This window comes from Orbicella faveolata, unplaced genomic scaffold (genome assembly GCF_042242905.1).
Source record: "Orbicella faveolata isolate gen_17 unplaced genomic scaffold, um_ofav_v1 contig_4, whole genome shotgun sequence".
Lineage (NCBI taxonomy): Eukaryota > Metazoa > Cnidaria > Anthozoa > Scleractinia > Merulinidae > Orbicella > Orbicella faveolata.
The window spans coordinates 5,935,589-6,006,080 of NW_028301569.1; the positions used below are offsets into that span (position 1 = coordinate 5,935,589).

The following is a 70,492-nucleotide window of genomic DNA, read 5'->3' on the forward strand; positions in this document are numbered from 1 at the left end:
TTTAATGTCCTTAAAATTTGTTTTATTTTTCGGCGCTTCTTTTAGTAACTGTGATACCCTGTTTTTTCGTGAAGCTGCGCTTGCCTGTCATGCACGATTAAAACTTTCATTCTCACTGTACTGCAGTTAATCAACATAACAATAGATCGCTGGTGTTTAAAGATTCAAACATCTCTGGGGAACACGTGGGTATAAAAGATTGCTTTTACGTGACCGAAATCGCAGAATTTCTGAGCGAAAATTGACTGTATGTCGCTGAAACCACCAGGTTTCAGTGTGACTTCTGTTGTGGTGTTTTGCGTTTTGATTTCGCGCCATATGCGGAAAAGCGGCTCGTTCGCCGGAAAAGAACATGTTGAATGACCAATGAACCAATCAGCTCGGGCCATTCATCTGACAGCTATTGTCATTAACGTATTCCATTTTGACTCCGCCCATCTATTTTGTCGCAAAAGTTCAAAAGAGCCAAGCGTATCGAGTTATCTGGCATTTCTGTTGTTTCTTTTTACGGTCGATGGGCTGACTATGGGTTTTGACGTGGAGAGGTTTTTGGAACCAGTGGACGACGATTTGAAATGCGGTATATGTTTTGGTGTTCTAGAGGAGCCCTTAGCAACCCCTTGTGGCCATGTATTCTGTGCGCAGTGTATTATTCAATGGACAGCCGAGAGCGGATCGTGTCCTCTCACATGCGAACAGATTTGTGTCGACGATCTAAAGAAAATACTACCATTGAGTAGTCTCATCGCGAAGCAAAATATTCGATGCGAGAATTTTCGTCGAGGTTGCCCGGCCATTTTACTGGTAGAGAATACTCAGTCACATCTTTTAAAATGCCGCTACGCAAAGGGTTTTACATCCGGAGGTAAAATTATGGAACGTAACTCAAATTCCACGGAAAGTCGCGAATTCGCGAGAGTTGTAGTATGCGAGAGTGGCTGCGGCCTTCCGCTGCTCTACCAAGACTCCTCTACACATGACTGCATAAAGGCCCTTCAAATTCAGATCGCCTCGCTTCAGATGAAATTAACTAGGGCGGAGCAGGAAAAAGAGTTGGCCTGCGAGAGAATAGCGCGCAGAGAGGAGGCAAATCAGGACAGAATTTTAAATTTGGAGAATGAACTTCATAGCTACCAAGTTCAGGTGCTAAACTTCGAAAGGCAATTAAAAGAATACCGGTTACAAGTGGGTATATTTCAGAAGTACAATGACCCGCGCGCAGACCAGGTAGGTGATATTAGCTAAATCGGGTCAGTGTTTGGTTTATATTTTCCAATTGAGCGCACATCGTACGCACTGACATGTTTGATTTAGGGCATAAACCGCAGAATGGCTTGTACGTACGAACGCGCAGTGATTTTACCAGATCAATACCCCGATCGTTTTGATCAATTAGTGAGCACTGTTGGAGTTATCGAAAATCGCTGGACACACTCCAGAGCGGCAAAGCTAGCCTCGGTGTAAATCAACAACCAGCGCTTCTATGCGCTGTGTTTTTAGAGAGCGGTACACGCGCGCGTTCCTAAAATGTCGATGTTTGACCCGAATCTTGGCGCATCGCGATTTAATCGGACAATGGATTGCGCCTCGGACTGTGAAAGATATTTCGGTCGAATGTAGCCATTACCACGACACCCGAATGTTTTCCTAGCCACGGTGAGCGACACTTTATTAAGTTGTAAGTAAACAGACACGGGTGAATATTATACGTTTTCTATGTGCTTTTGATTACATATGCCAGTCCGTTGACTTTTCTCTACTCTTGCAGGCCGCCGAAGAAATCGAAGTCGAAGTAACGCTGACGCGGGTAAACGGTGGATCGCTTGGCTTTAATATCATGGGGGGCACAGAGGTACGTAGAACATTTTAGAAGATCTATTCGTTATCCTAGACGGGCGTAATGTTCTAAATTGTCACTTATTCGAGAATTCCGTTCGCCTAGCGCAAACAAATCTAATTTTACGTTTGGTCTGGTATGTGACACTGGCCCAGTTCTTAGCGATACATCTAAGTGCTTTTTAATATTTTTTCGTCTGCTGTTGTGTTTTCTTTACAATGAAGTCGTGGCGCGGAAGCCTTCTTGCCCAGGCATGTGGTGTGAGATGCGTAAAAAGATTAGCGCCTACCTAAAACCTGATCAAACTCTCATAATTTAGTTATCGCGTTTAACACAGTAACATGGAGCGCTCTCGTTTGCTGGCGAGTGACTGATGGACAGTGTCCCTTAGGAAAGCCCCCATTCAATTCAACTGCTCTTTGTTTTGTTTTGTGTAGCCATTGAAAGAATGTACTCATAAACACGGCTGGATGCCAATGTTGTGAAATAAATAGCTGCACTTTTGTCTGTTTGAAATTTACTGCTACCCCCGGTCGCGCGAGTTCACTACGCGTATTGTTCAAACGCGCGGACATGTTAGAATCCAGTTACCAACATTCCTGCTTCTCGACTACGACTCTTTGTCCTGTGTGAGTTTGCGAACTCTAAACCTCTCCTTTATTCTCATTATCAGGTCGGAAGTAGTAATTCACTCGGTGGCGGGATTGTGGTTTCCAAGGTCGCAGACGGCGGCCCGGCCTCGAAGGAAGACGGTTTGAAAATACAAGACAAAATTTTGAAGGTAAGTGCGAGGAATTTTCTCGCAAACACGCCTCCTTTCACTGCGCGCGTACTTCGAGATGAGCCTCGCCGACATCTTATTACATGACATGACACTGTGTTGATTTTTGATATCAAAGCAGCTCGCGTCCCCGAACCGCGAGATATTAAATCTACCCTTTGTCTCGTTAACCTGCTTTTCAAATTCACTATTGCACTCTGTTGTTCTTTTGTGCGACTAAACATTGCAGCAGAGTTCTTTCCAAAGAATTTATTGACCGAGAATTGATGGTAATTTAGCTTAGGGTGTTTGTAGATTTCCGACTGTCAACTTCGGATTAATAAACTAACTAACAAAACCAGATGCTTCCGCTATAGAAGAACAGCCTCTCTTAGTAGCTTTATATACCCCTTGTAAACAAATTTGGCTTTTAACTTAAGCTTTATTCAGAACATGTTATCTTAACCGAACTGGATTTCCCGGCTTATGCGTTCATACCCAAAAGGAAAACCTGCAGCACACGGCATTTTTAATTCCTTGCCAAGATCACATCCCCGTGGCGAATCGAATTGAAAACTCGAAAGGATTTCTTTAGAACGACTTTTTGTTTATTTTTTACGGGTTGTTTTGCGTTTGAATTTCAATGAGCACTCGCCGCGTGGTCCATGTATAATTCACGGCCTTTCACTGTTGAATTATTGTGGTATTTGTCTGGCAAAGAGCTTTTACCACAGTAGGAAAACAAGATGTCTTCGCTACGTAGACCTCATGCAAACATCAATCTCTTACACTCAGCTGGAAGTCACTGTCCTGTCACGCGACCTTCCAGCATTTGCGAGTCCTTACTGCGATAAGAAAAGCACAAATTCCAATTTGGTTCTGTGTGTTTTTCGCCCACCTGCGCAACCCAAATGAATTACACAAAACCAAGGACATATTATGTGGGTATGCTTTGGTTCCTCGCAGCGCTTCACAAAAGGCGTTTATCGGAAATTGATCTGTCAGGCGAACAATATAAAAGTATATTTTGGCTTGCAATATATTAGTCCAGGATCGATAACAATAGAAGATAAACTGCTTTGGCAGCCATAGGCGAGACTTCAGTTTGCGATTTGTGGCAGGCGTACGCGAAGCGATGTTTAATTCATTTCTGTCAGTCTTTTTTCGCTGTCTCGATCGGAAAACTGCCTTCGACGCACACAGCCGGTTTGATCACAGATCGAAATCCTTCAGATTGTCAACTTTTTTGGTCTAAGGTCAAAAAGAGAACTGTAATGGATTAATTTTTTAGATTTCAAGCACACAAGCACTTCAACGCAATGCTCGCATCGCTTAATATTTCCCCCGTACCTTTCATCTGGAAGAAACGTCTGTTCTTGCTCAGCAACACATAAGTGAGTGCACTTTCTTAAATTTCACGAAATCTCGTTTAGAAATCAGTATGCTTTCGCGCTATGGAATCTCAAACATCCAACTTGTATAAAAAAAAAACAGAAAGCGTGAATTCGCAGACTTATCTATCTGTGGTATCGCTGTGTTCTCCTTACGAACAAAATCTATAGAAGAACAATGTTTTATTACTCAAAAATGTTTCAACTTTCCCGCAATAAATACAATTCCAACAGACCGACATAGGACAATTTGAGTGCTGTCATTTCATATCTTTCAGTAAAATATATCGAGCTTCAAATATCTATCATCGCTCGCTTTTTCTATTGAATAGACTTCCTGCGAGTCTGTGAAGGCCTTCTTATGTTATGATAGGCATTACAGAAACACACAGTGTAAATATTTTTCGCTGAATTAGTAGCGTTGCGCGGTAGATATAACAATTCTTGGTTATCGCTGACCTTTTGAAATTAACTCCGTGCTTTTGATATATCGCCGGTTATAAAACTTAGATCAATACTAAAAACGTCAATATACACTGCAACAATCAAAGACTGAAAGAGCCCGTTTAATACTACAAAAGTATTCTGTTTATAGCCTTATCAGGATATATTGCTTTCGCGCTAAAAGAGCTTTTTGGACGCCGAATTCATGGCTACAAGAAGTCTAGCCAAGTAATAGTCTGTGTTTCTTTTTTGGTATAATTCTTAATTTTTCGGTGATTTTTGTGCTTTGTGAAGATATTGAATCAGCGCGAACTCTAGAAAACCCATTTCCTTAGGTCTTACCTCAAAACAATTATCAAAAGTCATCAAAGATTTTCCGTCAGAAAAAAGATTAATCATCTATTCATTTGACAAGTGTATTTAAGGGTTTCGAGCGAAATTTGAATATGGTTTTTTTGTTGGTAACATTTTGAATCGAGTTGTGAATTTTTTATGAGCAGCGACAGTTTCCAACTGTAATACACCGTTAATCCCTTAAGTTTATCAAATGAATTGTTGTTACATGCTTTGTGCGAAAAAATATCGCTGCATTTGTTTATAGTTTCTCTGTGTGATTTCGCGTTGAAGATTAAAGTCGGCGAAAACTTAGCGGTGCGTTGACGAAAGATATTTGACTTCGCTTGAAACGTTCAACTTGTTTTCTTTAATCACAAGCTTTATTACCATCGAATACACGTGAAAGAGAATTAAAAGCGGCCGAATGGAAGAATATTTACTGCATCATTTCGGAAAAAGAAAAGAATATAATAAATTGAACTGCGATTATTTTCAGCCCGGTACGATATAACTGTGGAATTGATCTTTGTTTTTGAGAGATTTTATGTCAGATGTTTTTTATACTGGGAGTAATTTTAAATTTCCTGCTGTTCGCGAAAAAAGGTGACTTGTACAAATATTACGTGGTTTTAGCACAAAACAAAGGAAACTGTTAGATCATTGGACTCTGATGTGATTTAACTTACAAAGAGGATTTTGATAAATTCAAATGTATTATGAAAAAGACCGTCAGACAACACAGGGTAATGTCAAATCGAAAAGGCAAATAAACAGACTAAAATTGAAAAGTTTGGCGAAAACACTGCACTAAATCATGTATTAATGATGTGATACCTACGTGTAGAATTGATAAACCTAAAAATGAAGTCAAATCAACTAGGGAGTTTACAAATGTGGAACTAACAACACGTTAGTTCTTGAAATTGTGACTAATGCCCATTTCTTTTGCAACGATTTGACAACAGACCATCTTGTTATAGAAACCAGAGAAAGGAATACTACAGCCTTTTAATTTACAATGGCTTGCACTTTCGCTGTAATTTTAGAGCGATGAAAAACGTATGGTCATTAAGTGATTAGAAACGAAAATCACTTTGTCGGACGAAGCAATACAAAACGGCGACATTTAAGGATGTATAAGTGTCTTTGCTAGCGAATAATTCGTTCCCTGACAGTAAATTACTTAAAGTGGGTTGGCAGACAAGCGATTAAAGATTGTCACAAAAAACGTGTTAATTTTACGATGGAACAATTCGTTAACAAGCAACTAAAAGTCCGGTGTCGATTCCGTGGTCATTTTTGATTCATAATTCATTCCCGCAGTTATGATTTTAAAAGGCAGAAGTTGTTAAATTTTCAACTAAGTGTGCTAAATTGGATTTTAAAGAACGGACAACAGAGCCATTTTACATTATTTATGTAGACGGTCTGCAGGTGTTTGTCTCTGTAAATACGTTAATGAACCTCGAAAAAAAACGAAACATTTTAGCGTCCCTGTCGCGTCCGCTGTTTCGTTTCAATTTTTAGCAGCGTTGAAATAGAAAATATCCTCATAAAACCAGCTTTAAAAGTGTTTTTACGAACCAATACTAAAACTGTAAACTGCTACTATATGTATTTCAAAGACCGCAAAAACTGAGGTAAAAAATTCCGAACACGAACTTGTTTGTTGTTTGCTATTTGTTTTACAACTCTAATGACATCTTCTCGACAAAATCGTTTTCTCGCCTCATTTAAATATACTTCAAGTTTTTGTAAATGTTGTTTTGCACGGGATATTTGAGGCGTGCAAAAAATACTGTGTTGTGCGCAGTTTCTCGTTAGCGTGAAATAAATTTGACTTATTCATCATATGACGAGGCGAACTACGAATCGTATTTATTAGTGTCATCGAATTTCAATGCCATTTTGCTACCTTCATGATAAATATTTAAAACATATTAATAAATAGAGAAACGTGGCAGATTTTTGGCTCGTCATGGACCATACTTAAACACAGAAAACTTCTGTTGCAACTGAATGTTTCCACCATGTTTCAATATAAGCATTTCATACAATCACATATTCTTTTCCGAAAAGTTCCGTTCTTTTTTCGCATATATGCAAAAATATTAATTAGGGTAGGAAGCGTGCATTAGCGAGAGATCCTAATTTTCAAAATTAGAAGACAAAATATTGACATAAATCCGACTCTATCCGCTTTCTCGCTCTTGTTAGTGGTCGATGAGGAAATATCCTTTTCAAAATAAAATTTCAAATGTCACGGAAAGGTCTTATTTGCATGGTCAGAATATATCCGTTGAAGATTCTGGTAGGCACGGAGATAAACAGAAAATTGGTCTGTTCCGTTCTGGTAAGCGAATTTAAATCCAACTTGAACCAATACCATTTAAAATTGAGGTACATTTTGCATTTCATTCGTTCAAAACAACCCAGAATTCCGAATATTAGTTCTAATGATTTTTACTTTACCAAGTCTGCTCAATATCTTGTTGTTTTCGTGTGAAAGAAGCCATATTTTTGTCCATATATCACTTTAATTATTTTATTCATTGTTTCATATCTATAAGATTTGTTGCTTTTTTCCACATGTTCCACTAATCTTGTCACTTTGCACACAAAGTCTCTAAAAATCAATTTGTGAACATCCTCAAACCGTTTTCGCGATTTCCTCTAGTCCTGAGCAATTTTGAAAGGTTATTTAGGTTATCAGTGAAGATATTGGCTTCAGCAAAAAGCCGGAATATTTTACGATAACAGGAAAGTGCATAACATTTCCAAGCAAAAGTTAAAGTTGTCGTGCTCGCGGTCGACTTCCCAGAAACTTCGTTTCCCTACCACTCCTTGGCCAGAAGCGCAATTATACTTCCCTTGGCTAAAATTTTAGACCATACAGATAATAACATTTTGTGGCGCAATATTTTCTAACGCCATCTCTTCACTGATTTACCGCTTCCCTGATTTATATATCTGAGTGTACCGAAGTACCGAGCGAGTTTGCCTCGAAATTGCGATCCGTGATATGCAATTTGGGTACGTTAAGCCTCGTTAATGTTTATGTAAACACAGAGGTTATACTATTTCTGTACTTTAAACAAAACCAGTTGAGCTAGCTGTCGCTCCCTCGAGTTTAGCAAAAGTACTTGTTCGTTTTTGAACGCTCGGGTTATTCTTAGCGGCTTAACATATGATTGTCTGAGAAAAGGGTTTGGAAGGAAAACATTGTGAAGATAGCTTAATGGTAATAAGCTCCACCTGAAGCTCTTCTGGTGAAAGTTTTCCCATCAGCTAGGGCTTATCGGTTGTACATTCTTTTCATATTAAAAAGCCATTGTCACGGTGTTTCTATACTGATACGAACAACATGTGGAAAATGTTTGCCTTTATCGTACTCTACTGATCAAAACACGAACTCGGAGAGGAGAAAATAGTATTCTATTTGCGAGTAAAAGGCAATGCTTATTTGCAAAGCAATAGGACCGCGTACACAGTCCGTTCTTCAACCGCAGCTGGAAAAGCGATATTGAAACAAAACGTAATCAAGAAAACAAAAATCCCTTATTAACGAGACGGGTTTTTGTTTCTTCAGGGACAGTGTTTGCATCACAGCATCTGTTCGGATTTTGAGAGCTTCGTGGGAAATTACGACCCACTCAGGATGTGGTTTTTGAGTAATGAACGTAATTAACTGAAGTACTGTCGATATTTTCTTTCCATGTAACGAGCGTTTCCTTATTCAACGCGCTCTAATTGCTCTAAACTTCGCATATTATCGCTCCATTCTCCGCTAACGTTTGGTTTTAGAGCCCAATGAGGTTTTCAAATGTCTAAGCAAGGTTTTTGACTTAGTAAAATCCCAAATGGGATTCCAATAAAGTTGTCTGCTTGTACAGAAGTTTACTCGATGTTGTTCTCTGTCCAGACGCGACTTGGCAAACTCTTGCATTGTCTAAACCACCACCTCAGCAAGTGATTAACATGTGTTATCAGAGAGTACAGAAAATCTAATTTTCAAAATGTGCTTTCAACATGAAGCTTTGATGTGAGTAGTAATTAGTTCAATCTTCCTCGGGGCAACAGTGGTTGATATGGAGGAAGTCAGCAAACATTTCCGATAACTCGACAACAAATAGTTCTTTTTATATTTGTCTCTCAATCAGTGAATAAACACAATTGTGAATCGTGTTTGTCAACAATTTTGAATTGAAGGTAGCGATTTCATGTAACAGCAATCGACTTGTTCATCACAAGTTGACAGTCTGCGGTTGTCACTTGGTGGCAATTGATGGACATTTTAATGTGTCCTCAATGAAGTACACATTAGACAAATCGTAAATCCTTCTGTCAGTATTGTTTTCATGTAATTGGTATCGACTTGTCCGTCACAGGTGGGAGGTTCGCGACTGTCATTGCTTGGCATCGGATGGACACTGTAATGTTCTTTAAATGACGTGGTCCAAAATATGCCGTGCGGCAGTGACAAGGTGTCATTCTCAATGTTGTTTTAGCGTGAGAAAGCGACGCGCTGCAACTCATTACAATCAACACTGAGAGCAAGCTATCTGTTAATCACGAAAGCGATAAGGAGTAGAGCTTTTTAACTGTGTTTCAAACGCAACTTTGTTTTTAAAAGGCCAGAGGGTAAGGAATTCCCCCTGGGCTTTTTAAAATTCAGTGTTCGGAGATTTAGCGTATGATAAAAGTGCATTATACAAGTGATAGAAGCTTCACCTATCTTAATTCATATCTAGAGTTTTAATCGAGGAATGAATTACAAAGCTGGCTACTATAACTACCATCGTCTGGCTTTGAGATCTATAGAACATTCGTCATCAAATGAATTCCGATTTCTTTTGTTAATGCTTATGTCACCGGTTTATAAATAAGTGGTCGAAAACCGTCTAAGAAACGAAAAAAATTTAGAGGGTGGGTCTTCCAGAAGCTCGGAATTGACAAAAGTATCGATTACAAAGCAAACATGGCTTTCAAATTCCGTTTGAGGAAACTGCTTGAGATAACGAAACTAGCCTGTTGTGACAAATGTGACAAAAACAAGGAAACATGCAATTCATATGGTACCACAACTGCGATATCATCTCCCTTCCAACCAAACAACTTCAAAATAATAGAAAATCGTAAATCATTCTCGCTTATTTTGCATTTTGATATCTATTTCAGGTGAACGGTATCGACCTATCGGAGGCCAGCCACGCCACAGCTGTAGAAGTCATTAAAACAGCTTCGGAACCGCTGCATATCGTAGTGAGACGAAAGTGCTCAGACGCCATCGTGGATTGTGTGCCTTGTGTGACGTCTACTGGCACCCAGACGGACCTTTGTCTTGTTCAAGACGTCGAGAGCATGGATACAGACAGCGGAATTCACGACCGGTACAGCCCAAGGCAGGACTTGCTGATACCATTCGAGAAGTCTCTTGATGACGGCACAAGCAGTTCGGAAAGCTCCCACCGCCGAATCGAATCCTTTTGTAGGGACGATGTAGAGAACTTGCGCTCGACAAGCGAGAGTTTGCCGAGTTCTGAGAACATTGTTGGCAGCGAGCAAGGTACACTGCCTCGTGTCACGCTCGTTGTAAAAGACGTGAATTATGTTCATGATGTTGATGAGAACTCCAACTGTGACTTGCAAGGTCAGCCTTACGTGACAGCAGTTTCCGACGAGATTTATTTCGACCCTGAGTTTGACTATGAATATGAGGTGGGTCACTTGATAAATATTTAAGACTTGTTTAAAAAGCTTAGTCATAAGAGGTTTGCGTTTAAACAAGATATCTTAGTCCAGGGAAACAATTTCAGTTTAGCAGTAGGACTCATGTTGCTCGACGTTCCGGAGGGACTCCAGCATTGACGACCAGTTACGAAAGATGGCGGGGCTCTTTTCTCCGGTTCAGCAAGTTTGAATCCGGATATGATTCCTGGACACACGACATTCTCAGTTGCTATCTCCACCCTGGAATATAAATGGGGTAATGGCGAGTTGTTCGGTCAACCTAGCAGAGTGTTAACGGGGATTTGGGAGAGGAATTGTAATAACCTATGATAGGTTGGTACCCTATCCAAGGAAGGGTGAGGGGGCTAAATTAGTTGTAGTTACTTCATTTTCCTCCAACCGGAGTGGAATGCCGAAGCCTACACGAACGAACCGGAGTTAATTATCGAAGCCTACACGAACCCGGTTTGAATACTGATGTCAAAGAGCAGTCCCTCGATTACTAGGATTGATGCAGCCTTTACCTTTCCAATGGATTCAAGAAGGAAGTGTCTTGTTCATTATCAATTAAGAGCGCGTTTGAGATGTGAACTATCGTCTACGCGCACAGTCAACTTAACGACACTTATTTTGCTAACTGCGATCTTGCACGTGTTGATGCCATCTTGGACGCTAGGTTCTCTTGTTTCAAATTCCAAAACAACATTTTAAAACGAATACTTATCTTATTCCTACAATTGCTAAAAGGTACCCTTTCTGAGTAATTATTGGTATTCCTCATACTGAAGATATCATTGCGCTTTTTCAGGAAATAACTCTCTGGATAGCAAATTGTGATCTAGGATTAACATTCTGTTGTGCAGAAGAAGACGAAGCAACTGTCTATGTTTGCGAGGTGCGTTATTTTGGTTCTCTGGCTAACATATAGACTGCTAGCAGTCTTTCCTTTTGCTTGGAAAGTCCGTGGGGAAGAAGGCAAAACAAGTAAGCGTACGAGCGTGACAGCGAGGTAAGCAAACCGGTAGCGAGGGTGTTGGAAGACCGCCCGTTTTCCGACGCCAACGCTACTTGCGACTCGCGGCTTCGCATGTCACGCTTGCATGCTCACGACTCGCTCACTTCTGTTGTGTTCTTCTTTGCGTTTTTCCTCATGGCACTCGAGCAAAAGGGAGAGTTCTTGCAGTGTAGGTAAGATAGTAAAAGGGCACGAGGTCAAGAAAATGAACTTTTAAGCGTCAACTGAAGTGTCGTATGTAAAGTGTGGTAAGTGCTAGCCTTGGTGGTTGTTACTCGAACACTGGCTGACGTGCCACTCGACTGCTAAATCCACAGGCTTAAAAGTTATAGCCTCCTGGTGCAGCCTAAATAATACCGTATGAACATTTGAATGGTACAAAGTAGAAACTTGTCATCTTGGCGTAACTCAGCTTTGTGATTTGAATGGTCACTCACTAGGGATTCATATACAGACTTAAAGTTGGAGCCACCTTGTACAGTACAATAAACAGTACCACATGAAAGTTTACTGCGCAATAGCTCTCATTTTCATGTTTAATCGACACGACTTTCGACTCTGGCTTTGACAATGTTAAGCCATGATAAATGTACACTGCTGTTTTCAACGGCTCCAGCGGGTCTGTCTTCATATTTTCGAACTTCTGGATCACATTTACACAGCCAGTGTGATCTTGTTAGTCTCGATTCTCACTGTGTGATCTTGTTCGTGAGCGTAAATCTACCATACACAAATCTCATTGGGTGTACAGCTACTGAAAATATACTGTGCCACCCACTGCGAAATCTTGTTAGGAAAAAAAGATTAAAGTACCCGCTAGCCACTTTGATCTTGTTAGTCAATGCAAAACCACGAAGTGATTTGCAGCTGTGCTAAAAACATCTCTTTTGTTGTTATCCTGGCAAAAAGGTTATCACGTTTTGGCAGACAACTTTGAAACGTCCGTGTGCTTTGTTTTGCTCGGAAAGACTCGGTAATTCTTCGTCGAGTCTTCGAGTGCGTCCGTAAATGAGTATTCGGCATACTTAAGTTAAAATATAAAACCACTTACCATTCAAAGCACACATGGCTCACAAATGCGTTCAACATTGTTTTGAAACCGTAATTTTCCGTCCCCCTTGAAAAAGTAGCTTGTGCAGAAAGCCTGTGGAAAAGAGAACGTAACGTTACTCCGCACATGCGACTACCCAGCCATAAAACAGGTCGTGCTTTGAAAAGTCTTTGAATAACGTTTCTCATATATAACAGTCGAACCCCTATTAAGCGGCCACCCTCGGGGAAATGGCAGGTGGCCGCTTAAAAGGGTGTCGTCAGGAATTAGCACAAGACTTAGTTGAAACGTCAGTTTATTCAAATACAAACTTGCTTTAAAGGGGCTCAGTCACGGTTTGCGCATATTGAAAAGTTTCGCCTCAATTTTTCAAATTCGTCGTTTGCAATCCGTGTCAATCTTCTCCATCCTTAGCCATCCTTGTTCCTTTATGGTTTATCATTATCTCTTTGGTGTTTTTCTATCTTATTGAACTGTTAGTTTCAGGTTTCCTACCATTTAAAGGTAATTTTGTATGTGGCCAAAATAACTCAAAATACTGCGACTGAGCCCCTTTAAGGCAACATGGAATCACATAACGGCAATGATGACTGCGTAAACGAGTACTGTAACTTATGTCCTCTTGACTTAAAACCGGGGTTAGGAAAGGGTCAAGGAAGTGTCGTTTCTCGCTAAAACGTATGCGACATTTCGCGTAAACAAACAAGCGAACAAACAAGCAAAACGTCGTCTTAGCATCATCTTTGTTACTTAGCAATATTTCTTCCGCTCGTTATCTCTTGGAAACGAGGTTGTGTTCTTAACCAAGTTACTTGCTTCTTGCATGAAGTGACTGGCAAATAGGGAATTTATGGTTTTGTTTAAATTTTTTGACAGATTGAGCCTGGCTCTGTCGCGTACCTTGATGGGAGGTTGACGCTATGTGATGTAGTTTTAAAGGTATGGTTACCGTTGTAATAGGTCTAAAACTTTGCAAATCACTGGCAGATACTAGACGCCTGAGCGCTAGTTTTGAGATGACTTGACGCCAATTTAGCTAGTCACACAACGCTTTTCCCCTGCTGGCGTGACAAGTTGTCCGCGTGACAGCGCCACATTGCAAGTGGAGCGTGCGCGTTGTCCGCGCACGCCTCGCGTGTAAGGTGGATGCGTGAACACGAATCTTACCGCCCTCGTTCTTCATCTAACGCAAAAATTTAATTTATTTCTGAACTGGTAAATATGAGAGAATCGAGTTTCTTTTCTCTGCCCTGAATTCAATTTTCTTCTACCTACTTTGTTCTACCACAATCTCAGCGCGGGAACCGTTATAACAAAGGGTGATTTCAATCTAGTTGTAATACACTGAAGAAATGCAACTGAAATTATGATAGAGCTGGTAATGCGCGCACAACCCTTTAAAATCGATGGAAACGTTTTGGGCAGGTCCACAGTTCAAGATGATCGTAAGGTTCAAGAATTTCGCAGCAAATATTGATGCATTTGTCGCCTCTTTTCACAGATCAACGATGTTCCTGTGACGCATCTCAGTGATATTGAACCTCTTGTATACGAATCAACCTCCACGATCAAGTTTCTTGTAGCAAGACCAGCACAAGAGGTCTGTACAAATGATTATTTTTTTCTGTGCACCCAGGGATAGATGATCCCTAGGCTAGTAACTTTAATTGCAAGATCTTTTAGTAGCTTGGATTTACTATTAGCCATTCAGTCAAATAACAGTAGCAGTTGTGCTAGTAGTAACGTTGTGACCCTGCTAGCTTATTTACCGGGCTGATAACGGTGTTATCAGAAAATGACATTTTTTAGGCTGGATTGAAAACCATGAGCCTAAATCTTGTAAAGTTGCCATTATAGAAAGGGGTGTGTCAAATCCTTTTGGTGCTAAATCCTCATAGCAAATGAAAACAAAACAGTCATTTATAGAAGGTGGGTTATACAAAAGCCCTACAGATCAAGAATGTTTTAAGTAACATTCGTGCAGACATCTCTAATTTCCTTCTGTACCCAACATAGTTTAGAGCTGATAAAAAAGGATTGGGAAGTGTTGTTTTGCGCCGCATAAACCTCAGATAAACTTTATTTATACAGGGAGATAGTTTCAAGAGCGTTGGAATTCGTAACACAGCACTTAAAAGATAGTTAAACACGAAGCTTCTAATTAGAAACTGATAATGGAAAAGGTTAACAAAAGATTTCATCTGACATTCTCCATTACTAACAATTCGTTTAAAAAGCTTTGCCAAATCGATGGTTCTTGAAACCAAAATATGTGCGGGTAGTTATTTTTAATTTGATGTTTATTTGACAATATTTCAGCGGCTTAATCAAGAGGCCAGCACTAGTAACCTTTTTATTTGAAATCCTTGTAGCAATTTAAATGAGATTAATACTTAGAAAACTCGGCGCCCTTTTGTAGACTTCTTTAGTTACATTAGCAGGCGTGTGAACGAAATGTAAATATGCAAGTTTTTGCGTGTAGAAAAACCTTCGAATGGCGTGTAGATACACGCGTGCGAGGGAAAGCCCAGGAAAAACTTCCACTAAACTCGTGTCTTTTCTAGCACCTTCCTTTTCATGTGCAAGGCATTGAAAAGCACTGAAGTATTACCAACTTAGAGCTTTTTGAATAAACAGACTGCAGGCTAGACGTATCTTTTGTATTAAAACGTCTTAGTGATTTATTACAATTTCTATTTAATCCCCTGCTAAGACCGTGGAATGTGTGTAATCTTCATCGAAAAAGATAGATGACAGCGGCTGATTTCAAAGGGTTTCCAAACTTTTAATGGCTTCAGGTCACGCAACAGTTGAGCATTGCGTGTTTATTTGTATACTTTAAAGCAAAAATCGCTCGCCTTATCAATAAAAGCGATTTCAATACGAAGAGATTTTGATCCGTAATTGCCTTAAATAACAACAAAAGTAGTATCTGGGTTTTAAGACGTAAAAAATATTTGTATGCCGCGGAGTGGATTGCATGCAAATAACGATAGGGGCGTTAAGATTTTCCCAGCAAAAACAAATTCTGCTTTGTATCATGGAAAGAGCACGGTTTTTGACAAAAGCACTTTTTGCTGAGAGCTTTTTCGGAGTATACAACTGTCTAACACATACTTGAGCAAATTGGATTCCGTTTGCATTCAAAATCCTCGGTTGATGGATTTCAAAATAGGATAAAATCTCTTAATTGTTAATCACTAAGTATTAGAGTCAGCTTACTAATCTCTTATTGCACTGTAGAGCGCAAACTTTTGGGCCCTGCTGCGAGGCTAAGAGCTTTACTTCCATTTGTATAGCTAGGAGAAGATCTGCTCTTTAAATTCCTCCACACATTGCACGAATATATCACGTTCTACAATGAATGTTTTGTTGAAGTTAAACAGCAACTTCGCGGGCAAAATGCGAGACACTTTTCTGGGGAATGAAAATCGGACGTAGTTTTGTCTTCTTGTAACGTGGAGCGTCGCCGATAAACGTTATTTTCTTAACAGGATTAAGATAAAGAGTAAAGCAGGTTATTTCCGGTCCATTGCTGAAGATAATCTTTCGTCTAGCAGAACACCCACAGAACACAGGTGCAATATCTGCCAGTGAAAGGCGACCTCAATAAGGCACATTCTGTTTGTTTCTTTGTTTGTTTATTAGTATCGCATTTTTTCACTGATTTATTTGATTTTATTTTTTTCTCACGGTTGTTGTGCATAGTTTTCGTTCTTTTCAAAATAATCCACTTTGCATTTGCCTGGAATTTCGCTGATCTTGTGCGGGTTACTGATGCCAAATCGAGTGCCGGTGCGCCACGAAAAAAGGTGATCTATACTGTAAAATACGATGCTCCCAGTTCTCTCGCAATTCTCCGCGCGTTCAACGACCGAATAAAAATACGAGACAATAGAGGGCTGTAAACATTCTAAGGTGTTCTATTATGCCTACTAAATTTTAAACCCTCCCGGTTGAAACTTGTTTTACATTTTTTCGGTAAACCTCAGATCGTGTTTCCTTCCTGCGTTGCCTTTTAAAACGAAATATTAAACCACAAATCTAGCTGTGTTAAATGAACCAAGTTGGTCATCAATCAACGCTTATAATCAACAAAAAATTTAGTGAGCCGGAAAACGAACACAATCTTTTTGCCGAAGTCAAACTCGATCCACAGCGCGGCATTGAAAACAACATGCCCAGCAAGAAGGTCAATCTCATTAAAATTCGCCGGCAAATTAATACAAAAATAACGAAAAATTGACAGAAATTTCCGTTTTTTAGAATTAACCAGACTTAATTCCTAGCTGAACATCGGTCGATTAGAAGGTAAAATTTCCAAAACCAACACCATAATTTATTTAATAGGATTGCCAATTCAATCGTAATTTTTACCAGCCGAGGGTAACATTTAATTTAAAAATTGCACATCACGTTATCTCTCATAAAATTGACGGTAGATTCTGTGCGATCCAAAAGAATCCAAATTATATGTATCTCGTTTCGTTCTGCTCCGCAAATTTGATCAATTTAAAGTGCTTTAAGATTGTCTTAGCGTTTAATCCAATCAACTGAAAATACACTCTCTCCTTTGTCGGTAGAAGGATTGTGGTTAGCTCCTTAACAAGCTTCCAAGCATTTCTTCTTCTAAGAGAATTTAGGGTTTATACATTAGCAGTCGTTTATCTCTCTTTCAAGTTTTGAACTAATGTACTTTACAGCGCTTAGTCGCTTTCCCTGTCATAAAGAGGAATAAGAAATATTTTGGGATTATTTCAAAAATGGCTTGTCGTCTGACTATTGGCCAATCATATAGTGTTATAAAAAGATCCACGAAAGCCCAGGGGAAAGTCCCTGGGGGTTTGCTACATCCCCCTTGTATTTATCCCTAGGTTAAAGCTGGTTTACGTTGTTTAAGAAACAGAAAGTAGTTGTTATCAGAAGGAAATGTGATTTAAGGGAATCCAAGCAGAGATCCCCTAGATTTCTTAAAGGAAGTCGGCCCCTACCTGCCTTCAGCTTAATTCTTACCCCAGGGCTAAAGCCGATTTGCTTATTGTGAAATGTAAAGAACAGTTGGTATTAAATGAAGAATGTGTTACACTGAAATTCAAGTAAGGATGCCCTTAGTCTTAGGGTATCGGGGATTCGGTGTGGAAAATCCCCTACCATTAAGCTATTCTTTAACCCACGGGTAAACACTGTTTGCGTAGTCTGAGAAACAGAGTGCAGTTGGGAAATATAAAGGGGATGTTTCCTTACTCAGTTACTCCTTACCCCACGGCTAACGCGGTTGAGTTGTTCAAAAACTATATTAAAACCCTTCGCCTTTCTTCTAGGTACGGGCCACTCTTTTGGGCAGTGAAGGAAGTCAAGACTGGGGCTTTGTGGATCCAATCGACGCGGAACTAAGTAGCTTCAGAATTGATGTGATCAAAGAAGAAGACGAAGATGGAAACGATACGTTGAACAGCGAGAAAACGAACGGCGACAAATGCGAAAAGGACAGCGGAGTCGGAAGAACCGACGAGAGCACGAAAAATGACGAAAGCTCCGGACCCGACGTCGTAGAGGAAGCTCGGCCGTCGCAAAACTCTCGTAAAAATTCGCAGGAAAACGGCGACAAACGCTTAGTAAAGGACGATTCAAACACGCGCGAACGAAAGAGTAGTAGTTCCACGCGTGGTAAGGAGGACCGAGCGTTTTCTCCCATACGGTCGGGAGAAAACTGCTCTGGGAAATCTCGGGACAATTCATCACCGGGCGAGAAAGACTCTAGTCGAAATCACAAGGAGCGCTCTCCCGAAAACGGTCGTACACGCCGCCATAGCAGTGGATCTCCAACTAAAAGTCTTTCACCTACGCACAATGGAGGATCGCCTCCCAGAAAGGATAGAGACAAGGAAAGGAGTAAAGAACGGAAAAAGAACAGAGATTCACACAAAGACAATCATGAATCTCGCGGTGAACGAGATCGCAGTCGACACTCCGACCAGAAGCGTAACAGTAAACTAGGCAACGTAAGCAGGACAATTCGTGCGTCTTACATAAGAGCCGTGAACAAGGACTCGACTCAACACATCAATTTGATTGGCGAGTCGGATTGTTTCGGTGGAAGGGGTGATTATCACGACCATCGTAGCAAACAGAAGTCAAATCTCACTGACAATCAATCTCTAAACGGATCTCAACAGAACATTGAATGGAAAGTTCGAATGTCCAAAGACGGTAGTCAGATTTTTGTTCGCAAAAGGCCTGCCACTGCAGCGAGGCAGGCGAGGAATAAACTTCTGCGCGACCGTGCCCAAAAAATTACCGACGAACGCAAAGGCATGACAACTGATGACGACACACAAACCGTTTACCAAGGCCGTTACTGGCCGAGAGAGGACCGGAGACGACACTTAGAACGAGTGCGGGAAGCGCGCCGAAAGAAAATCCAAAAACTACAACAGCTGAAAGAATCCGAGAGCCCGCACACGGGCAGCGGTTCGGAGAGTGGCAAAGGACGCCGGGATATCATCGTTGAGATGAGTCACAGAAAAATGAACAGGAAGCAGTTTGATGACTTTACAACAGTTCGTGAATATCTAACTCAACGAAACCCCGACGGGTCCCCCGTTGGTCCGATTCACGTTACCACTGTGTGAAAAGTGACGTTTTAACACATATCGTCAAAGACAATTTTTCTTGTCGAACTTAAGTATTGACCTCAATGAGGCCAAAAGGTTATCTGATGTTTTATTTGTTTTATGTTGCGTACTTATTCAATTTCTGTAATAATTTCGGCTTGTATATCGTGAAATATCCGACAATTGGGTGGGGTATTTCACGCTAAACTAGTGAGAAAGCACTGAATAGTTATTTTTCGTCCCGTGCCGAGTTTTTGGCGGGAAGTACGGTTCGAAGTGGCGGGAGCGAATGAGAGACAAAAAACCGCCAAAGATGCAACGAATTCCTCTCCTTTAGATTGGATTTTTTTTATAAAATTATAGTTTCTACTTTCATGGGAAAAATTTCTTTGCAATTGTCCATCAGTGATAGGAGTAGTGAATTCTTTAGCTTCTAGGCTGCAATTGAAAGTAATTTCCCATTTTAGTCATGGATAAAACGCAGCCTGATCGTTTTGTTTCTTAGAGAAACGATAAAACGGCAATGTTTGTTGCTCATGAAGCCACTAAAAAAAATCAAACGTCGGTTAATATAGCTGTTGTGTTGCAAACTTGAAAGTTTTTACGGGGAGGGGGGATTCTTTTTAAATTAGTTTACCGCCGTTCTGTTCTAAATTTTCAAATCTTCTATGAATATTTTTATTTGTTGCAGTTATGGAAAACGAACATTTTTATTAAACATTTATTTAACTTTTTTCAACATTGTCCGAAATCTTCTTCGGAGCCGTTACTTAGGCGGTTACGCAACACTTGTTAAAGGTCGCGTGACGGCCTTGAAGGAGAGTGTCGAGAGAATACATTGTTCGTTGTTAAGATTTACTGTTTATGTTATGTAAGGCTTGTAATTTACTGCCAAAAAGTTAAGCAAAAATTCCCGAATTGTATCTATGTATAAAGTAAAAGATGTAGTATTATTATAAGAAACAAATTTAATCAATTTAAAGAGCTATCTATGACATTTTTTTTTTCTGTTTTCAAGCAACGAAGGAAAGAGTGACAAAGAATGGAAAACAAGTTTATCATAAGTTTATGGAACGAAATGCGAAAATGTATAGAAATACGACGCGAGAATAATTATGCGTTATCTTAACGCTCCGGGATGAGTATTTAAAGACTTTTTTTTTATCAAAATGGCAGTCGAACCACTAGCAAACGCCAGTCGTGGAAACTGAAATTTAAGCTTATATATTTGTAAATATAATTATTTCCAGTCACTATTTCCTTTAAAAGGTGAAACGTAACGCCGCAAATTTGTTTTACAACTTATAAGCAGTGGCCGCCATTTTGAACAGCGGTTGTGATTTTTATAAGTTAATTCTTTGTCAGTCTAAATTCCTTCAACGTTTAACAAATTTAAAACGTAACTAACTTGGTGAAATCTGCAATTGTAAAGCCCTGAACTTAACAATGGCTGGACTCTTTTGCGCTTATTTCTTTGGGCAAAAATATTAGAACTAAATCTTGTAAATAAAAATTCGTCTTCGCTTGCTGAAGGAGCACGTAATGTTTTCAACGAAAAATAGAAATCGGCAATGAATTAGATTGACTACCGTTTAAGTCATTGCAGTTGTAAACAAGTCTGTGTCTCTCTGCCATAATATACTTCTGTCTCTTACGAACTGCTAAGTTTGGTTTTTCCATTTTAGAAATATATTAACGTCGTAAACTTTAAGACGTTAAAGTCCACTTAATTTTGGGACTTAACAGTATTCTTTGAAAATGTCATTAAAATCGAAAACCTGATTCTCTTGTGTCTTGTGCTTATAATATTGTTTACAGGAAGAAAGCTCTCGAGACCTTGTTTGCTTTTATAGTTGTAACGGTTATGTTACATGCTTCCAAGAAAGCTTTTCAATGGCTTTTTCGTTAGCGGAATACTAGGGGAGTGGAGGGGGCGGGGGGCTGTCATAAAGAAAGCTCTCAACTTCCAGATCACAGAATTATTCGAATATTCGCGAAATATCACCGAAAAAAGGAAAGGAAAAACAGATTTGTCCAGTTCAATTTAGTCACCGATTCCGTGTGATCCTTTAGAAAAAAATGCATATGTCTTCACTCTAACAAGAAAATAATCGCTCTGGCTTTTTAAATCTTGCCTTCCGTCATCAATGAATTAAAATCATTTTGCTTCAGAGCTTATCGTTTTCAACAAAGCATTTCACTCAAAGTACATTTTGCTGCTCTGAGAATATTTGAGTCGAAGTAGACAGCAATATTGATATTTTCTATTGAGTATGATTTATTGCCGGAGGTCATCTTTGTGCTGTAAGTACTTCTTGTCTTGTGAAAATAACACATTCCAGCCTTTGATAGACTTGTTTGAGCACGATTTTATACGCTTCAAAGATTGGTAAAGTAAACAAGTGCAAAATTTAGCTGTATTCCGAATCTGAGTCAAGTATAATGCTAAGTCAATACCTTCAAAAAGTATTCGCTTGATTTTCTTCATCAGATTTAACTGTACAATGAGATTGCCTTTCGTGTGTGGGTTAAATATGTAATTAACTTAGCAGATAAATCAAGGTCAAGCCCTTGAACATTGATAAATTTACCGGACGGCAAGTGTTTCCAAGAGCCTTTGCCCTACGGCACAAATACAAATCTACGCCATAAAAAAATGATGTTGTCATGCTTTAATTACCTAAATAACCGCTTGCGATGGATTGTCCAAGTCTTCTCGTCTTCCAAGATACGTCGTAAGTTGCCAAACTCGTGTTGGCAAACTTCAAAAAGTTGGCAAACTCGTGCATTCATACGTCAAACTCGCGTTAAATTACTATTTCTCTTGTTTAGATTTATAATAGTGATACTCTGTAAATTCACTATAAATTCACATCACAATCTAATTCAAATCACTCAACAAAAGTGGATATAGTCGTGAATACAGAGCTTTGAATTGAAAAGAGTAATTTTTGAAGATCGACTATGATCAAAAACAGAACTCCATCGCCCTAGAACACAAACTTTACTTACCGCCTTTTAACCCCAGTTTCTCCGCTAGTTCTTCCATTTTCTTCTGCTTGTTTTTTATGTCTTTATACGCTCCAGACGAAACGTCCCACAGACCTAGACAATTTTGAACTTCCTCGATGAATTGAAAAGTTCCCTCACGTTCGTCTTCACGTCCGTCCGCCATTTTGTGAAGTGTCACGCAAATCACGTGAATAGAGCGCGTGTTTTTGATTGGTTGACAGTTACCAACACACGTTTGCCAATCGTTTACACGTCAGATACAAGTTTACTAACACGAGAAAGTTGGTGAAAAAGTTGGCGAGAATAGAGGCAAGTTCTATTTATCGCCAACAGTTTGCCAACGTGTTTGCCGACTGTATTTGTGCCGTTCACACACACCAACTTCAGTTTGCCAACACGAGTTTAAAGGAGTCAACAAGAGTCGTGCCAGTCTCTTGTGATAAGCCGCAAGAAGGCCTGGGAACAATCACATCAAACATGGCGGACAAACGGGCAAAAACAATACGCACCTTTCGGGGTTTTATTTTAGGACACTGATCAATTTGCAAGCACAGGATCGCGATGCTGGACACTTATACCTGGCAGGGAACCCTTTTAGCGGCAATCTGTGCATTACGACTTGCAGATTAAAAGAGTAAAAATGTGAAGTTCAAGGCGATGTCAATGGCTCTTCTAACAAAAGTTACAAAACGTGTTGTGCATGCGAGAAGCGCTGTTTCACCTCCGCTGAAGTTAACTTTAGCTTTTCACAGAACATTTCCATCAACGGTGGGAGCTCCAGGATCTCACATGCCATTAAAGACCGTTGCAAGCGTACAGAATCGAACTCGTTCCCTTGTCCAAGCTCTTCGAACGGCCAAGAATGAACAGTCAAGGTTGATTCGTCTAGAGGAATTTAACGACCACGTGCTTCGCTATCAAGGCGTCAGCAGAAGTCAGGCTATAAGAGAACAGGTGATAAGCACCCTGCTGGAAATCAGAAAGAAGGGAAATAAGGAGGTCCGTAAAGAAAGTCAGAAAGCTTTGGCTCAGTTGGGGTGGGTGGACCCCGTGAAGGGGAGAGGGATCAAGGTGTTGTCCATTGATGGCGGCGGATCCAGGTAAATACATGTAATGGGCCATTCCATTTTTATCTTTAACTTCACCCTCCCCTTCTCCCTTTATTGAGGGTTGCAGAAATCTGAGGGGGAGAGAGTCTTTAAAGGTTGTTTCTGTGGGGGCAACTGAGTCGGTGCCTTTGATCTTTTATAAATTCTGAAGGCGGAAGAGTGTCGACACTTAGATCTTCTTTTCTTTTTGGTAGGGCGTAAAAGATTACTTTTCTGAGGGGGTAAATGGGATGGTCTAATATGCTCTTATTGACTAAGTAGGAGGGCTGAATGAGAAATATCTAGCTTGTGGTCATGATGTAAACAAGGGGCAACATTCATGTAGCTGAAACATGCAGGTTAATCTTAATCAGTAAATTGAGATGCAGTGGCCTAACAATGAGAAGGCTGGACTTCAGATTGGACAATGCAGGTTCAAGCCCTGGGTATGTCACTGAGTTGTATTCTGGGGTCAAACTTCATACTCTTTAATAACACAATGCCCTTTCTCCAACCAGGTCCAGTGTGTTCAAAGGAACAATAACACACTCTCCAGTGGATAGCACAATATTTGTTTTCAACGCTAGGATCTACTGGATAGCTGGATAGCTTCATCCACTGCCCGAAATCGTTACCCTGTTTAAGACCCAAATCTGTGATTTTCTCACCGCTATTTATGGCCTGACCAAAATATTCAATACCCTATTGAAGACCTGACCATTAAATCAATACCCTGTTTCAGACCTGCCTTATAATTTGTTCCCTAGTTCAAACCAATATTAAAGACATTGTGAAGGGCTTTTGTTGGTGATTTTATTGAGAATGATGAAAAAGTAGCTTTTTCTAAAAAACAATTCAGGACTAGAGTGCAAAAACCATATGCTAGTTGAGACCAAAATGGCTAAAATGGATATCCTATTTCTAACCAAAATGGCTTAAAAAAGGGGCTGCCCATCCCTAAAGGATCCACACTAGGGACAACTAGGCTCTAGGGTATAAAGCTGTACCAGCAAATTTCACTGCTGGAGGGGTATCCCTACAATGAACTAGCATGTAAGTAGTGACTTTTAAGACCATACTGGACAGGTTGGGCATTGGAAATATGTCCTTGCATTCATTGGATCTCATTGAGTTTTGCCACTTAACCTAGACTAGACTATATCTTACCCTAAAATTGGCATGGTGAGATATACAGTGTAAGTATAGACCTATACGTAAAGTACCACTCAAAAGTTAGTTACCACCCTCTGTAAGATGACAATCTTGCCTCTTGAGATGAGACTCAACAAGACTCTCATCTCAAGAGACGAGACTCATATTGTGAGTTGAGACACTCATCTTGCAAGAACTTTAAAAAACTGTAAACTGTAACATTGCTTGGACTTCTCCCACGATTTAATTGCCTGTTGTAAAGCAAACATGAAGCTACATCATAGCAAAACTTCATGTGCCCTGAGGAAGCTTCGCTTCCAAGCTCCTGCCAAACTCTGTTGTTTACCGTGCTTCTTGATAATGGTATGCATGAATATGCTGCAAAGTTTTAAATCAAAAACATATCGTTCATCGCTTTCAGGGTGTTACAGTGAAAGACCTGTACGTACGCTGAAAGTTCTTTTTTTACTGGTCAATCATAGTGGCTTCTTTTGCCAAGCGAACAGCGTGATTAATGAAGTCATTCACTATATATTGTAATCATGGTAACTTTAAATTATTTTCTGTGTTAGAGGTCTGATATCCATTGAAATCCTTAAGAGAATTGAACAGCTTTGCAACAAGGAGATTTATGAGTTATTTGACTTAATCTGTGGTGCTTCAACTGGTGCTATCCTAGCTTTCTTGATCGGCATCAAGAAAGTTCCACTGGAGGAGTGTGAACGCACCTATAGAAAGCTCAGTATGGATATATTTGAACAAAATACTCTGATAGGAACAGGGAAATTGTTCTGGAATCATGCCTACTACGACACTGCTAAGTTTGAACAGATTCTCAAGTGAGTATGACTTTTTGTGTATCTTTCTGTTTTTCTGTTTTCTGTAGAAATGTATTTTTTTTATCCAAACAAGTTTTCAATTATTTTAGATCATCCCAATTGTTTGGATTCTTTTCTGATAATGAATCTCAGGGACAAGAGATATCTTTTTTTTATCTTTGTCATATCATTCTATCAAGAAGTTATCAGTTCACTTCCACAGTATCGTGTTATGTGAGTGTACATGGGTACACGGTCATAAACACAGTATGGATTCAGTGCAGGGGGGGGGGGGGTAATCTAGAAAGTCATACACAGGAAGGCCCCTTGGAATGAAGCTAGTGAACAATGTTACAGGAGAACATCAAGCATTACCAAAAGAGATGTTAACCAAACAAAAAGGATTATTTGTCAAGTTCATGTTGTGACGGGAGTCAAGATACTCTGATTTCCATACCCTATCATATACCTCAATTTATGAAATCCCTAATATCCTTTAATATACATGTACCTGGAGCCTGGGAAAGGTAGCCCTTTCAGGCAGAGCCTCCCCACATCCATAGGGTATTGTAGGGAGTACCCTGTCTCCCAGGGTGCAGGGAGGTTGGTACTGACAGTGACCAATCGTTAGTTCCTGAGTTGGTTTGGTGTATAATGCAACAAAGGATGGCGTAATAAGTGGTACATTTGTGACTTTGCAAGCAGCAAGGCGTAATCTTTTCTGTAAGCTGAAGACATAGTCTTGTAAAAGAAATCAAAATAGCATCACGCAAAAATTCTAGACAGTTAAGCACACTTAAAGGTTCAAGGACCATCCTTTTTCTTTTTTTTAAAAAAAGGAAAGAAAGTGGAGATGAAAGGTTGATAGATTCTGCTAAGGATACAACTATTCCCAAGGTATTTGTACACCAAATTGTTTTATAATGTGATACTTACCTGGCTGTATAATACACTGTAATTAATGTGGGAAGAAGGAATTGAAATCATGCTTATAACTTGTTTATAATTTTCAGCCCTGCCCCCAAAATGTGCCGACAGCAGACAGTTCTGCTCTGAACTTGATACTGGAGTTCACAAATCCTAGCTAATGACAAATCCCTGTACCTGCCTGTTTCATGTATAATCCTGTCACCAACTACATACATGTACAACACAGTACGTTTTGGCAGGGCTGAAATTATGTTGGACTCTTCCCCTTGAACAAATGTAACTGTTATTTTATCAGCTCGTTATGCAATGTCAATCATCGATCAAAAGGTTGATTCCAGTGCGGTGTATATCTCAAATACACATGGACTACAAGTCAATCTCGCATTTTGAAACTCTTTTTCACAAACATTCCCACATAACATTCTTTGGAAAAAAATCAAGTTGGTAATTCAGTATTGAACTGGAACTAGTTAATGGAGTAGGTGCTAACGCTGGAGAATCTTTTCAAATTCATAGACTTTCTGATTTAAGATATTACCTTATAATATTTTTAGAGGGGTTTCATTAATGTCTTCAGAGGGCGGGAAACTGGTTTGAACTGAACCTCTTTGTAAGATAAACTTCTCGATAGATGGCCATACCAGGTGGGCCAACTCATCCTCACAGCTGGTCAATTTGCCCAGTGCCGTGCCCTTAATGAAAACCCTGAAATATAGTTCATTCCAAGGTAGGTACTTTGTATTGCTTTCTACATGTCCAGTATGATCTGGTCTTCTGAATGTCTAGAGCTCCAGTTAAATGGTCATGAGCTAGGGTTTATCCAAAGAGTTTAAAAGTAGTGAGAGTTCCCTGGTACCTGTTCGTGATAATAAACATTTGCCAGTGCTACCAACTGATTCACATTCACAATTGAAACATCAGTCACTAAACTACCCAAGGATCTTGCAGTAATTACTTTGGCTGAAAACAAAGTCACTTAGTTAGTGCTTTCACTACGAAGAATACCAGAGTTGACAGCAAAGAACATATTTGAAAAATATTTACATGTAACACTAAGTAACACATGAAAGTACTGCTCAATAGCTTTCATTTGAATGGTCACACACTGGGGTTTCATCATTTAGAAACATCTTGTATAGGGTAACAAACAGTACCACATGAAAGTATTGCTCAATAGCTTTCATTTGAATGGTCACACACTAGGGTTTCAACCACAGAGTCTGGAGGATTTAAAAGTTTTTAACCGTTCTATTGTCATTGCTCATGTCAGTACAGGTGGCTGCAGTGTCCACAGTAGTGAATCATTCTATCCTGTTGCCTTATGTGTTCAGTAACTACACACATCCTTATGGTTCCATCTCAAAGTTTCCTCAGAGCTGTAAGCACAGGCTGTGGGAGGCGTTAAGAGCATCTACTGCAGCACCTGGCTTCTTTGAGGAGTTTAAACTTGGACATGAGATCCATCAGGTATTTTAAAAGACTGTAGCTTAGATTGCACTCTTCTCGGTGACAAGCGCCTTTATTTGTCCTATTTTTCAACTGTCAATATCGTCTTCAGGGTTTTGATATCGCTATAGAGCACATGTCTTTTTTTTATTTGATTTCGACTCTTTTTTTCCCCAGAAAACGAACGTTAACGTCCCAGTTTGAGCCACGCCCATCCATGTTGACCGAATGTGTTAGCAAAAAAGTGCCCAGGTTCGAGTATAGTCGACAACATGGGTGGAGTTGCATTGGCCAGAACATATGAACCTAAGTACGTTCTGACGAGCCATTAATATTTTCTCATTCAGCCCACCCACTCAGTCAATAACCTCAGTATTTGCTCGCTCTCTTGCCTACGTGCCTTCTATTTAAAAATTTATCGTAGCCACCCACCTACAGTTACAACTTACCCACCCCTTCCTCCATTCAGAATGTCATGTTCTTAACAGGATGGTGGCCTTCTTACAAATAACCCTTGTGCTATAGCTGTTCACGAGGCGAGGCTGCTGTGGCCAGATGAACCTTTTCAGTGTATAGTGTCTCTGGGAACTGGAAAGTACAAGGGGAGGTCTGGACCAAGCACGGTGGAATTTAGCAGTTTGCGAGAGAAGCTGCTGAAAGTTGTGGCCAGTGCAACGGATACTGAAGGTGGGGATTAGCGAAAGGATTGCTTTAAATGTACGTTTTGTACACGCGGCTGAAATTTTTCAGAGGTGACATGAGCACATGCCATTTTGGCAGTATCTTATTCCTGGGGACCGACCGTTATTTTTCTGAGGATGCAGGGGGCGGGGGCGGGGGCTGGGCAATTTTCTGGGGCTTGAAATTTTTTTTCTCACCTTTAGGTTATGTATCATTTGTTCTTGTTGTCGGGCAATACCTTGTGCAAGAATTTTTTTTAAAGTCAAACACAGTACCTTGACAGTAGAAAGCACTTGCTCGATTATTTCCCACATGGCTCCCCTTCCACGACTTTTTTTTAGCCGATTTTGCTCTGCAGGGATTTTTTGTTGCAAAATTGCCCAACCCCCCTCCCCCTTCAAAAATAATGTTCCGTCCCTTAGAATCCAATTTTTGTCGGCCAATCACAAAATTGCACAACTACTCTGAAAATATTCATGCCACTGTGGTACCATGTTGTTGCTAAGCAACTTCGAAGTATGTAATAATTTTACTTGTCAGTCATGTTGCATGTGTCCAAATTACTCTATGTATGAGATTATCCAAAAAAAAGTCATGCGCGCGATTGTATGGGATTTCAGGTTTCTAACACAATGTGAAGAGGAATGTCTCAAAATCCGCCAGCGTAGCTAAAGTCTTCGTTTCCTAAGAAGAGTAGTTCGTCTAGAGACATCTAACATATTGACCCGGAAATGACTTGCTGATAACAAAGCTCTGTTACTTACAAGCAAAATCCAAAACGGAGAAACGACTTTTCAAACACAGCGAGGAAGTTTAGTGTCGAACCTCAGACATCTGGCAGTCAAGCGGAGGAAACATTTAGCGAGCAGAAAGTTCTGTTTATCCAGATTGATCTCTAGCTATTTTTCTTTTTTCTTTGAACAAATAGACCTTTTGACGGTTTCTGACACCGTCTTGCTTAGGGGGAGAGGGAGTCGGGGAAAACACGCCAAAACATTACTAACAGTAAATGTATGAGAAAAGTAGATAATCTAATGTTTAACAACTCACGACAAATTCTAGTTCAGAAATATCTATGAATTAAAAACTAAAGATACCTGGTAGAAGAAGTTACTGATAAAATTTCAGGGAAATAGCCTCGCTAGAAAAGAAACAATTAAGGTTTTCATTTTCCCATACATTTTTCTGTAAACCGAGTTGCAATTCGCGGGAAAATTTACAGATGTTTGCATGAAGAATTAAAAGTGCTATTGCACGCCTCACAGGAATCTATGTTCTTCACATTTAATCAAATAAACTTTTTCTGGGTATCTTTTCCTTGTAACTCATGAAATCTTTACTTTCAAGTTATTGGGCATTGGGCTTTTAACTTTTCCCAAAACATGTACTGTTTGCACACGCTCCAGCCCTCCCCCCTCCCTCTTGCAAGCAAGATGGCGTCAGAAATCATGAAACGGTCTATAAAAACCGTATACGTAATGTTCATATATTTTATCCGCTTTTGGTGTTTTTCAGCTATTGACACCGTTCTTAGTGACATTTTACCGAAGAACGTTTATTTCCGCTGGAACCCAAACATGTCAGCGGATATACCCATGGACGAGGGTCGAATAGAGATGTTGGAACAGATCCAATTTGATGCTAGAAGACATTTGGAAAAAGTGGACGACAGCTTAAAAACCTGTGCGAGAAGTCTGCTACAAAGCAAAACTGTTGTAGATCGATCAATGGACAAATTTAGGGCTTGGTATAGGACTATGTGAGACATTGTTAAAAGCGTTTGACAGAAAGTCATATTACTTGTGTTTTGTGTCCTCAAAATAGTTAGGATTCGTTGCAGCACAATAGTTTAAAACCTTCATTGCGAGAAGTTTTTTTTTAGATCGTTCTTGTGGATAAGTGTAGTGATTGGCTAGTATAAAGCATTTCTTGAAGATCCATGTACGTTGAAGAGAGTCAAGTACTTATTTTTCATTCGTTACGGTACAAACTCGTTAAAAATTGAAAGAATATTACAGTTTTATAATCAAAGCTACAGTGAAACTTGTAAATGTTGTTACCAGAGTAATAAATTACCTCACATTCCACAATCACAGCATCGTTAAAGTTGTTAAACATTCTATCCATCTCGTGTGCTTATAAAATGTATATGATACGATTTTTTTTTTTTGCCATTCATTAAAAATTGTCAAAAAAAAATAGTGCTTTCCATTGTCCTAGATAAGCAAACTTCAAAAGTGATTCTTCCTGTTTAAAGGAAAGTAATTTTACGAGTGGAAATTTAAAATATACCGCGCTTAATTTGATTAAAGAGACAAACCAATCAAAAGCTTGCACATCATTCCGTGCGTGGCTGCTAATGTTTGAAAATTTAAATTGCAAATTATACATGACATGAAGCATTGTCGTTTGTGTTCTACGCACAAGTATTTGCCATCCACGTTCAAAATTTCATCTAGCAGAACTCTACCTTACCTTCGCCCATTTCTAGCTTAATATCAAGTTGCTGTTTGGGATTGTCTTTGCGTTGGGAGTCGTTCCAAGAACTTAACTTCAAGCTGGAGCGCTTGCAGCACGTGCTTCAAGAAGCCAACGATGTCATCGTTTATTCTTTCTATATAATCCTTCACAAGAAGGTAAGAACTGTACAAGGTAGTAACTGTTTTCTATAGAGCAACCTCAGCCTTTCATCCTGTCTGAGAGGAAAGCGTTGTACAATATCTGGGTGAAATAGTCAACAACAACGATATGCCAAATATAAGTTATTCATTCCATACTGGAATAAGTATTTACTTCAAATAACAACTTATCTGAAGCAAATGCGCAAATAATAGAAACAAGTAATTTAATTATCTACTTTTTATCCCTCTTTCAGGAAACCTTTTGACGATAAACCGGAGATTGCAATGGAAACATCCATAATGGGATAAGTTCAGGTAACGTAATCGTGTTATTTCCAGGCTGGGAATTTCAGTTCTCCCTACATTGTTACCACACATTTGTTGTGACATTAGCTCTGAGAATATAGTAGCTTATCAAGACAGAGTCCGCTTTCTATGCTAGAAGAGTCCTTTTCAGACTCTATCCTTCCCTCCCCCCCCCCCCCCCCGAAAAATCAATTTTACCACCTGTGCTTGACTCGAGTATTCGTGGCTGCGTTACTGGAGGTTACATTAACATTGAAAATTTAATTTGCTTGTCTTGGAACAGATACTGCTATTTGTCTGTTTGGTTTCTGTTTGTTTAATTTTTCTCTGAGAACATGATAACTTACTGGGTTGTTTTCTTAATTCCTCTGTAGGTCATTGGTATTGCTTTGTGCAGGCGATTGACGAGATTAAACTGATGAGCAAGACGAGGGTGCTCTCTTATTAAGACAATGGTGAGTTCTTGGCTCTCGTTTTATCTCGCATCAGTTGTGCATAAGTAAAAGCAACTTTTCAAAAATATAAGTGTCGATAAGTGAGATGAGATTAAAACTCTACAAGGTGTGACTGGAGTTTCACTGCTCTCCAAGAACTTTTTTAGGTATTGTCTGTTACTCAGAAAAAAAATCTTTTGAGCGTATGCAGATTAAAGTAAATACGATGTTTGTTTTGGAAAGGTTTCCGTATGCAGTTGAGGCAGCTGATCGACCTAAAGAAATTTTTATTTCTGTAGTGCTTGTTCGTGGTCGATGGTGCAATTTTGACCGACGATAGGCTAAAACAAAAGTCTGAGTAAACGTTTCTGTGGTGGAACCCACTTGGTACAAAGCTCTTCTGAATATCTTATTGGCAATTTCATGATTTTCACTGGTACTGTTCACTTCTTTATTGTATACTTATTCTTTGTTCGGCTGACCTTGAATGACCCTCTTTTGGTACCCTTGAGCCGCCATGTTGTTTTTCGTGTTAAAATGTAAATAAATCACGTGACTTCTAATGGGTAAATTAATTCAAATTGGGCGATGATTTCGACCAGTTTTCTTGTGTTATTATTAAGTTTTCAAAGCTAGTCGAGATTTTATTTTCTTACTTTTTTACTTCAATACCTTTCGTTTTCATGCGGTTTACATTTCATGTGTTTTGCATTTGGGCAATTTTCACGTCCAAACGTTCGCGCAAGAATTTGTTGACAACTTTGATCGAAGTGTGCCATGCAACACAAGTAATATTTACACCTTTTTTTCCGATATTTTTTCCCCGCATTTTTAATGACTCGCCAATTAACGAAAAGAAATCCTTCTTCTCCTCATTTGACAATAGAAACCGTCATGTTTGGGCTAGAACTTGGACTATCGAAGGGCAGGAAAGGTTGAAAGTTAAACGGCAGTGACCGTAATGTTTCAAAAGTATAAATTTATTCTCAAGTTAACAGGTAATTAACTCGGAACTAATTTTATTTCCAAACTGCGAAAAGGTATTTGTTATATCGCTTTCAGATATTTTGTTATATAAATGTGACTTTTAAGACGAGGTGATCTCAAACATCGCCTCATTTGCAGTGTTAGCTTATGTTTGATACCTGATTGCGGACCGCGTGGTTATCTTGCATAATAACAAGGAAACCAATATGGCGGCCATCTTGAAAAAAAGCGTACAGTAATATTTAATTATGCGAACAAAATGTCTCTTACTTCGCTACTTACAGTGGAAATAACCCACTATTCACGTGTTTTATCAAGGTAATCAATTATTAACATATATGGTTTTTCTTTATATTTTCTTAGAGTACCTCCTTGCTTCGGATTCCCTGTGGACTCGTGTGGATTCACATCGAGGACAGATACCTGCTGATATGAAGTAAATTCTGGAATATGCTTAATATGGCTTCTGTTTTCCGAGCTTCAATAGGTAAATGGCAGCAAGTTATTTTAGATACGAATCTAAGTGTAAAGATTTTGGAAACCTTCAATCTCGAGCAGTCTTCAACATCCAGTTTCTCCTTAAGAATGATCAAGAACATTTATTACATATTCAAAGGAAAGATTGTCTTGATGTAATATCAAATTCTCAGAACTGATTTTAAAAAAATTGTATGTGTTTTGGCAGAGAGAATCCATATTTCAGGCATTTTGAACTGAAAAGAGTACGGAGTAATAAACGCAGACCCATGATATTAAAGTCAGAGACTTGAAAAAAACAATTTTTCTACCAGTCAACTCGATGTATTCTTTTGGAAGAATTCTGTGGTAATTTGAAAGTGTATTCGACTCTATTTCCTTTAAATTTCACTGAATTTAATCGCTGGATTATGAAAGTCATTTGACGTTAAATCACGGATTAGGAGGAATATATTCCTGATATTTTGAAACGGGCATCTCAAAACAGTTTTAAAATATTATATTGTCGTTGTAGAGAACAGGGGCTAAGTTTCTCAACGCTTTTCATTTTTATTGGCGAAAATGTTCTTTTCTGTTTGAACTCTTCGGCTTTAATGGGTCTGCGTTTATAAACCGTGTTTAAGGTTTTGAAAACTTTCAGCACATCTCGTTTTTGCAATGAAATTTAGAGCAATGCTATGAATTTGAAAGTTTAAAAATTGACATTCATTTAGCTTTGTTTCGATGTTATATTGGAGACCTGAAACATTTCGTTTCACGGGCTTCAAAATTATTTGTAAACATGGCATAGTTACCAAAATGCGACATCAAACTTCAATTATTTTTCTTCAATCTAGTTTATTATTTCCTTAGTAGAAACCGTAGTTTGTCAAAGCAAAGGAAATGTAATTTACTCTACTCTGTATTACAGTTTTATTTCTCCGTTAAGAATTTTCAGCTTGCTACCGATTATGACATACTGTGGTAATTATTTTAGATAGTTTTATCCTTAGTTACCATTGAATAATTTCTCTTGTATGGTCTTTTATTTTTTCATCTTTGTAATGTTACAGATAATTTTCACACTTAGAAAAATAAGCATTCAATGTAAACAACTTCAATGGTTTATTAAAGTGTTCAATAAACAAACAATTGTTGTGAACAATGGAGTCTTGGTTTAATTAAAAAAATAATGCGTTTTTAAAAGGGGACTGGAAACTAGTCAAAATGTAGGCTATCTCTTTTTATATTTTTTGACTATGTAGGGTTGCCAATAAAGGAAAAAGTTCTGCACTTTAAAACGGGACTAGTGAAAAAATCAAAATAAATGCTGCCTTTTAATGGGCCAAATCTGTTTGCAAACTGCACAGATTTTTCCCGCCAAAAGACTTAGTTTATTCTTGACTTTCTACCAGAGACCATTTTAAAACGCAGCCTTTTTTCCCGCCAAAAGACTTAGTTTATTTTTATGATAAATTTTACCAGCCTCCTTTTAAAAGCGCAATTATTTTCCCGCCAAAAGACTTAATACATTTTTTTGAGACGATACGGAGATCATTTCAAAGCTTACGTTATTTCCCTTCGAAAAAAGACTTAGATTTTTTTCAAAATATTTTTGACCTTTCTGAATGTGTTTGTCGCTCCTTGGCCAAAAGACTTAGTACATTTACGAAGATTTTCTAACTGGATATATTTTATTAAACGTGTAGCGAGCTTTGAATGTGTTTATTAAACTTTGTCGCATAAATTCTGCAAAGTGAAAACTTGGCGAGCTGAAAAGATCTTGTAGCGTTATTCCTTAACATCTTCAATGTAGCATAGTTGTCTTTCTTTCATCCTGCAATGAAAGGTATCAACAAATTAGACAAACGAAGAAAAGACTGGCCATGGCCTCTAAAAAAATTAATCCAGTACATAAACAGATCCTACATGATGCAACGGTTTGTCTCGTCAGCTAGTTGAATCAGTGAATTATTGCAAACTACCAAATATGAAGGGAACTCATTTCGTTTTAAGCAACAACTTTATTTGGCCTTTTTTTAGATCGAATGGTCAGTTGCTTGTTAAAACATTTAACAGGAAATATAAGGAGTAACGTAATTCGACGTTTCGATGTATCTAACATCATTATCAAGAATAAAACTCGATGAATGTCAAAGTTATTAAAAGAGTTAAGTTATGAATATCATTAGGTGGACATTAACATAATTATTCACACACACTGGAATGCCACCTAATAATATTCATAACTCAACTCTTTTAACAACTTTGACATTCAACGATTTTCATTCTTGATAATGATGTTGGATACGTCGAAACGTCGAATTACATCACTCCTTATATTTTTGTAGATTTCAGGAAAAAATCCTTAAATTAAAAACATCTTAGAAATAAGTTTCAAGCCACAAATATTCAGTCCGAAATTATACTAAGATAATCGCTAATTGCTAGCTGTAACAAACCACTACATTTAATAACAAAGCGCGCGAAGTATAAATATAGAATACAAATTATTGAAACCCCGCGAGAGTCAGACAATATTAGTGTGTTCTGAGAGAAATGGGAGGAAAATGAAGGTCAAATTTTCGTTTTAAAAATTGTTTTAAGAACACTTGCTTATGCGCTTGAAAAAGCGTCAAATTTTCCACCATTCCGTTTTGTTTGTCTGAGTTTGTCTGAGTTATGACGTCACTCGCGCGCTTCGCTATTGTTGCTAAAAACAATGACAACTCAGATATATGAATGCAATGAATAAATTTCTCAGTACAAAAATTGATATACTATACTCTTGTCATCTAACGAACAAGACGACGTAACTACTTGTAAAGATTTTTGGACATTTTTCAAACTGACAGCGATTATAGATAAAATTGTTGTTAAAGACAAAATGATACAAAAGTATACCTCCTAAATTAATTCACCCAAACATATAAACAAAATTTAAAAGCTGTTTAAAAACATTTCGTGCAAAACAGCTGCATACTGAAGTTCATTGACTTGTGATTTCCAATTAGAAATTAAATGTAATTTTATAAGAATATTCTTTTTCAAGAGTTTTATTGAACTTCATTGGTCTTATTAATACTAAGACCATAGTTGGCATGCGGGAAGAGTACAAGAAATAGAAAATTCCATATCTCTAGGTTTCCTTTGTGGGTAGGCAGTTTGAAAATTAAGCGGTATTCTCAAATAATAATAAAATGCTAAAGGCAGTATTAGCCACCTTCCTGGAGCAAATATGGCGCTCGAAATTTTAACATAAATTATCCTCAATTTTAGGTATATGTCGCATTATATTTATATTATATTTATATTTATAATCACAAGAAAGTAGCTCAAATATTTTTCCAAAAGCAATTTTAATCATGGAAAATTCAAAAATTAACTGCAGTATTCTCTGGTTGTCATGCCTCTTGATATTCTTAATATTATAATATCTATCACAGAATTGCAACTTCATCCTCGCATTTAAGAGCATGTCCACCAGAGGACCAGGCAGAGGTGATACATGCCATCTCACCGATTTCAGTGAAACTTTGCCAGTTTGAAGGGCATGCCCAATTACTCAAAAAGCCAAAACCGTTTCATAATTGCAATTTTCTGGGGAGAGTTACACCACCCCCCTTCGTTTTTTACATAAATTCCTATAAATACTACACTAAATAAGGGTAAAAGTAAGGGGCTCTTAAACCTTATCAATTCATTCAATTCAATTTTGGCTGCACATGAGTGTAGATACGTCCTTCGTGAGTTATAGACAGGAGTTTCACGTAATTTGAATTGTGACCTGTCAATCAATGTAAGTTAATAACCACCTATGTAAAATGGCATAGCAAACTATGGTGATTTTGAGGCCAAATATCTCTGGTGGCCAAGTCCCTCCCAAAGAGATAGCTATATCACGGTTCAGTTCCACCTTTGGCCTGTACGAATTATTGAAAAAATTTTTGGGACCTGCTATTTTTTGTTCGCAGATCGAGCTCAGACCTTGCATATCTCGCACAAGATTTTAATTTAATGACTAACATCGCAGAAGTTCCTGTCTAAACCGCACCCGTAAATAAGCCATAACTTCAAGATGGAAGCTCAAATATTGAAGAGCAACATAAAGACAATAAAGTTTGAAGTTCCAGTGAAGCTCTTATTGGTATAAAAACAAAGACAAACAAGTGCAGTTTTAGAACACTGATACAGCGGTTGTTGCGAGCCTTCATATGCAGTTAAAAGTCTTCAGATAACAAAATTTCACTTGTTATACCTTCTCGTCTTCCTAATTCACTCTTCTTAAACTTGAGATGCTCTCTTGATAACATTATCGCTTTGCCAGAACATTCCATGACATTGAAATTCGTACGCCATATTGAAACGATACAAATTAGTGCTTAGTAGCCAAGCTTTGAAAGGTGGAGAGGAGTCTGGGCATCACAACACACAAGAGACCACCTATTTACCTTAGAGGGATACTACGCACTATCAAGATCTTTGGAAAACTACAGCAGGAGAAAAACTTTACGCAGACGAGGATTTGGATAATTCAATGGATGAATACTGCCGTAAAAGTGATAGTAGTCGCAGCTAAAAGAAGAACTGATAATGATAATTATTTACAATGCTAATAATTTAATCACAAAGGATTAACAGTACACTATAATACTCAAATATTCAACATTTTCTAACGCTATTGCCAACGGTATTAATACCACTAAAATTACTTACAATACCGATAAAAATAATTAAATTGGCTCAACAATAATCACAATACTCTTTCGCTATTTACAATACTAACAAAGTTAGAGTTTTTACCTACATATTATTTCTGGTACTGACTTTAAGGTAGATGATTTGAAAATATATCACGCAAACTTCCCCCAAAGTCATTTACAAAGTGGTACTAGAAGCTAGCACGACAGGTGATTTGTCGCTCACATTGATTTTCTTGCGAAAAATCCTAAGGGATTCGTGTCAGGACCTGGCTGTTGTGCATATATTTCAATATGCCGTTGACAACCGCGAGGTAGACTAGTGTATTGATTTGTTGGTTTCCAGATGCCCGAGCCCACGTCTGTCTAAAACCTTAATAACCTCTATATAGCTGAATTGTAGCTTCCTCGCCTTGACCACTCAGAAATCCTTACACCGAAAACATTTTGAGCAAACTAATGCGAGTATTGATGGTTGGGTCCCTGGTGTATGGCGTGACCAACTTTTGAGCCTCCTTGTTGATCATTAAACAAACAGAGCTCCCGCTGCTTATTTACAACTTATGCATTTAAAAGTGAAATAGGAAAAAACATGATATGAAAAAAACTGGGAAACCGACTAATACGTAGAAAATGGAAGCCTTGATATTTGTAAAAAGTTATATTCATAAAAGTTCAGTGTCACTACAATTCCAACTCTCGCCGGATCTGTTGCCTTGTTCGGATGGCAGTGGCCAACGTTGTCAAAACACCGTCTTCATCTTCATCTTCATCGTCATCGTCATCTGCATCGAGAGATGCTGCAACTGTATCGCCAAGCAGTCTACCACTTTTATTGAGGGTTGATAGCCTGCTGAAATAGCGGAAAATCTGCATAGTGGTCAATCACTCCTTTTTCTGGAATCTCTTCTTCCCCCTACTGTCCCGCAAGCCCTTCATGCGCGTTGCTACATCTCCCGGGTTAGCCTTCTGGCCTGTCTCTTCCCCCAGCAGGAACACCTCCCGTTAATAGTATCTCACATTTTCGGAGATGTTTACGGCATTTCTGCCCTTTTTGAGGGGCCACCCTTCCTCTGCAGAAGGTACGCTTTGATTGTCAGGTTGGTCGGCAGCGCCTGCAGCCGAGGATGTAGGCACAGATTGAAAATATTCACCAGCCAAGGACTGGCAGGTTTCTGCCCATTTGCGTTTGACCTGGTCATATTGAGTCTCACGTTCAAGTCGTATAAGGTGCTTCCCCACATCGAGATGCCTCTGCAAAGCAGCACTTTGATGCAGCACTTTGATGCATCCTTCCTCGGGGCAAGCGAATGGGACCCTGTCTTCATCTTCTTCCTCTTCAAACTGGGTGGCTGGATCTGGCCGAGAGGGGCTGGGTTCAACAGGAGATGGTGCTACAGGTCTCACCGCTGTCTCCCACTTCCTCGTTTGGTCTTCCAAATGGTAATACAATGGTAAGATCTGTTGCTCCCTGTGAAGTACCAAACCGTACCAGCATAGCCATGCCCTCAGTCCTCCTTCCTCGTAGGTAAGTTGTTCAGGGACTGTAAGCCTGTCATAGTGTGTTTTTGCATCGTCTACAAAGTAGTTTGTACCTTGCAGACCGACGCATAGCAACCCTTCACGCCGCCATGAGACTCGATCGCTGCCTTCATAGAAGCTGCGGTTACCACATCGTTTCCCTCGTTCACAAATCGCCTAATGTGACTCTTTATTGAGGCCATCCGACGGTCACATACATCTTTTCCCGGCTGTGGTTCACTAAAGTCATAGCGTGCAACTCTAACTCCGCTGCACTTCCCAATGCTTGGTAAGGAAAGCAACAGAAAAGCGGTGTGATAACACCCAACGTTATCCGACTTCAGAAAGGCTTCTGCAAGGTGGGGCTTTAGTCCCTTCTGAGTTGCTAATGTGTGCTCTAGGACAGATGCTACAGCAAACCAATTCTGGTTACAGTCATCAAAGAGGTGAATAAAAGTCCTTGTCTGCAAATAATTGCAAAAGAGTAACTCATCATCTCCACCAAACATGATTCGGTTGCACTGTCACGATCGTGTAGCTATTACCGGAGCGGTTTTCAGGCTTGGGTATTTGATCCGATTAGCTTATCTCCCAAAGATTTTATTAGAAGCAAACAAGATAAAATGGAGCACCCTACCTCACCCGGCATTTATTCGAGTAAATAATGAGAGACAAGTACCTTAACTTCACTGCCAGTTTCATCTTTCGTGATTGCTACCGTCACATACCAGGATTTCCCTTTTTTCCCAAACCAGTCTCTTTGGGTCTCTCTGAAACTCATGGGAAGGAACTTCATTGCCCAGTCCATGATTAGGAGAGCTTGATTGGTTGATAGATGATTGATCACGAAGGATTTGGCTGCATCTTCGAGGACAGCTCGCACAATGTGCGCCTTCCACTGTTCCAGCTTAGGTAGAGCGCTCTCGACATCATAATTTAGCTCTTTTCGTCTGTCTGTATCACTGCGACATTGAAGTAAGAGAAGAAACCACGTTGCTATTTTTTTCTGAAACCGGAGCCACTAGAATTTGAACTGTTCATGCAAAAAATACGGAAATAGGCTCTTCACATTTTACTTGAAATGTACATCACAGGAGGAAAAGGCTAACTGAATATCGATGACTACATTCCTCAAGTCATCACAGCGATCACAGCAGATGTTGTGTTGGTGCTGGCATGTCCCGCGATGATCACTGTCTGTCCACTGCTGAGGGCATACACGCTACAGTGGTCGGCACAGGGCTCCTCTTGGGAATTATGGATCTTAAAAATCTGACTTAAGATATTGCTTTGCCGCTTTCAGCCGACGTTTGATGGAGCTTGATGTTTGAGGAAACCTGATCGAGGAAGTCACGGTCGCCTTCATCAAACAACCCCACGTGTGCAAGAATTAGTTCTTTCTCAGAAGACACTTGTTTGGGATACAGAGATTTGTCGAAGCTGAGCACTTATATCTCTAGACCAAGAGCTCAGAGGAAGAAGCTCGTTTCCTCGAGATGAAATATCGCAGTGAGAGTCACAGTGCGAGGCAAAAGAACAGAAAGATTAGACATTATTTTCACAACGTAAAGGTCACGAAGAAAAAGAATTTGTTGTGCTAAGGTCCCACTTACAAACCCCGACAAATTTGTTTACTTTTTAGTGTAGACATAATTATTTGGCGCACGAAACGTCACAGTTCATGTTTCGCAGAAGTTTTTACACAACAAATTCAAGAACAATTTCACGAAAATATATTTAATAATAGTTGTTAAGAAATGCTATTAAAAAGAAGGAAATGTATTTTGAAATAAACAAGGCCAGAAAATGTTTTATTTAGCTGAAAATGGACAGTAACTACAAATATAATGTCCGTAATTTTCTGTCTCGGCTTATTGCAGTAATAGTTTTCTGAATCTTTTTCAGGGAATGTAAGGTTAATTTCTTTGTTCCAAGTTCAAGATCATGAAATTGTACTTGAACTTATTATTCAAAAACCTCAGTGAAACATGAACTGTGATGTTTCGTGACGCCAAATAATTATCTTTGCGCCAGCAACTAAACAAAGCAAGAAACCTTGGCGCATCAGTGACAATGTTTACAGCAGGAATAGTAAACTATTTCTCCCTTTCAATCAATTTTTTTTGCCCATCAGAACCGCAAATGTTTGGTAAAATGTTAACATTTTGTGTGTGTGTGTTATGCTGGGATGTTCTCAAGTCGCAAAGTGAACGTGCAAACGATATAACGCAAGTGAAAATTTATTGCTCGGCCCATACGCATTATGTATCCGTAATAACACTCTGTGCGGTATTCCTTCGGTAAGTTGGCCTCCTTGTATATTTTTCTTTCATTATTATTTCCAGTGAATTTTAGAGGGGGTCGGTAAAGGGGGTAAGTAGAGAGTCAGTTGACCGGGGGTCAGTGTTTTGTTGTAACCCCTCTGATGTCACGTTTCACAAGTTCAGTTTTTATCCACATCGTTCGTCAACTGCTACTCATATACGTTGAGCGAAAATTTACACAGTTACTATCAAGTTATCTTCATGAGAGTTCACAGAGTATCCAAGTATTGCAGCGACTCATCTAAACGTGTTGTGATGTCCAGACTCCTCTCCACATTTCAATAGCTTGGCTACTAAGCACTAATTCGTATCGTTTCAATATGGCGTACGAATTTGGAGTGTTTCAGCGAAGCGATGATGTTATCAAGAGAGCATCTCAAGTTTAAGAAGAGTGAATTAGGAAAACGAGAAGGTATAACAAGTGAAATTTTGTTATCTAAAGACTTTTAAATGCATATGAAATTAAGGCTCGCAACAACCGCTGTATCAGAGTTCTGAAACCGCACTTGTTTGTCTTTGTTTTTATACCAATTAGAACTTTAACTTAACTTCAAACTTTACTGTCTTTATGTTACTTTTTAATATTTGAGCGTCCATCTTGAAGTTATGGCTTATCTGCGGGTGCGGTTTATACAGGAACTTTTACGATGTTAGTCATTAAACTAAAATCTTGTGCAAGATGTGCAGGGTTTGAGCTCGATCTGCGAACAAAAAATGGCAGGTCCCAAAAATTTTTTTAATAATTCGTACAGGCCAAAGGTGGAACTGAACCGTGATATAGCTATCTCTTTGGGAGCGACTTGGCCACCGGAGATATCTGGCCTCAAAATCACCATAGTTTGCTATGCCATTTTACAAGGGTAATTATTAACTTACATTGATTGACAGGTCATCAATCAAATTACGTGAAACTCCCGTATATAACTCACGAAGGACGTATCTACACTCATGTGCAGCCACAACTGAATTGAATGAATTGATAAGGTTTAAGAGCCCCGTACTTTTACCCTTACTTAGTGTAGTATTTAAAGAAATTTATGAAAAAAACGAAGGGGGGTGGTGTAACTCCCCCCGGAAAATTGCAATTGTGGAACCGTTTTGGATTTTTGAGTTACTGGGTACGCCCTTCAATCTGGCGAAGTTTCACTGAAATCGGTGAGATGGCATGTATCACCTCTGCCTGGTCCTCTGGTGGACATGCTCTTAAGCCCTGGTCACTTTTTATGATTGTTCCCGAAAAACTGAAAAATTTAAAAAGTTTAAAATTTCTATTTGTATATCTTTAAAAGTATTCACTTAGTAGTAATCAAACTTTTATGGCGAGTAAAGAATCCAAACCTCAAAAAAAAGATACAAGGATACAAGTAATGTAAGGAATTTGGAATATAATGCTGATAAAATCTAAATTCAAACTATAAAAATGTTCGATTAAATACCCCTTGAAAACATGGTCGCCATAGAAACTTCAAGTCATGTGACCCAAATCCAAAATATTGACATACGAAAATGTCTCTTCATAATATTTAGGAAAACTAACAAGGTTTTGCAACTAAATCTTGGAAGCTCTTTAAGTTAGAAATCCTGAAATCGGCTCCTGTACTTTAAGCCCTTGACAAGCCAAAATGTTGAAAATGTAAAATGACAAAGCAGAAAGGGCTCAAAATAATTTGTTTTAAAGATGATTGAAGATGTCAAAAATAACTTTTGTTATCAAAGAAAGCTTTGTAATTTTGATTCTTTATTTCAACCTTGTCAGCTTGTTAATCCCCTCCTCAGCCCCCCCCCCCTCCTCAGCCCCACCCCCGAAAAAACTATTTTCATTAAACAGAACTTGATGCAATCATCATCGAAATAATCGATCGTGAAATCGAAAATTAGTTGTGTTTACCTTGCACCGCAGCTGGATTTTGAGTAAAAGTAAGAGATTATCAAGGTGAGAGAGTGAATCCCCCATATAGGCCTTCTATCAAAGGTAATCTCTCTTAAGTTATTTTTAGACATAGTACCCAGTTCTTCCAAGGATGTTACTCGCGCGCTGCGTGGACAGCCGAAGCGACTTTCTCGAAACTACCCGAGACGAAATGGCGGGAACTTCATTTTATATATTTTGATTTCGTTTCATAGCAGAGATGTTTTCTGCACTCTCAGCCGTCTTTTTGGTTGACTGGGCTTTCGTTTGTTTTGTGCTCGTTTGGCTGTTCATTATTTGAAGGCAACGGCAACGAGTTCAATGGCCGTGCAGGTGTGCTTTAATCTTTTGTTCATTTCTTTACCGTTGTTTACAAAGGGTCACAAAACAACAACGTGAAAGAGCCACATTCTGCATATTCGAGAGAACGTAAACTTCCTTTTCGAATTTTGGGATATTTCTGACAGTATAGACAAACTGAATGATTCTAAATTCTCGCGAGATTCGTAGGTTGAATATTAAGTCGTTTTCTAATCGACGTTGTCTTTGGCGTTGTTGCCGTTGCTGCTTAAACTGCTTTTTGCTGCTTGGGCAGCGAGCGTCTACCTCTTCTTTCGATCATCTGTTTGTTCGGTTGCCAAGCTTGTGTTTGGGCGTTTGTTTGCTTTGCACTCGTTTGTCTAAACATTTCTCTGCCGTTCATTCAGTTGTTATTGTTTGTGCAAGGGACATCCGCCTCTTATTTAAACTCCTAGTAAAGTTTCGAAATCGTGTATTAAAACATACCGAGAGCCGAAGCTCCCTTGCTTGTAATCAAAATATCCGAAAGAAGACATCCCCACAGCGTTGGAGGCTTTCCTTTGCTTTGAAACGAAACGAAGCGAAACGACGTACATATACATAAACAGATCCTCCACGAAAACTTCTACGCAACGCGCTAGTAATACTCGGAAGAACTGGGTACAATGTCTAAAAATAACTTAAGAGGGATTACCTTGGATATAAGACCTATATGGGGCATTCATTCTCTTACCTTGATAATCTCTTGGTAAAAGTCTATTCCGCTGTTCTACACAAAAACCCTCCCAAAGTCTTAGGTAAACCTAAATTCTTTCCTCCAGTCATTGCCTCCAAATTATGACCGCACAACTTTTACAGTTCACTTTGCCGACCTCGTACTTTTCACAACAGTAGACCTTTTCCTTAATCAACCTGTAAGGTAGAAAAATTGCCCTTGCAAAGCATACACAAACATTGTACCTAGATGAACACGATGAGGTAAATTGGGCCAGAAACACTTCCATTAACCTACAAATTTCTTCTCTGAAAATCGAAGAAAAATGGGAGCCTCCCCAAAATACGCACGTTTTTGAAAATTCTAACTTTCATTGACTTTCAGGCCTAAATATGTACTTGCTAGAACCTTTATAGATCTCCAAAGAAAACGAACTGCATGAATTGAAGAGTTAAGAAATAATCAAAACCCCAGTACTATTCAACTGTAGTAAATATGTATGCATTGAAACACACAGGAAAATGTGAAAAATTAACTAAATTCCCGATCGGAAAAGTGGCCCAGCCTGGATTCCGAAAAGCATACAACTGCTGCGACGAAGCAAAGTTTTCAAAACAATTTGTTTAAAGGACGATAACTTTTAAGTATGACGTGTTTCGCGCTAGGTGACATAAAAACAAAATGTCCTCCACTGATCTTCATCAGCCATCTTGGATTTCAGTTTTTTTGTTGTTAAAAAAAGTCAAAAATCTGCAAAACTTAATTTCAATAATTTGGAAACAAAATACTCAAAATACATGAATTGTTGGAAAGTTCTAGATTTTGTTTAACCTGAAAACTAAACCAAAATTAAATCTAAGCTCAGAGACAAAATCTTTGAAAAAACCGAGTCATATGTAAAACATTTGACATACCAAATTAAAATATTAAATTTCATAACATCTTTTTTTTAGGAAAAGGCAGAACAGATTACACTGATATATGTTACACAGGCAGAAATGTGTGATTTTCCTCACGCTATGTTCGGCATTCAACGCTCACTGTATGGGTACAGATCTCATAGCAGCATATATATGATCTTCAGTCATGATTGCGCCTCTAACTTGAACTGAGCAACAAAAATTTGAATTCAGATTTGATAAACCATCGCTATAAGTACAAATGAAAATAGTTTGTTATTGATGGACTTTCCCTTGTTCGACAACTAAGGGATTGGAATTCAAAAGGGAAAATTGCAAATTATCAGCACTTTGTTCTTTTGTCATTAATAATGTTAGGCCTTAAAGTGGAATTTCAGTATATTATAGAAAATAAAACTAAGCTTGTAAACTTACCATAACAGCAGATTTCCTTCCAATTTCTAGTAGGTCCAACAATCACCAGATGTACTTTGTAACTACAAAGAGTTAAAAAAATCAGTCATCAATCCTCTGTGGGAAAAAAAGATGGCGACTGGTACATTTACCCATAGTTCTTAGCGCACGAAAACTGTAACAACGTTCATAAAAACGTACAGAAACGTTATAAAATCTTCAAACCTAGGGTACTTAATGAACTTAGTACGGGAACAAATATTGTAAAAATTTGGCTTTCTTTGTGCCTTGAAGGCTCTGTTAGGTTCGCAAGGCATTGTGGTAAAATGTACAGCCGCCATCTTTTTTTCCTACGGTGGATTCCAGAGTTAAATTCAACACAGTTAATTCGTATCCTGGTTAACCCATTATTTTTGTTCTCTTGTGCCCATCATGACAAAGCACATTTCTGCGCGGGAAAAATAGTTTCAAAATTGCCTGAAGAGCATATTTTTTTCCTAGACCTCCTCTAAGGGAAATATAACAATCTGGTAAACTTACCGTAACATGCACAGCTGATGTCCTCCAAATTCTAGTAGATCCATGCAGCGATCACTAGATATACTTTGTAACTACAGAAAGCAAAAAATCAGTCATTAATTCCAGAATTAAAGACAATTAATTCATAGCTTGGTTAACCCATTTATTCTCTAGTGCCCATCTTCACAAGGCACACTTCTGTGCCTGAAAAATAATTTCAAAATTGCCTGAAAGGGTATACCATTTCGCCGAACTCCTCTGAGGGAAACATCAGAGAGTTTAAGAAAACCACGACGGCAACGAGAACGGCAACGTCGCTAAACAAAAGGTTTAATTAGCAGAACAATGGCTGTGCACGTGCGTTATAATTCTTGGTACATTTCTTTGCCGTCCTCTGCAAAACAACAACGTGAAATGACCGAATTCTACGTTTTCTGGAGAATATGAACTCTAACGGCCAATATTTTCTTTTAAATTTTAATTTCAAATTTATCGCGGAGTCCTATATTCAGTTTCTTGATAGTTTTGACAGTGATAAACAAAGTAAATGATTTTAGAGTACCAGGAAACCGTAGGTAAAATATAGAAAAATATGTTTTTAATCGACGTTGTCTGTCGTGATTACGTAAGCTCTCTATTTTACATTGAGAGTGCCACAATAAGTAATTTCCTTCCTGAAAAAGCTTGCTTGATACTATGAAAATTTTGATAGTACAGTTGCGCAAAATCCTTCAAATTAAGCAATGATTTTTAAGAGAAATAACAGTTCAGAAAATACAATGAAATTTCTGAAAAAGCAACCGTTCATGACTCTAAACTTGATTAATTTTGACTCAAGGAGGGCATACCAACTTCACCGATCTCAAACTACCTCATCGCTTCCCACACCAAAAAGCGCCGGTTTCCAGGGCCGACTTCTCTGTACGCCATTTATGCATTCTGATAAAATCCTTGCATGGATGCGCCAACAAATAGTACTACAATACAAGATCACTTTTTTTATCGTTTACCAGTAAAGGCCATCATAAATAATGATCTGCATTTCCCAAAGTCCTTGATTCACATTAGAGAAGGTTTACTTCGAGTCAAACGACCTCACAAACTGATGCTTGCCATCAAAATATTCAGCCAGTGTCAAAATGGCTAACAGAGGACAACAACTTCACCTCGATTAGTGTAATCTTGTCTCGTTTTCTGTCGTTGTTTAACAAGCCTACAGCGGAGAAAAACATTGAAAATACAGCTTAACACTGCAACAATCGAACTACAATTTCACAACCAAATTGTAGGTTTGATTTACAAGAGACGATTTTTGTCGCACATCTGTCGCAAGCTTGTGGCAAGCGTTGCACGTCCAAATTGATCTTTAAAAAAAATACAATTTTTCAGAGTATATCAAGTTACAAACTCTAGTTTGAACCTACAAATAAAATGTCTATAAAGGTGTGTGTCAAACAGTAAACAAATATGTAGACGCACGCAAGCTTAAATTTTTTTCTCGACAGCGTACACGTTACAGTAATCGCTCCCGTTTGCTGTATTTCCAACAACTGTGTATAAGCACAAAGAGCAATATCATATTCAATAAGAAGTGGTTTCTATGTCTACATATAACTACCAACCTGGAAAATACCCAAGAAGACACAACAGCCACGTTTGGAAAGACGAAGCTCGACTTAGCATATCAGAACGAAACACACGTTGTTTCCTATTATTCCAAAAGCCAAATTTGAAGCGTCCGTTAAATGTATCGTTGTCTCTGAGATCCAGCTATATCTTCTTTTACCAACGTGAAAGTCCACTTTTTTACAAGCCTGGCGTGGCAAAGGTTTTCATTTTTGCAACGACATCCACGGAACAAGAACCGGCGAAGGCGAATGCAAATGAACTAAACTTGCTATGAATAATTATGAGCGTTTGCACGCTCCGTTGTGATGCAAATTTGTAATAACCACAATTTTCGCGCCAGAAACAGTCCCATTTCGATGTCCGTCTCCTATTTGTTACACTTTAGTTCATTGAAGATTGCAAAGGTCCTGTCGCAACAAGTATGAAATAGCAAAGCAGAAAAGATTAATCTGGTTGATTCAAAGCGATTAAGTCTAAGTTATAAACATGTGACAGTGATAATTTGATTCACACGGTCAGAAAAAGGACATATACACGCATAGCTAGAGAAGATGGCGAGGCCCTTTTAGGGTGGTACTGGTACTTTTAACGTGGATAGCAGCGGATGGCAAGTCTTAATTTTCAAACAAAGTAAAGAAAGTTATGGCCTGTCTAAATAATTGAGGAGGGTGATTTGGCGGGGACGGGGGCGGGGGACGGGGAATCAGGAGCAATTAGATATTGGAAAAGCAGACACTAAACCGTCACATCTTCCATGCACACAATCAACGAGTTTTTTTTGCCTCCAATTTGCTGCTATTTCAGTTGTCTCCGATTCGTCCACGTGGGTTTGACCGAAGACGAGCTAAGGGGGCACACCTTCTAACCCGACATTTTTCTGTTGAAGTGTGAACGGCGGGAACGGCTATTGGTGTACAGTGGCTGGAGGTCACCCACGTAATGGCAGCATTTTCTCGTTTCGCAGATGCTTCAAGAAAGATTGAGAAATATTACTGAATAACTTAATTCCGAAGACATATATATCAAAAGAAAAAGGATATTGACCGTTAAGAGACCTAAAAACGTCAATATGTTTAATGTACTGACGAGCATATGTAAACAGCTACAAGTTTGAAACAACAATTCAATCCACGCGCTATTTGGCTGTGGTGTGGAATTTTACTTCTAATACGTAGAAATAGTGATAACAATGGGTTGACAGGCCTACACAACTCCTACCCACGTGTAATAGCCCCTTTGAGAGTTTTGCTCGAAATATCATATTTTTGAGGATCTGCTCCTTTTGTATGGTAGATAGGGGGATCTTTCAATATTTCGCTAAGCAACAATCCTGTTTTTAGGAGGACATTTCACCAGAGTAGAGCCGTTAGAGGTCATAGGTCTGCGTGGTTTCCGCTGTTATCCGCGTGTAATTTGCAGGGTTCGACACCTCTGTCTTTTGCCACGTGCTGGCTTTCGTTATTTGAAACAAAAATTATTTACAATTTTCATAATCAATTAGCTTATGAGCTCGAGATTTCTTTAAGATTTTATTTAAAGCAAACTGGGCTAGGTGCGGGTGTTTCTCTTCACTAATACGGGCTTGTTTCCTGTGTTTTATTACAGACGTTAAATGAAATGAGGAATCTTTGTCAATAATATGTGATAATTCTGATTGTGCGTTTAGATGTTCAAAGAACGGTTTTTCTTCTAAACTACTTAGCTTACATATCACAACACTATACAGAAAGCAAGATACAGTGAGAAATTAGAAAATATAATAAATAATAAAGAAACTCTGGGAATAAAGTTTTATTCTTTAAGGACGGTGCCTACTAAATACAAAGGTTTTTGCGCCAGATTAGGACCACGCGGAAAAAGTAGATCCTTGCAAAGGCTATTGGAATCCATAAAGAAAAATGGTGTTAGCCTCGCATTATTTCGAGATAATTAGCTTTGAATCTTAACATGCTGACATCCGCATTTTGCCGAAAAAAGAACGAAAGGATATTTTTTCACAGATTTCCTTAAAATTCGCCTTTACATACAGGAAAGCAAACACATTTATAAAGATCTCAAGACTCCATGGTAAATGATAACAAAAACCATTTTTGGTATGTTTTAAGTATTAAAATCATTGCAACAGCGCTTTTAGCGCCTCTGACAGCCTTTTCAAAACCTTTACGGCGCCCGTTACATTTTTTCCTGTCACAGTAAGTAAAACATTTGCGTATCTCGCACTTGTTTTGCCCGCGCAATAGGCCATCTGCAGGTATATGTTTACTGTTGGATTTTTCAGTATAATTTTCGACATATAACAGCTAGTTTTTCAACTGGAAGACGTTAACAGTTAGTGGTTAGCGATATGGTGCTATTCTGGTGTTTCTGGTTTAAGTACAGGTTCATTAAACTTGACTTTGGTCACAGTAGGAAAAATTTGCTTTCATTTTAGTCGTGTAGTTTGATTGCGTCAATGTCAACCCAGCGCCCGCGTGGCGATTACACCATCGCTAGTTCTCTTCTACAAGGTACTGTTTTTCAAGCCCTCTTTCAATGCTCAGTTCAGTTCATAGCGGGTCCAACAGGCTTGCATGGAACTCGAAACACAAATTTTCTCATTTCTTTTTGCCGCAAACAATATATCAACGGATTCAGTAGCGAGTTTAATACGGCGCAAGTGCGAGCCAACGGCTCCCATACAACAAACACGGCGTCTAAGTTTAAACGTTTCTTCACTCCTACTAGTATTAAAAAGATTGCTAAGGCCATTGGAAGGAAACTTAGCAATACAGCGCTCACTACGAACGCAGTGGTCTTGAGCACTTTGTTCTCTTTAACAAACCTTTCCACTTCTTCTTGGGGTAGCTGTTGGGCTTTCATCATGCTTTGGTGGCGGCGTGATTCACGGTACAAAACAGCATAGGTTATGGTGATAAAAAGGATACAGAAGGTCATAGCCAAAGAAAGTATTAAATTAAATGCAACTCTTAAAATGACGTTATTGGAAAAATATCCAATACCTTGGATAAAAGAAAACGCCCAAAAAATGAGTACTGCAACCGTGATTTTCCGGTTGGTGACAATGTATGGGTAGCTCATGGTAAATTTAATTGCTATTAGCCTCTCGCAAGTGATCAAAATCAGATGAAGCGACGAACAGACAGTCAAGGCGCACAAAAAGAACTTGTGAAAACCTTCAGTCACGCTTCTTTCGATACCATTATAATTAAGGAGATAAAATGTTTTCCATGCGATAAACGATGGCTGTACTACTAGACCAGTTAGTGCGTCAGTTGCCGCTAAGCAGGCCAACAAGATGTTAGGGTTGCTTTGGAGTCTTCGTCTTCTTTTCACGGCCATTATCACTAGCACATTAAACAGAACTGTAAAGGGACAAGTGATGCCGTTAATGATGATAGTGATGATACTGACTTCTTGAGCGAGATTTGGTGTGTCGCCTTGTGCTGTCATCTCAGTAACGTTTGTAAAATTTCATCCAGAGAGTTTGGCCATGTTTAGAAAGAGCAGCGAAGGTAAACTGACTTCTCAGATCGCTCGATCCGCGAGGATTTTTATTTGCTGTTGTCTGGATTGTCACTGCCACATTAAGTGTGACATGTGTTTTTCTCTCACGGTTCCCATGCATTAGCCAAATTTCTTAGTCGGCCTTAAATTCTCGGCCGATTACTCAATTATCATTATCAGCAATTAAAGGTAATTTTCCGTTGTCTTGTAATTTTAGTTCCTGTCCAGTCCATTGATAAATGCCTGAGGCGGTTGAGACACCTCGATGGGAAAAAGTTTTAGTAGTTATAACTATTTTTTCAACTTAGAAACTGGAAAAGATGCTCTTTTATCCAAAACCAAGAACGGAAATTAACATCCCAACCATGTATTAGTTTGAGATGTTTATTTATCAGAGTACAAATTTTTAATATAGTTATTTTCCCATATCTCAATTGTTTTTAATCTGATTAAAACTAAAGTAACTCAATCAATTGGGCCGATGAAAAGTGTTTATCGTGCCCGACTAATAACGCCTCGTCCACACTTCGCCAGAAAAATTTGAAAACGGCGTTTTCAATCTGAAAACGCATGAAATATTTTCCGTCCACTCTACGCCGGAGAAATTTGCAAAAGCAACAATCACTGGTCATTTTGGATTTGTGTTTGAGGAAAACTCTTGGAGGGAAGCACATGATTATCGTGCAGTCACCCTTTCGAAAAGCTCGGTTTTGAGAGTTTTATTTGTAAGTGTACAAATGTTTTTCATCGATATTTTCCCATATCTCATTTGTTTTAACCTGTTTGTAACTAAAGTAACTCAATCCATTAAGCCAATGAAAAATGTTTAAAATGCTGGACTAATAACGACCCCTTCACACTACGCCAGAAAAATTTGAAAACGGCGTTTTTACTCTGAAATTAGTAATCACATACAATTGCTATAAAATACCCTGTTTTTGTTTAAATCTGCCAGAGCTAATCTGATATATTTAGAAGGGTGACAAATTACCGGATATTGGAAAAACTGTCTGAACAACCTTGACTGTTTACCAACTGAAAATGTCAAGCAATATCATTTCCATGATGTGCAAAAATATGAAAAAATTTCACCGAAGGAAAGCATAAATGTTAAGGAGTTTAGACCAAAATGAGGTCTGGTATATCTGCTTGTCATTACGTGAGATGTTACCATAGCAACGCCTTTAATCCAAAAATTGACAACCAAACAATAAGCCTTATTTTAACAGTACCCATACTCGTAAAACTCTACAGGGAAAACTTTAAGAAAAATTAACTAAGTTTCCTTTTAGGGAGGGTGTTCGTAAATACTCTGGGAGCCACCTTAGAACAACAATTCAATCTACGAGCGATTTGACTGAAATGTGGAGTTAATACTACTTCTAAAACGTAGACAGAATTGGAAATCGTTCTCATTGTGCGTTTAGATGTTAAAGGAACAGTTTTTGTTCTAAACTACTCAGTTTACATACCACAACGTAACACTACAGAGAAAGCAATTTATAGTGAGAAATTAGGAAATATAAACTATTAAGGAACTCTGAGAATAAAGTTGTATTCTATAAATTAAGTCAATGTTTTTATTTCGATCTCGTTACTTTAACATAAGTAATAATGAACCAATTGTCTCTTTCAACAATCGAAACGCTTCGTCGAAGTTATACTAATTTACAAGGCGCCGCTTTTCAAGCTCTCTTCCAATGTTCAGTTCAGTTCATAGCGGGTTCCACACGCTTCCATGGAGCTCGAAACACAAATTTTCTCATTTCTTTTTGGCGCAAACAATATATCAACGGATTCAGTAGCGAGTTTAATACGGCGCAAGTGCGAGCCAACGGCTCCCATACAACAAACACGGCGTCTAAGTTCAAATGTTTCTTCACTCCTACTAGTACTAAAAAGATTGTTAAGGCCATTGGAAGGAAACTTAGCAGTACAGCGCTCACTACAAACGTAGTGGTCTTGAGCGCTTTGTTCTCGTTAACAAACCTTTCCACTTCTTCTTGGGGCAACTGTTGGGTTTTGATCCTTCTTTCGTGGCGAAGTGATTCACGGTACAAAATAGCATAGGTTATGGTGATAAAAAGGATACAGAAGATCATAGCTGAAGAAACTATTAAATTAAGCATAGTCCTTACAATGACGTTATTGGAAAAATATTTCATGCCTAGAGATATAAAAGAAAAGGCCCAAATAACGATCGCTGCCACCTTAATTGTCCGTTTAGTGACAATGCATGGGTAGCTCATGGTAAATTTAACCGCTATGAGTCTCTCGGAAGTAATCAAAATCAGATGAAGCGACGAACAGACAGTCAAGACACGCAAAAAGAACTTGTGACAAACTTCAGCCACGCTACGTGCGATACCATTATAATTAAGGAGATAAAACGTTTTCTGTGCGATAAGCGATGGTTGTACTACTAGACCAGTTAGTGCGTCAGTTGCCGCTAAGCAGGCCAGCAGGATGTTAGGGTTGCTTTGGAGTCTTCGTCTTCTTTTTACGGCCATTATCACCAGCACATTAAACAGAACTGTAAAGGGACAAGTGATGCCGTTAATGATGATAGTGATGATACTGACTTGTTGCGCGACATTTGATGTGTCGCCTTGTGCTGTCATCTCAGTGGCGTTTGTAAAATTTGATCCAGAGATGAGTTTGGCCATGTTTAGAAAGCGCAGCGAAGGTAAACTGACTTCTCGGATCACTCGAGCATTTTTATTTGTTGTTCCCTTGATTGATTCACCGCCACGTTAAGTGTAACATGTGTTTTTCTCTCACGGTTCCTATGTATTAGCCAAATTTATTAGTCGGCCTTAAATTCTCGGCCGATTACTCAATTATCATCACTATCAGCAGTTAAAGGTAATTTTCCGTTGTCTTGTAATTTTAGTTCCAGTGTAGTCCACTAATAAATGCCTGAGGCGGTTGAGCCACTTAGATGGGAACATTTTTTAGAAGTTATAACTATTTTTTTCAATTTAGAAACTGGGAAAGATGCTCTTTTATCCAAAACCAAGAGCTGAAATTAACAGCCCAACCACGTATTAGTCTGAGAGGTTTATTTTTGTGTGTACAAATGTTTAGTAAAGTTATTTTCCCATATCTCAATTGTTTTAACCTGTTTGAAACTAATGTAACTCAATCAATTGGGCCAATGAACAGTGTTCATCACGCCCTACTATGCCAGAGAAATTTGAAAACATAGTGTCACTCTGAAAACGCCTCAAATGTTTTTCCGTCCACACTATACCAGAAAAATTCGAAAAAGCAACAATCCCGGTCATTTTGGACTTGATGAAAACTCGGCTAGATAGAGAAATCAAATGATTATCGTGCTGTCATCGCTCGAAAAGTTCTGTTTTGAGAGGTTTATTTGTAAGTGTACAAATGTTTTTCTCTAATATTTTCCCATATCTCAATTATTTTAACCTGTCTGAAACTAGCGTAACTCGATCAATTAGGCCAATGAATTTTGTTTATCACGCCCGATTAATAACGCCCTCTCCACACTACGCCAGAGAAGTTTGAAAAAGGCGTTTTCATTATGTAAACCACCCCGGTGAAATTTAAGAAAGCAACAACCAGCGGCCATTTTAGAGTTCTGTTTGAGGAAAACTCGAGCAGAAAAATTATATGATTATCGTGCTGTCATGGTTTCCAAAAGCTCTGTTTTGAGAGGTTTATTTCTAAGTGTCCAAATGTTTTTCACTAATATTTTCCCGTATCTCTATTGTTTTAACCTGTTTAAAAGTAATGTAACTCAATCAATTAAGCCAATGAATTATGTTTATCACGCCCGACTAATAACGCCCCGTCAACACTACCCCAGAGAAGTCTCAAAAAGGCGTTTTTACTCTGAAAACGCATCAAATGTTTTTCGTCGGCACTACACCAGAAAAAATTTGAAAAAAGCAACAATCATTGATCATTTTGAGGAATCTTAGGCAGTGAAATCACTTGGTTATCGTATTTTCATCGTTTCGAAAAGCTCTGTTTTTAGAGTTTTATTTCTAAGTGTATGTTTTTCACCGATATTTTCCCATATCTCAATTGTCTTAACCTGTGTGGGACTAATGTAACTCAATCAATTCGGCCAATGAGTTATGTTTATCATGCCCGACTAATAATACCACGTCTGCACAACGCCAGAGAGATTTGAAAACGGCGTTTTCACTCTGAACACACATCAAATGTTTTTCCGTCCACGGCTACGGCAGAGAAATTTGAAAAAGCAACAATCACTGGTCATTTTGGATTCGTGTTTGAGGAAAACCCGTGCAGGGAAAGTACATGATTATCGTGCAGTCACCCTTTCGAAAAGCTCTGTTTTGAGAGGTTTATTTTTAAGCGTACAAATGTTTTTCATTGATTTTTTCCCCATATTTCAATTGTTTTAACCTATTTGTAACTAAAGTAACTCAATCAATTAAGCCAATGAATTATGTTTATCACGCCCGAGTAATAACGCCCCCTCCACACTACGCCAGAAAAATTTGAAAACGGCGTTTTTATTCTGAAATTAGTAATCATATACAATTCCTATAAAATACTTTGTTTTTGTTAAAATCTGTCAGAACTAATCTAATATATTTAGAAGAACGACAAATTACAGAATATTAGGAAAACCGTCTGAATAACGTTGGCTTTTTAACAATTCAAAATGTCAGACAATATCATTTCCATGATGCGCCAAAGTATGGAAAAATTTCACCGAAGGAGAGCATCAATATTAAGGAGTTTAGGCCAAAGTGAGGAATATATCTGCCTGTTATCAGATGAGATGTTGCCATGGTAACAGCCTTAATCCAAAAATTGACAACCAAAAAGTAAGCCTTATTTTAACAGTACTCATAGTGATACATCTCTACAGGGAAAACTGTAAGAACGGTTTTTGTTCTAAACTACTCAGTTTACATATGCCACAAGACTATACAAAAAGCAAATTATAGTGAAAAATTAGAAAATATAAACCATTAAGGAACTTTGGGAATAAAAATGTATTCTTTAAATTGAGTCAATATATTTATTTCGATCTCGTTACTTTAACATAAGTAATAATGAACCAATTGTCTCTTTCAACAATCGAAACGCTTCGTCGAAGTTACACTAATTTACAAGGCACCGGTTTTCAAGCTCTCTTCCAATGTTCAGTTCAGTTCATAGCGGGTTCCACACGCTTCCATGGAGCTCGAAACACAAATTTTCTCATTTCTTTTTGGCGCAAACAATATATCAACGGATTCAGTAGCGAGTTTAATACGGCGCAAGTGCGAGCCAACGGCTCCCATACAACAAACACGGCGTCTAAGTTTAAATGTTTCTTCACTCCTACTAGTACTAAAAAGATTGCTAAGGCCATTGGAAGGAAACTTAGCAATACAGCGCTCACTACAAACGCAGTGGTCTTGAGCGCTTTGTTCTCTTTAACAAACCTTTCCACTTCTTCTTGGGGCAACTGTTGGGTTTTGATCCTGCTTTTGTGGCGAAGTGATTCACGGTACAAAATAGCATAGGTTATGGTGATAAAAAGGATACAGAAGATCATAGCTGAAGAAACTATTAAATTAAGCATATTCCTTACAATGACGTTATTGGAAAAATATTTCATGCCTAGAGACATAAAAGAAAAGGCCCAAATAACGATCGCTGCCACCTTAATTGTCCGTTTAGTGACAATGCATGGGTAGCTCATGGTAAATTTAACCGCTATGAGTCTCTCGGAAGTAATCAAAATCAGATGAAGCGACGAACAGACAGTCAAGACACGCAAAAAGAACTTGTGAAAACCTTCAGTCACGCTACGTTCGATACCATTATAATTAAGGAGATAAAACGTTTTCTGTGCGATAAGCGATGGCTGTACTACTAGACCAGTTAGTGCGTCAGTTGCTGCTAAGCAGGCCAGCAAGATGTTAGGGTTGCTTTGGAGTCTTCGTCTTCTTTTTACGGCCATTATCACCAGCACATTAAACAGAACTGTAAAGGGACAAGTGATGCCGTTAATGATGATAGTGATGATACTGACTTGTTGTGCGAGATTTAGTGTGTCGCCTTGTGCAGGCATCTCAGTAACATTTGTAAAATTTGATCCAGAAAGTTTGACCATGTTTAGAAAGAGCAGCGAAGGTAAACTGACTTCTCGGATCGCTCGAGCATTTTTATTTGTTGTTGTCTCGATTGATTCACCGCCACGTTAAGTGTAACATGTGTTTTTCTCTCACGGTTCCTATGTATTAGCCAAATTTATTAGTCGGCTTAAATTCTCGGCTGATTACTCAATTATCATTATCAGTAATTAAAGGCAATTTTCTGTTGTCTTGTAATTTTAGTTCCAGTGCAGTCCACTAATAAATGCCTGAGGCGGTTTAGAAGTTATAACTATTTTTTTCAATTTAGCAACTGGGAAAGATGCTCTTTTATCCAAAACCAATAACTCAAATTTTAAACATCCCAACCATGTACTAGACTGAGAGGTTTATTTATGAGTGTACAAATGCTTAGTAAAGTTATTTTCCCATATCTCAATTGTTTTATCCTGTTTGAAACTAATGTAACTCAATCAATTGGGCCAATGAATAGTGTTTATCATATCCGACTACACTAGAGAAATTTGAAAAAGGGGTTTCACTCTGAAAACGCCTCAAATCTTTTTCCGTCGAAACTACGCCAGAAAAATTTGAAAAAGCAACAACCAGCGGTCATTTTGGAGTTCTGTTTGAGGAAAACTCGAGCAGGGAAATCTCAGGATTATGGTGCTGTCATCGTTTCCAAAAGCTCTCTTTTGAGTGGTTTATTTGTAAGTGTACAAATGTTTTTCACCAATATTTTCCCGTATCTCAGTTTTCTTAACCAGTTTAAAAGTAATGCCGCTCAATCAATTAAGCCAATGAATTATGTTTATCGTGTCTGACTAATAACGCCCCCTCCACTCTACACCAGAGAAATTTGAAAACAGGGTTTCTTTGTGAAAACGCATGAAATATTTTCCCGTCCACACTATGTCAGAAAATCTTGAAAAAGCAACAATCCCGGTCATTTTGGACTTGAAGAAAACTCGGCTAGACGGGGAAATCTAATAATCATGGCGCTGTCATCGCTCGAAAGTTTCTGTTCCAATTATTTTAACCTGTTTTCATCGTTCCGAAAAGTTCTGTTTTGAGAAGTTTATTTGTAAGGGTATGTTTTTCACCGATATTTTCCGATATCCCTCAATTGTTTTCACCTGTTTGAAATTAATGTAACACAATCAATTAAGCCAATGAACAGTGTTTATCATGCCCGATTAATAACGCCTCGTCCACAGTACGCCAGAGAAATTTGCAAACGGCGTTTTCACTCTGAAAACGCATGAAATATTTTCCGTCCACACTACGCCGGAGAAATTTGAAAAAGCAACAATCACTGGTCATTCTGGACTTCTGTTTGAGGAAAACTCAGTCAGACGGCGAAATCACATGATTTGAGTCTCGTGCCCGACTAACAGCACCCCGTCAACACTCCGCCAGAGAAATTTGAAAACGGCATTTTCACTGAAAACGCGTGAAATATTTTCCGTCCACACTACGCCGGAGAAACTTGAAAAAGCAACAATCACTGGTCATTTTGGATTCGTGTTTGAGGAAACCTTGTGCAGGGAAAGCACATGATTGTCGTGCTGTCATCCTTTCGAAAAGCTCTGTTTTGAGATTTTAATTTGCAAGTGGACAAATGTTTTTCATTGATATTAAGGAGCTTAGGCCCAAATGACTGATATATCTACCAGTCATTAGACGAGATGTTGCCATAGTAACGGCCTTGATCTAAAAACTCACAACCAAAAAATAAGCCTTATTTTAACAGTACCCATACTGGTAAATCTCTACAGGGAAAACTTTAAGAGAATTTAACTAAGTTTCCTGTTAGGGAGGGTGTTCGTAAATACTCTTGGGAGCCACCTTAAAACAACAATTCAATGCACGGGCGATTTGGCCGAAATGTGGAGTTAATACTGCTTCTAAAACGTAGAAAGAACTGGATATCGTTACTTAAAACAACAATAATTTACAATTTTCATAATCAGTTAGGTTATAAGCTCGAGATTTCTTCTAGATTTTAAATAAAGCAAACTGAATTAGGTACGTGTCTTTCTCTTCACTGGTACGGGCTTTGTTTCCGGTGTTTTATAACTGACGTTTAATGAAATGAGAAACATTTGTCAATAATATGTGATAATTCTGATTGTGCGTTTAGATGTTCAAGGAACTGCTTTTGTTCTAAACTACTCAGTTTACATACCACAACACTACAGAGAAAGCATTTTATAGTGAGAAATTAGGAAATATAAACTATTAAGGAACTCTGAGAATAAAGTTGTATTCTTTGAATTAAGTCAATGTTTTTATTTCGATCTCGTTACTTTAACATAAGTAATAATGAACCAATTGTCTCTTTCAACAATCGAAACGCTTCGTCGAAGTTATTCTAATTTACAAGGCACCGGTTTTCAAGCTCTCTTCCAATGTTCAGTTCAGTTCATAGCGGGTTCCACACGCTTCCATGGAGCTCGAAACACAAATTTTCTCATTTCTTTTTGGCGCAAACAATATATCAACGGATTCAGTAGCGAGTTTAATACGGCGCAAGTGCGAGCCAACGGCTCCCATACAACAAACACGGCGTCTAAGTTTAAATGTTTCTTCACTCCTACTAGTATTAAAAAGATTGCTAAGGCCATTGGAAGGAAACTTAGCAGTACAGCGCTCACTACAAACGCAGTGGTCTTGAGCGCTTTGTTCTCTTTAACAAACCTTTCCACTTCTTCTTGGGGCAACTGTTGGGTTTTGATCCTGCTTTCGTGGCGAAGTGATTCACGGTACAAAATAGCATAGGTTATGGTGATAAAAAGGATACAGAAGGTCAGTGCTAAAGAAACTATTAAATTAAACGCAATTCTTACAATGACCTCATTGGAAACATATTTAATGCCTTGAGAGATAAAAGAAAACGCCCAAAAAGTGATCACTGCTACCTTAATTTTCCGTTTAGTGACAATGTATGGGTAGCTCATGGTAAATTTAATTGCTATTAGTCTCTCGGAAGTGATCAAAATCAGATGAAGCGACGAACAGACAATCAAGGTGTGCAAAAAAAACTTTTGACAAACTTCAGCCACGCTTCTTTCGATACCATTATAATTAAGGAGATAAAACGTTTTCCATGCGATAAAGGATGGCTGTACTACTAGACCAGTTAGTGCGTCAGTTGCCGCTAAGCAGGCCAGCAAGATGTTAGGGTTGCTTTGGAGTCTTCGTCTTCTTTTCACGGCCATTATCACCAACACATTAAACAGAACTGTAAAGGGACAAGTGATGCCGTTAATGATGATAGTGATGATACTGACTTGTTGTGCGAGATTTGGTGTGTCGCCTGGTGCTGTCATCTCAGTAACATTTGTAAAATTTGATCCAGAAAGTTTGGTCATGTTTAGAAAGCGCAGCGAAGGTAAACTGACTACTCGGATCGCTCGAGCATTTTTATTTGTTGTTGTCTCGATTGATTCACCGCCACGGTATGTGTCACATGTGTTTTTCTCTCACGGTTCCCATCCATTGGCCGAATTCATTAGTGGGCCTGAAATTCTCGGCCGATTACTCAATTGTCATTATCAGGAATTAAAGTTCATTTGGGTTGTCTTGTTATTTTAGTTCCAGTCCAGCCCACTAATAAATGCCTGAGGCGGTTGAGACAGTTTGATGGGAAAGTTTTTAGTAGTTATAACTATTTTTTCAACTTGAAAACTTGAAAATATGCTCTTTCATGCAAAACCAAGAACCGAAATTAACATCCCAACCATGTATTAGTCTGAGAGGTTTATTTGTGAGTGCACAAATGTTTAGTACAGTAATTTATTTCTTTAGTACAGTTATTTCCATATCTAAGTTGTTTTAACCTATTTGAAACTGATGTAACTCAATCAATTAAGCCAATGAATATTTTTTATAACGCCCGACTAATAAGGCCCCATGCGCACTTCGCCACGGAAGTTTGAAAACGGAGTTTCACTCTGAAAACGTATCAAATGTGTTTTCCGTGCACACTATGTCTGTGAAATGTGAAAACAAAAAACAATCCCGGTCATTTTGGACTTGAGCAAAACTCGGCCAGAGAAATCACACCATTATCGTGCTGTCGTCCTTTCCAAAAGTTCTGTTTTGAGAGGTTTATTTGTTAGTGCACAAATGTTTTTCACGAATATTTTCCCATATCTCAATTATTTTAACTCGTTTGAAACTAGCGTAACTCAATCAATTAGGCCAATGAATTTTTGTTTATCACGCCCGACTAATAACGCCCCGTCCACACATATATTACGCCAGAGAAGTTTGAAAACGGCGTTTTCACTCTGAAAACGCATCAAATGTTTTTCGTCCACACTACGCCTGAGATATTTGAAATAAGCAACAGTCATTGATCATTTTTAGGAATCTTGGGCAGTGAAATCACATAGTTATCGTGTGGTCATCGGTTCGAAAAGCTACGTTTTGAGAGTTTTATTTGTAAGTGTGTGTTTTTCACCGATATTTTCCCAGATCTCAATTGTCTTAACCTGTGTGGGACTAATGTAAGTCAATCAATTAAGCCAATGAATAATAATACCACGTCTACACAACGCCAGAGAGACTTGAAAATGGCGTTTTCACTCTGAACACACATCAAATGTTTTTCCGTCCACACTACGGCAGAGAAATTTGAAAAAGCAACAATCATTTGTCATTTTGGATTCGTGTTTGAGGAAAAGCCGTGCAGGGAAAGTACATGATTATCGTGCAGTCACCCTTTCGAAAAGCTCTGTTTCGAGAGGTTTATTTTTAAGCGTACAAATGTTTTTCATTGATTTTTTCCCCATATTTCAATTGTTTTAACCTATTTGTAACTAAAGTAACTCAATCAATTAAGCCAATGAATTATGTTTATCATGCCTGACTAATTACGCCACGTTCACAGTACGCCAGAAAAATTTGAAAACGGCGTTTTACTCTGAAATTAGTAACCACATACAATTCCTATAAAATACCCTATTTCTGTTAAAATCTGTCAGAGCTAATCTAATATATTTAGAAGAATGACAAATTACAGAATATTGGTAAAACCGTCTAAACAACCTTTACTTTGTACCAATTCAAAACGTCAGGCAATATCATTTCCATGATGTGCCAAAGTATGGAAAAATTTCACCGAAGGAAAGTATAAATATTAAGGAGTTTAGGCCGAAATGAGGAGTATATCTGCCTGTTATTAGATGAGATGTTGCCATGGTAACGGCCTTAATCCAAAAATTGAACACCAAAAAATAAGCCTTATTTTAACAGTACCCATACTGATAAATCTCTACAGGGAAAACTGTAAGAACGGTTTTTGTTCTAAACTTCTCAGTTTACATATACCACAATACTATACATAAAGCAAATTATAGTGAAAAATTAAAAAATATAAACCATTAAGGAACTCTGGGAATAAAAATGTATTCTTTAAATTGGGTCAATATATTTATTTCGATCTCGTTACTTTAACATAAGTAATAATGAACCAATTGTCTCTTTCAAGAATCGAAACGCTTCGTCCAAGTTACGCTGATTTACAAGGCACCGGTTTTCAAGTTCTCTTGCAATGTTCAGTTCAGTTCATAGCGGGTTCCATAGATTTGAATGGAACTCGAAACACAAATTTTCTCATTTCTTTTTGGCGCAAACAATATATCAACGGATTCAGTAGCGAGTTTAATACTGCGCACGTGCGAGCCACCGGCACCGATACGACAAGCACAGCGTTCAAGTTTAAATGTCTCTTCACTCTTAATGCCAGTGAAAAGAAAGTTAAAGCCATTGGAAGGAAACTTAGCAGTACAGCGCTCACTACAAACGCAGTGGTCTTGAGCGCTTTGTTCTCTTTAACAAACCTTTCCATTTCTTCTTGGGGTAACTGTTGGGTTTTGATCTTGCTTTCGTGGCGACGTGATTCACGGTACAAAACAGCATAGGTTGCCGTTATGAAAAAGATACAGAAAGTCATTGCTGAAAAAACTATTAGATTAAATGTAATTCTTACAATGACCTCATTGGAAACGTATTTAATGCCTTGAGATATAAAAGAAAAGGCCCAAAAAATGATCACTGCCACCTTAATTTTCCGTTTAGTGACAATGTATGGGTAGCTCATGGTAAATTTAACCGCTATTAGTCTCTCGCAAGTAATCAAAATCAGATGAAGCGACGAACAGACACCCAAGACGCGTAAAAAAAATTTGTGACAATCTTCAGCCACGCTACGTTCGATACCATTATAATTAAGGAGATAAAACGTTTTCCATGCGATAAAGGATGGCTGTACTACTAGACCAGTTAGTGCGTCAGTTGCCGCTAAGCAGGCCAGCAAGATGTTAGGGTTGCTTTGGAGTCTCCGTCTTCTTTTCACGGCTATTATCACCAGCACATTAAACACAACTGTAAAGGGACAAGCGATGCCGTTAATGATGATAGTAATGATACTGACTTGTTGTGCGAGATTTGGTCTGTCGCCTTGTGCTGTCATCTCAGTAACATTTGTAAAATTTGATCCAGAAAGTTTGGCCATGTTTAGAAAGCGCAGCGAAGGTAAACTGACTACTCGGATCGCTCGAGGATTTTTATTTGTCGTTGTCTCGATTGATTCACCGCCACGGTATGTGTCACATGTGTTTTTCTCTCACGGTTCCCATCCATTAGCCGAATTCATTAGTCGCCCTTAAATTCTCGGCCGATTACTCAATTGTCATTATCAGGAATTAAAGTTCATTTGGGTTGTCTTGTTATTTTAGTTCCAGTCCAGCCCACTAATAAATGCCTGAGGCGGTTGAGACAGTTCGAAGGGAAAGTTTTAAGTAGTTATAACTATTTTTTCAACTTGAAAACTTGAAAATATGCTCTTTCATGCAAAACCAAGAACCGAAATTAACATCCCAACCATGTATTAGTCTGAGAGGTTTATTTGTGAGTGCACAAATGTTTAGTACAGTAATTTATTTCTTTAGTACAGTTATTTCCATATCTCAGTTGTTTTAACCTATTTGAAACTGATGTAACTCAATCAATTAAGCCAATGAATATTTTTTATAACGTTCGATTAATAATACCCCATCCGCACTTCGCCACGGAAGTTTGAAAACGAAGTTTCACTCTGAAAACGTATCAAATGTTTTTCCGTGCACACTATGTCTGTGAAATTTGAAAAAGAAACAATCCCGGTCATTTTGGACTTGAGCAAAACTCGGGCAAAGAAATCAGATCATTATCGTGCTGTCGTCCTTTCCAAAAGTTCTGTTTTGAGAGGTTGATTTGTTAGTGTACAAATGTTTTTCACGAATATTTTCCCATATCTCAATTATTTTAACTCGTTTGAAACTAGCGTAACTCAATCAATTAGGCCAATGAATTTTTGTTTATCACGCCCGACTAATAACGCCCCGTCCACACATATATTACGCCAGAGAAGTTTGAAAACGGCGTTTTCACTCTGAAAACGCATCAGATGTTTTTCGTCCACACTACGCCAGAGATATTTGAAATAAGCAACAGTCATTGATCATTTTTAGGAATCTTGGGCAGTGAAATCACATAGTTATCGTGTTGTAAGCGGTTGGAAAAGCTATGTTTTGAGTTTTATTTGTAAGTGTGCGTTTTTCACCGATATTTTCCCATATCTCAATTGTCTTAATCTGTGTGGGACTAATTTAACTCAATCCATTAAACCAATGAATTACGTTTATCATTCCCGACTAATAATATTACGTCTATACAACGCCAGAGAAATTTGAAAATGGCGTTTTCACTCTGAACACACATCAAATGTTTTTCCGTCCACACTACGACAGAAAAATTTGAAAAAGCAACAATCACTGGTCATTTTGGATTCGTGTTTGAGGAAAACCCGTGCAGGGAAAGCACACGATTATCGTGCTGTCATCCTTTCGAAAAGCTTTGTTTTGAGATTTTTATTTGCAAGTGTACAAATGTTTTTCATTGATATTTTTCCGTATCTCAATTGTTTTAACCTATTTGTAACTAAAGTAACTCAATCAATTAAGCCAATGAATTATGTTTATCATGCCTGACTAATTACGCCCCCTCCACACTACGCCAGAAAAATTTGAAAACCGCGTTTTACTCTGAAATTAGTAATCACATACAATTCCTATAAAATACCCTATTTTTGCTAAAATCTGTCAGAGCTAATCTAATATATTTAGAAGAACGACAAATTACAGAATATTAGAAAAACCGTCTGAATAACGTTGCTTTTTATCAATTCAAAATGTCAGACAATATCATTTCCATGGTGTGCCAAAGTATGGAAAAATTTCACCGAAGGAAAGTATAAATATTAAGGAGTTTAGGCCAAAATGAGGAATATATCTGCCTGCTATTAGATGAGATGTTGCCATGGTAACAGCCTTAATCAAAAAATAAGCCTTATTTTAACAGTACTCATACTGATACATCTCTACAGGGAAAACTTTAAGAACGGTTTTTGTTCTAAACTACTCAGTTTACATATGCCACAACACTATACAAAAAGCAAATTATAGTGAAAAATTAGAAAATATAAACCATTAAGGAACTCTGGGAATAAAAATGTATTCTTTTTTATTGGGTCAATATATTTATTTCGATCTCGTTACTTTAACATAAGTAATAATGAACCAATTGTCTCTTTCAAGAATCGAAACGCTTCGTCCAAGTTACGCTGATTTACAAGGCACCGGTTTTCAAGTTCTCTTGCAATGGTCAGTTCAGTTCATAGCGTGTTCCACAGGTTTACATGGAGTTCGAAACACAAATTTTCTCATTTCTTTTTGGCGCAGACAATATATTGACGGATTCAGCAGCGAGTTTAATACGGCGCAAGTGCCAGCCAACGGCATCGATACAACAAGCACAGCGTCTAAGTTTAAATGTTTCTTCACTCCTACTGCTACTGAAAAGATAGTTAAAGCCATTGGAAGGAAACTTAGCAGTACAGCGCTCACTACAAACGCAGTGGTCTTGAGCGCTTTGTTCTCTTTAACAAACCTTTCCACTTCTTCTTGGGGTAGCTGTTGGGTTTTGATCCTGCTTTCGTGGCGACGTGATTCACGGTACAAAACAGCATAGGTTGCGGTGATGAAAAAGATACAGAAAGTCATTGCTAAAGAAACTATTGAATGAAACGTAATTCTTATAATGACGTCATTGGAAACATATTTAATGCCTTGAGAAATAAAAGAAAACGCCCAAAAAATGATCACTGCCACCTTAATTTTCCGTTTAGTGACAATGTATGGGTAGCTCATGGTAAATTTAATTGCTATTAGTCTCTCGCAAGTAATCAAAATCAGATGAAGCGACGAACAGACGGTCAAGGTGTGCAGAAAGAACTTGTGACAATCTTCAGCCACGCTACGTTCGATACCCTTAAAATTAAGGAGATAAAATGTTTTCCATGCGATAAAGGATGGCTGTACTACTAGACCAGTTAGTGCGTCAGTTGCCGCTAAGCAGGCCAACAAGATGTTAGCGTTGCTTTGGAGTCTTCGTCTTCTTTTTACGGCCATTATCACCAACACATTAAACAGAACTGTAAAGGGACAAGTGATGCCGTTAATGATGATAGTGATGATACTGACTTGTTGTGCGAGATTTGGTGTGTCGCCTTGTGCGGTCATCTCAGTAACGTTTGTAAAATTTGATCCAGAAAGTTTGGCCATGTTTAGAAAGCGCAGCGAAGGTAAACTGACTTCTCGGATCGCTCGAGGATTTTTATTTGTCGTTGTCTGGATTGATTCACCGCCACGTTAAGTGTAACATGTGTTTTTCTCTCACCTTTCCCATGCATTAGCCAACCCCATCAGTGGACCTGTCATTCTCCGTCGATTACTCAATTGTCATTACCAGCAATTAAAGATCATTTTCCGTTGTCTTATAATTTGAGTTCTAGTCCATGCTAGTTCACTGATAAATGCCTGAGGCGGCCGAGGCACTTTAGATGGGAAAGTAGTTATAACTATTTTTTCAACTTAGAAACTGGAAAGAGGCTCTTTCATCGACAAAATCAAGAACCGAAATTAAATGACATCCCAACCTTGTATTAGTCTGAGAAGTTTATTTATGAGTGTACAAATGTTTAGCACAGTTATTTTCCTGTATCTAAATTGTTTTAAGCTGTTGGAAACTAATGTAACTCAAATAATTAGGCCAATTAATAGTGTTTATCACTCCCGACTAATAACGCCCCGTCTACAATACGCGAGAGAAATTTGAAAACGGGGTATTACTCTGAAAACGCATGAAGTGTTTCTCCGTCCACGCTACGCCAGAAAAACTTGAAAAAGCAACAATCGCGGTCATTTTGGACTTGAGGAAAACTCAAGCAGGAAAGGCAAATGATTATCGTGCTGCCATCGTTTCGGAAAAGCTCTGTTTTGAGAGTGTTTTATTGAAAGTGTAAAACTGTTTATTACAGCTATTTTCCATATCTGAATTGTTTTACCCTGTTTGAAGCTAATGTAACTCATCAATTAGGCCAATGAATAGTGTTTATCATGCCCGACTTAGAACGCCCCATCCACACTACGCCAGAGAAATTTGAAAACAGCGTTTTCACTCTGAAAACACATCAAATGTTTTCAGTCCACACTACACTGGAGAAATTTGAAAAGGCAACAATCCTCGGCCATTTTGCACTTCTGTTTGAGGAAGACTCTGGCAGGGAGTGAGATCACACGATTATCGTGCTGTCATCCTTTCGTAAAGCTCTGTTTTGAGAGATTTATTTTCAAGTGTACAAATGTTTTCCACCGATATTTTCCCATATCTCAATTGTTTTACCCTGTTTGAAACTAATGTAATTCAGTCAATTAGACCAATGAATATTGTTTATCATGACCGGCTAATAAGGCCTGGTTCAAACTACGCCAGAGAAGTCTGAAAAACGCGTTTTCACTCTGAAAACGTATCAAATGTTTTTCGTCCACAATACACCGGAAAATTTTGAAAAAAAGTAACAATCACTGGTCACTTTGGATTTGTGGTTGAGGAAATCTTGGGCAGTGAAATCGCATGGCTATCGTGTCATTGTCATTGTTTCAAAAGCGCTGTTTTGAGAGGTTTATTTGCAGTGTACAAATGTTTCATTGATATTTTTCCGTCTCTCAATTGTTCCAACCTGAACTAATGTAACTCAATCAATTAAGCCAATGAATTATGTTTATCATGCCCGGCTAATAATGCCCCGTTCACACTACGCCAGAGAAGTTTGAAAACAGCGTTGTCACTCTGAAAAACGTCATGTATTAAATGTTTTCCGTCCACCGGAGAAAGTTTTTAAAAGTAACAATCCCCGGTCATTTTGGACTTTTGTTTGAGGAAAACTTGCGCTGGGAAATCAAATGTTTATCGCGTCCTCATTTCGAAAAGCTCTGTTTTTAAAAGTTTATTTGTACGTGTAGAAATGTTTATTTCGGTTATTTTCCCATATCTCAATTGTTTTTACCTGTTTGAAATTAATGCAGCTCAATCAATTTGGGCAATGGATAGTCGTTATCAAGCCCGGCTAATAAGACCACGTTCACACTTCGCCAGCCAGAGAAGTTTGAAAACGGCGTTTTCACTCTGAAATAGCATCGAATGTTTTTCAGTTCACACTACCCCAGAAAAATTTGAAAAAGTAAAATCCCGGTCATTTTGGACTTCTGTTGGAGGAAAACTCGCACAGCGAATTCAAATGTTTATCGTGCTGTCGTCGTTTCGAAAAGTTCTGTTTTGAGAGGTTTATTTAATTTCTTAGTGTACAAATGTTTTTTCACCGAAATTTTCCTATATCTGAATTGTTTTGACCTGTTTGAAACTAATGTAACTCAATCAATTAGGCCAATGAATAGTGTTTATCATGGCCGACTAATTAATAACGTCCTGTCCACACTATGCCAGAGAAATTAATTGAAAACAGCGTTTTTACTCTGAAAACGCATCAAATGTTTTCCCTTCACACTACGCCAGAGAAAGTTTTTCAAAACAACAACCCCCGCGGTCATTTTGGACTTCTGTTTGAGGAAAACTCGTACCGTGCTGTTGCCGTTACGAAAAGCTCTGTTTTCAAAAGTTTATTTGTAATTTTTCCCATATCTCAATTGTTTTGACCTGTTTGAAACTAATGTAACTCAGTCAATTAGGCCAATCAACAGTGTTTATCATGCCCGACTAATAACGTCACGTTCTCACTACGCCAGAGAAGTCTGGTAAAGGCGTTTTCGCTCTGATCGAAAACGTATCAAATGTTCTTCCGTCCACTACGCCGGAGAAATTTCAAAAAGCAACAATCCTTAGCCATTCTGTTTGAGGAAAACACAGGCAGACGGGAAAATCACACGATTATCGTGCAGTATCGTTTCCAAAAGCTCTGTGTTGAGAGGTTTATTTCGTGTACAAATGTTTTTCACTAAAATTTTCCCATATCCCTCAGTTGTTTTAACCTGTTTAACACTAATGTAGTCACTCAATTAAGCCAGTGAATATTGTATATTACGCTGCAGTAATATGTTCTGCTTTCCCTTGCCACTTCAAAAAGTAATTTTAAATCCGTGTTAATACGTTATTACTTCTCATTACTCCTACATTTTCTACTTTAATTTACATATGAATTAATCGTAATTCGGATAACTTATGCACCCACAGTATAAATAAGCATGCGATGCCTTAAAACTAGTACTCATATGCAATCGGGAAAACACCATACAACAGGTCTGATTGGCGCAGAACACACATCGGTGGATGAATTTCCTTAGTTTATTTCTTAGTTTACTTTGTGAGCCGGGAGTAAAATAGGTGGCCAAGTAGACAAACAACAAATTTTGACACTCGGTTTGTCAAACACTGTGTGATTGTAAAATTTGGCTCTT

The 70,492-nt window shown here is 38.5% G+C and overlaps 8 protein-coding genes, 2 long non-coding RNA genes and 1 pseudogene across 11 annotated transcripts; 2 read left to right on the forward strand and 9 right to left on the reverse strand.

The window, feature by feature from the left end:
• Positions 1–366: 366 nt before the first annotated feature.
• LOC110041151 (E3 ubiquitin-protein ligase PDZRN3-like) lies at positions 367–20,960 on the forward strand. Of its 2 annotated transcripts, none has more exons than XM_020746427.2 (8): positions 367–1,227; positions 1,769–1,852; positions 2,511–2,618; positions 9,947–10,486; positions 11,307–11,393; positions 13,441–13,503; positions 14,066–14,164; positions 17,886–20,960. In XM_020746427.2, the coding sequence occupies exons 1-8, from the start codon at positions 367–369 to the stop codon at positions 19,194–19,196; spliced, it is 3,153 nt and encodes a 1,050-aa protein (XP_020602086.2). In that variant the 3' UTR covers positions 19,197–20,960. The 2 variants fall into 2 exon arrangements, with proteins under 2 accessions (XP_020602086.2, XP_089131996.1); XM_089275870.1 differs by lacking the exon at positions 367–1,227 and adding an exon at positions 1,273–1,656.
• LOC149101233 (uncharacterized) lies at positions 12,539–22,512 on the reverse strand. Its single transcript, XR_016203003.1, has 2 exons — positions 22,191–22,512; positions 12,539–12,657 (listed from the first exon to the last, which is right to left on the reverse strand). It is a non-coding gene; the product is annotated as an uncharacterized LOC149101233 (long non-coding RNA).
• An 89-nt stretch (positions 22,513–22,601) lies between these two features.
• Positions 22,602–30,395, forward strand: LOC110041177 (calcium-independent phospholipase A2-gamma-like). Its single transcript, XM_089275871.1, has 6 exons — positions 22,602–23,290; positions 25,003–25,269; positions 26,088–26,145; positions 27,454–27,645; positions 28,113–28,311; positions 29,821–30,395. Exons 1-6 carry the CDS (start codon positions 22,848–22,850, stop codon positions 30,066–30,068), a joined length of 1,407 nt encoding a protein of 468 aa, XP_089131997.1. The 5' UTR covers positions 22,602–22,847; the 3' UTR covers positions 30,069–30,395.
• Positions 30,396–34,267: 3,872 nt separating this feature from the next.
• On the reverse strand, positions 34,268–46,496 carry LOC149101234 (uncharacterized). The gene is made up of 3 exons (XR_016203004.1): positions 46,432–46,496; positions 45,913–45,974; positions 34,268–34,946 (listed from the first exon to the last, which is right to left on the reverse strand). It is a non-coding gene; the product is annotated as an uncharacterized LOC149101234 (long non-coding RNA).
• Positions 38,815–39,873, reverse strand: LOC149101235 (uncharacterized; annotated as a pseudogene).
• A 4,084-nt stretch (positions 46,497–50,580) lies between the features above and the next one.
• LOC110041139 (histamine H2 receptor-like) lies at positions 50,581–51,687 on the reverse strand. The gene has a single exon (XM_020746415.2). The coding sequence runs from the start codon at positions 51,487–51,489 to the stop codon at positions 50,581–50,583; it is 909 nt and encodes a 302-aa protein (XP_020602074.2). The 5' UTR covers positions 51,490–51,687.
• A 1,422-nt stretch (positions 51,688–53,109) lies between these two features.
• Positions 53,110–54,298, reverse strand: LOC149101236 (histamine H2 receptor-like). The gene has a single exon (XM_089276359.1). The coding sequence runs from the start codon at positions 54,207–54,209 to the stop codon at positions 53,253–53,255; it is 957 nt and encodes a 318-aa protein (XP_089132485.1). The 5' UTR covers positions 54,210–54,298; the 3' UTR covers positions 53,110–53,252.
• A 2,230-nt stretch (positions 54,299–56,528) lies between these two features.
• Positions 56,529–57,719, reverse strand: LOC149101237 (histamine H2 receptor-like). The gene has a single exon (XM_089276284.1). It carries the CDS (start codon positions 57,650–57,652, stop codon positions 56,699–56,701), a length of 954 nt encoding a protein of 317 aa, XP_089132410.1. The 5' UTR covers positions 57,653–57,719; the 3' UTR covers positions 56,529–56,698.
• Positions 57,720–59,909: 2,190 nt separating this feature from the next.
• LOC149101238 (histamine H2 receptor-like) lies at positions 59,910–61,118 on the reverse strand. Its single transcript, XM_089276281.1, has one exon. It carries the CDS (start codon positions 61,004–61,006, stop codon positions 60,053–60,055), a length of 954 nt encoding a protein of 317 aa, XP_089132407.1. The 5' UTR covers positions 61,007–61,118; the 3' UTR covers positions 59,910–60,052.
• A 1,915-nt stretch (positions 61,119–63,033) lies between these two features.
• LOC149101239 (trace amine-associated receptor 13c-like) lies at positions 63,034–64,321 on the reverse strand. The gene has a single exon (XM_089276348.1). The coding sequence runs from the start codon at positions 64,153–64,155 to the stop codon at positions 63,202–63,204; it is 954 nt and encodes a 317-aa protein (XP_089132474.1). The 5' UTR covers positions 64,156–64,321; the 3' UTR covers positions 63,034–63,201.
• Positions 64,322–66,180: 1,859 nt separating this feature from the next.
• Positions 66,181–67,600, reverse strand: LOC149101240 (trace amine-associated receptor 13c-like). Its single transcript, XM_089276344.1, has one exon. The coding sequence runs from the start codon at positions 67,301–67,303 to the stop codon at positions 66,350–66,352; it is 954 nt and encodes a 317-aa protein (XP_089132470.1). The 5' UTR covers positions 67,304–67,600; the 3' UTR covers positions 66,181–66,349.
• Between the last annotated feature and the right edge of the window lie 2,892 nt (positions 67,601–70,492).

Bases quoted from the DNA above. Each gene is read 5' to 3' on its own strand.
- LOC110041139 (XM_020746415.2), bottom strand. From the start codon at position 51,489: ATGACAGCACAAGGCGACACACCAAATCTCGCTCAAGAAGTCAGTATC.
- LOC149101237 (XM_089276284.1), bottom strand. From the start codon at position 57,652: ATGGTCAAACTTTCTGGATCAAATTTTACAAATGTTACTGAGATGCCT.
- LOC149101236 (XM_089276359.1), bottom strand. From the start codon at position 54,209: ATGGCCAAACTCATCTCTGGATCAAATTTTACAAACGCCACTGAGATG.
- LOC149101240 (XM_089276344.1), bottom strand. From the start codon at position 67,303: ATGGCCAAACTTTCTGGATCAAATTTTACAAACGTTACTGAGATGACC.
- LOC149101239 (XM_089276348.1), bottom strand. From the start codon at position 64,155: ATGGCCAAACTTTCTGGATCAAATTTTACAAATGTTACTGAGATGACA.
- LOC149101238 (XM_089276281.1), bottom strand. From the start codon at position 61,006: ATGACCAAACTTTCTGGATCAAATTTTACAAATGTTACTGAGATGACA.
- LOC110041177 (XM_089275871.1), top strand. From the start codon at position 22,848: ATGTCAATGGCTCTTCTAACAAAAGTTACAAAACGTGTTGTGCATGCG. The intron at 26,146-27,453 runs GTATTTGTACAC...ATGTCAGTACAG, and splicing joins AGGATACAACTATTCCCAAG to GTGGCTGCAGTGTCCACAGT. The intron at 27,646-28,112 runs GTATTTTAAAAG...TGTTCTTAACAG, and splicing joins TTGGACATGAGATCCATCAG to GATGGTGGCCTTCTTACAAA.
- LOC110041151 (XM_020746427.2), top strand. From the start codon at position 367: ATGAACCAATCAGCTCGGGCCATTCATCTGACAGCTATTGTCATTAAC. The intron at 10,487-11,306 runs GTGGGTCACTTG...GCGCTTTTTCAG, and splicing joins AGTTTGACTATGAATATGAG to GAAATAACTCTCTGGATAGC. The intron at 14,165-17,885 runs GTCTGTACAAAT...CCTTTCTTCTAG, and splicing joins TAGCAAGACCAGCACAAGAG to GTACGGGCCACTCTTTTGGG.